The sequence below is a fragment of the Lytechinus variegatus genome, chromosome 18 (genome assembly GCF_018143015.1).
Source record: "Lytechinus variegatus isolate NC3 chromosome 18, Lvar_3.0, whole genome shotgun sequence".
NCBI classification, from domain to species: domain Eukaryota; kingdom Metazoa; phylum Echinodermata; class Echinoidea; order Temnopleuroida; family Toxopneustidae; genus Lytechinus; species Lytechinus variegatus.
In genome coordinates, this window is record NC_054757.1 from 9,477,833 (window position 1) to 9,541,741 (window position 63,909).

Below are 63,909 nucleotides of genomic sequence, written 5' to 3' on the forward strand. Positions count from 1 at the left end.
CATCTTAATAATATGTCTTGTTAAACTCTATCCAGTTTACTGTAGGCCTAAGTGTCATAGAAATATCTTGAAATAATATGAAATGTGGCATTTATTCATCTTATTCATCATTTCCTCTTGTGAAATTCTATTTTCTGGTCTAATCTTTCTAATTACCTCGCCATCTTTCGATTTGGGAGTCAATGGATCTTTATGATCACGTGACTTAGGTCCATCCCCTTCCTTCTTTTCTTCCATGTTCATCCGGTCGTTCCTTTGGACCTTTCCTTCCGGGACAGGTGTCCCTCCCTCCTTCACTTTCTCCCCTGGTTCTTCCGTAATCGTATCTCCATCGTGAACGGTGTCGGTGTCGAGTTCAACGGCGTTGTCGAGCTCGATGTCGTCGTCGGCTGCTTGGGTATGATTCCCTTTCTGGTCTCCGTTTAGGACGCTGCCACTGGCGTCGTTTCGTTTCGCTGGTTCCTTTCCGCGGTGTCCATTCGTGTATACAGGACGCTCGTTGGGCGGTGGTCGAGGTTCGTCGAGGTCGTCCTCCTCCTCGCTGCTGCTGACGTCACTGAAGTTTGGTGGTTTGGCGATGCGAGCAACCGTTTGATTGGAAACGTCACTAGGAGTCAACGAAATCTCATTGCTTGCCATGTTACCTTCGTCTAGGTAAATTCATGCAAAAAAAGATAACGAAGAAAATTACAAATTTGAACGTCTCTTTGAAAAACAAAATAACACACGATACATTAAATAAGACATTCAACTTTCATCTGTAGTAATGGTTATTCTTTGACACCAACATAGCGACAACCACTGTCCTAACATCTATCACACAGACTCCATCTTAAAATTCACCTTACATGTACGTATAGGCCTATGATCAGTGATTATGCTTGAAACATAAATTAATTAGGTTAATTACACTGCATGACTCGAAAATAAATCAATAATGATCAAGCAATCGTTGTTTACTGTCACGCATACACGCTAACTAGCTGAACGATGAAATCAGGAAACTGTTGAAAAAGGGGGTAAATACTATAAAGTCCCTATTAAGGAATGACTTCATTCCATATCCCCAAAAGACTTTGAAAACATTACATTGGCGAAATCTCTAAAAAAAAGGGAACCTTGTGAAAACCAGTGTCCCGGATAACTTAGTCCCGGATACTGATGCCAAAAGGGAAGAAAGCTGATATTTTTATTTCCCTAATAAAAAAATAAAAATGAATGCATTTGACAGTATGATTTCTTAAAAGTTTAAGGGGTTGTAGAAATTTTATAAGTTGGGGTGTTATACAATAAGACAAAGTTATTTTTAAAAATAGTTGCCGGGCATAGTTGCCGCCTCACCTGGAAGTTCATGAATTTAAATGTATATATATGAGCTCTTTTTGTCATGATGAAGAGATTACATATATCAGTTATTTCCAAATTATTTTTTTGCCTTATTTACTTCCATATCAGATTAATCTATCAATTAAATCTTGATCTATTTCATTTAAAGTATATGAAAACATTTCCTAGAGTTGAACTCACATTGATTTATTGTTACCATCGAAATACAAAGTACAAATAAATTTGACGTGAAACTAAAAATTGGTTGCAAATGCCAAGTGCAACAACGTTTCATTTTCGGCATGAAGGGGAATTTTAATTTATTGTTCATCTTTAGATAATGTTCTTTTATTACTATGATACTTGATAAAATCATTCGTAGCACAAGCGGAGAAGATAAAGTATTAATGAAATTGGTCAAGACAGGGCGATATTATTTTGTTTTTTCTTATAAAGTGTACAAACACTTAAGTTATGAAATCTACAATTCTCGTATAATAAATACAGAAAAATGAAATGTGCAAAAAACTGAAAGTGTGCATCTATTTCAAAAAATGGCAGTAAAAATAAATTAAATAAGATAAACTAGATTTGCTTTTATATAACTGTATGAAATTAAAATATTTCATATAATAAGGTATTGGTGATAAGAATTTAAGTTGGATTATGATGATGTTCTCACATTTAATTTTTATGCTCTATGAAATTAAGGATTCAAGATCCTTTCGACCTCATAGGCAATATACAAAAAGGCTAAAAAATATATTTACTTTCCAATAATTTGTTACTATTATCATGATTATGTCTTAATGAAAAACAGACAGAAAATCGGGTTCATTGATCTATATAGTTTCAAAGCATTTCGCTTTGTATATACAGTATGATTAGATCGCCATTCCTATACAATTAAGGAACATATTTCTACTGAGAAAAATCTTGCATTATTTATTTCATCTCTACAGATAAATAAGAAATGGGGATTTCTTAGAATGAACACTATTATAAGGAAAACCCAAAATGTTGGTTTGATATCATTTGTGAAATTTCGATATACATGTGTAGTAGGTATATATATATATATATACCTCTGATTGATACCACACATTGTATATACTCCTGAAGAAGACGGAGGTCCGTCGAAAATTCGAGTAAATAAAAACTATATTGGCATTGAAAGCATTATCATTTATCGTCAGCATATTTTGTTACTATTAGAGAAGCCCATACGTGAAACTTATATATATATATATATATATATATATATATATATAGTGCGACCCAGAAACCGAGATGAAATGATAAGTGATGATTTATCATAACTTAATCACAAATATAATAGACAAGTGACCTACCAATGTAAAGCTTATAGAATCTCCTCTTTTATCTGATATTACTTAGATTATTCACACATGAGTGAGTAAAAACAATTTGAAGAAAGAATACCAAAAACTTATTTGACGCGGGGTATCTGAATTTCAAAAGGAAAATCACATGCCTAAAAAGTTCTATTATCTGCTCTTTTATGTGATACCTTAATCACACAAAAAAATGGAAGAATAAACAAGTAATGTTCCCTCGAAACAATGCTTGTATTTCCATAATTTCATTAAACATGTTAAATAAAGTGTTTTCACCGGTTTCCCGCGGAAGCTATCGCATGGTTAACAAAAGACTTAATGCATGGCTGATCGTCAACAAAACGGAGTGTCGAGTGAGTTTGAACACTAGCCTGTAGAACCTCTTAAAATTTTTATGAAATTATTGAAATTCAAGTCTTATTTCAAATAACCAGAACTTTGTTAATTCTTGACCATTTTCTGTAATCGGGGCATCAATCAAAGAGCAATATTGAATTTTAAAAATATGGTATTCTTTTTGAAACCCAGAAACAGCCCGCCAAATGACTTATGGGTATCCCCTCTTCAAATTGTGTTTGCTCACTCATGTGTGAATGAGAAATATATACACACACTATATACATACATATATATATATATATATATATATATATATATATATATATATATATATATATATATATATATATATATATATATATACACATGATAAAGCATCGATTCCGCAATACGCAATAATGAAAATAATGAAAGACCAACATGAAATACATCAACAAAACTATGTATGCATAATTAAAAAATTTACTTACATTTTCTGCCTTCTAGCAGAAATAATCGCATTTTTAACATTATAACATTATAACGTATAACGTTAGCCATCAAAACAAAACCCAACTGTTTCTTTTTTAACACTTTCCCGACATCGATAATAATAATTAATGAATCGCGCCAATCCGAATTTATGGAAGTAGATCGGTCAATGAAGGTTCGTAAATCATTCTACAAAAATGTTACATAGGCTGGCGTGCATGGCCTTGGTTTGGTATACACTTTAAGAGCACTGCTATGGCACAAACGTGTTACGGGGTAAAAATGAACCACCCCCCCCCCGCCCCCGCTCCCCAGCCAATACCTGTCCAGCTAACCCTCAATCAGCAACACCTAAGCAAAAAAAAAATTAAAGTAATGTACTTGATACGTATCATGCAAAAATATACAGATTCGTTTGAAATAATAGATTGACATACTAAGATGGTATTGTAAAATGTATTTGTTTTCCGGCGTTGCCAAAAGTCAAGCTAAGCTTATAAGTGTCAACCCCTGCAACCTCTTGGTTAATACGACCTTGCTCACATTTTCATCATTGTTAGATATTTTCTTATGCATTTTGTATTTTCTTTGTTACTTTGTATGTTTAGGAAAAAGGTGCAGAAACAATAAATGAAATGAAAAAAAGATATATATATATATATAATATATATATATATATATATATATATATATATATATATATATATATATATATATGTATATGTATATGTATATATATATATATATATATATATATATATATATATATATATATATATATATATATGTATATGTATATGTATATATATATATATATATATATATATATATATATATATATATATATATATATATATGTATATGTATATGTATATATATATATATATATATATATATATATATATATATATATATATATATACATATATATATATATATATATATATGTATATGTATATGTATATATATATATATATATCTATATATATATATATATATATATATATGTATATATATATATATATATATATACAGTACTGCAACTATGTTCAATAATCGTGATAGTGTTGCTATGACTATATTTCACTAACTTAATTCAAGTATGTTTACTCAGTCACTCCCACTCTGACATGCTTAACTGTGACTAAAGACTGAAGTAATTTTGGGTGTGGTTGAATCGATTCTTTATTCTTACTTATATTATCTTATTTCCTAGTTCATTGCTCAACTCCCACATCAAGAGCACATGGGGTCCTTTTATTATCAGTGGGGGCGTGTAATGACATATTATTTGTATCCGAATACACAACGACCTATATTTTTCCATTAGGTCCAAGCTAACCCGTTTGTGTTTTTTATACGAATTTCAATCTGTTCACCCACTTTTTTATGCACCTCTTATGGAGCGAGAAAATATACAGCGTCATTTATTACCATCCCACGCTTAAATTGCATTCTGTAAAACGAGGTATCGTTCTAAAACAGTTTCTTTTAATGAATTAAAAGGCACATCTATCATTTTCTTAGCAGAAATATAAAGTAAACTGTTGTGCGAAGTGGCGATTGTGCAAGTATGAACAAATCTCTTAAATTACAGTTATCAAATCAAACAAACAATGATTTTATTTCCAACACACTGAAAAAGGAGGCATATTCAATATTTGTTATCATAATATTAACATACATCATTATTTTGCCTTCTTTTTCTTTAGAAAATATAAATGTCTGCTTGACGCGATTGTTTTAAAGACAATTATTTTAATTGGAGAAGAAATCGATAAAAATGAGAGGCTTGTAATTTTAGGTAGGCCGGCCAAGCGAATAATAGTTTATACATATTTAAAAACGAATCGCTTTTCTCTTTCAAAAAGGAATTAAAGATGTTAAATTTCCCTGTACAGGTAAAGGCACAGCGAATAATGTGGATTAAAAGACTTTTAAATAAAGATGAAGATATGAAATGGAAACCCTACTTTAATTTTGCACTAAACATTTGGGTGGAGATTTGTTATTTTCATGTGACTATATACCAGGTTTATTGAAAGTAACAGCTTCCAAATTTTACATGGACTTATTAGAAGAGTGGGTAAATATAAAACATATTAGAAGTATACAGAGTTTGGGAAAGTGGTGATTTTAATAATAAGCTTATTCGATATAAAGGGAGTTGTATATTTGATAAGATTCTATACGATAAAGGGGTTTATAGACTGCATCATATTTTGGATAATAACGGTAAACTAAAACGTGATACACATTTTCTTAATTTGAATTTAGATGCAAATGATGTTGAAAAGATTAAGCATATTTATGCCTGTTTACCCGTTAGTTGGAAGAACAATATTGAAATAAATGCAAAGCATAACTCCGGAGTCGATTTCAATTTGGGTAAGAAAAAGACTAATTTAATGTTTTTAAAATGAAAAGAAATATACGAACAGCTGTTGTATAAAAATGAAATTAAACCTTCTATTTTTGACAGAATTAGAACGAATTATGATCTTACCAGTAAGGAAATAGAAAGTATATTTTTAAGACTAAGATATTGCACACTGAATAGTCGATTAAGGGAGTTCCAGTATAAACTCTTGCATAATATTTTATACACTAACCACCACCTTTTCCGTTTTGGTCTTATTTCGACCAATTTATGCTCATTTTGTGAAAAGGAAGAAGAAATGTATGAACATCTATTTTATACTTGTGAATTTTCAAAATCACTTTGGGATCTATGTGCGAGAAGTTTAAATTTTGAAATAAATAAATTTAGTTGGCAGGAAATTCTTTTCGGGAAGCAGGAGAAAAGTAAAGGTAAATATCAATTAATTAATTATGTCTTGACTTTAGTTAAATATCTTATTTACAAAAACCGAGAATTAAAAAACCTCCTTCATTGATTGAAATAAAAAAATAGTATTAGGGGGGGATCAAAGAGAAGAAAAGAAATTAGCAACAAAGAGGGGGACTCTTACAATCCATTTCTCTAAATGGGAAAACTTAAATATCAGACCATGTATTTGAGCCCAGAGCCAGTTCTCCACCGGATAGGGGATGGGGGTGTTTAAGGGAGGGTGGGGGGGGGGGGTAATGACAAGGGCTGAGTTTGTGTTTGAATTTATTTGGGTGAAGAGGCCAAGGTGGTGGGTTAAAAGTATATATGCTGATGGCTTCAATTCGTTTAGGTTTTATTAATGATTTATTTATTTTTGTACTTGGAAAATTCTCTTATGTTTTTTATTTGACACTGGAAAAAAATCAATATGTTGGAAATTTCTGTAGAAGTTTCTTCTTGATGCATATAATTATCATCAATGTTATTTATAATTATGTATTGGAAGATGTCTGACATTGTGTTTTGTTGTAACATTCATTAAAATATTATGTTTCAAAGTTCTATTTGTTATATATATTTTATTTTGTATATGAATTGAAGTTGTCAATAAAAACTACTCAATACTATAAACAAAAATTGAAATTGATAAAGTAAAACCTGAACGGAATCGAAATGTTTTATAAGTTCGTTTTCGATACGTTGCTGCATGTCCTCAATTTTGCAGAAATTCATAAATTCTTTTGCAAATCACAAACGAGTAGATTTTAGTTTCCACATGGTAAATGATATCTAAATGGTTAATTTTCATATTTTTGAACATTTATCCAATGATAGTGTTAATGATTGACATTTGAAAAAGTATATCGGTAAATTGTACAGAGGGGTTAAAAGTTAGTTAACTTTGAAATCAATCATAGATTTGAGTTTTTCTGGAATTTGATACGCAGCTATACTGCTTGTGAAGGGGTCCGACCACTTGACCGAAGGTCCGCGAGGCCGAGGGTCCTTGAGACCGAGGGACCGCGAGACCGAGGGCCCGCGAGACCGAAGGCCCGCGAGACCGACTTTTTTCCCTTCATCGGTTGCCGCGGTCGGGTGGTTTAAGACGCCTCGTTGCAGTGGCGTAACAGGTGCCTGTTAACGGGGGGTGCCAAATAATTCCCGGTAACTAAATAGAATCAGTGGCGTTGCTAGGATTTCATGACTCATGAGCATGATGAGAAAGAGACACATATCTCACCAACAAATATGCGAGCACGCCTAGCGGTGGTGCGAAACACGTACTGCGCGCACGAAACGTCTCTCTAGGGGGTGTGCTGGTGGAGGGAGGGGGTGTTTCTGCTAATTTAATACAGTATAAACTTACGATCAGAGGCGTCGATCCTTGGGGGATAGGGGGGGGCAAACATATCGTTTTACCCCCCCCCCCCCAATAATTCCGGATGTGTAAAAATAAAATAAGATTGTAATGTTAGACAGAAATCGGGAAGCGAAATTGAGATGCACAACTCGTTCTTTATTCAAAATCGTGCTCAAAATGTCCGTTTTACAGAGTGGAATATACAAATTTTCAGCTCGCGTTTCGCGCTCGCATCACTTCTTTAGCAATAAACCCATACTTTTCATGATTAAATAGGTGAATAGAATGTCCCGTTTTCAGGTAAACCTCCAAAACAAAAAAAAAACTCCCGCTTCAGTTCGATTTGCAATAACATTTGGTTGGATATACATCTTGTTCTTTATTAAAAACGTCCATTAAACTGTCAATTTTTTTCAGATTGAAATTTCAAAATTTTCAGCTCGCGCGCTTGCGTCAATTTTTCTTTTAGTTACCCATCTTAATCATTGTTACCAAAATGCTTGGAATATCAAGCTTTCAACCGGCAACGTACCGATGAAGGGAAAAAAAGTCGGTCTCGCGGACCTTCGGCCTCGCGGGCCTTCGGTCTCGCGGACCCTCGGTCTCGCGGACCCTCGGTCTAGCGGGCTGTACGTACGTCACCGCTTGTGAATGTTTGGAAGGATTTTCAAAGACTAGCGAATGCATAAGACTATTTTAGGGGTATCAATCGTTAACTGGAATTTAGTTCATGGGCTGGGAAAAAAATCGGGTTGGTATACAGGTGTGATTTGTTCGAGTTTAATTTAATGTACAATGAAAATACACCTCAATATAATCTAAAAGTTACGGGAAATTGGTGTTAGTTTTTTGCCTACCATCTTTCTCAGAGGAAACAGAAGTTTGCAAATAAATAAATCTGTTGATATTTTTGGTGATATGTTTTTTTTTTTAATCAAGTCCAAAAGTTTCATTTACAAATCCAGCACAAGACTGCCAATCCTTTATGCTGATTGTCAATGAGTCAACATTTGCACGTGACATTTTGAATAATAATGGCACGTGGTTGGGGTATATTGCGCAATTAGATTCGAAACCAATGACTCTCCAAATTGCCCCTATATGAGTACCTGCGTCCAGAAAGAGCGTCGAAAAGAGTCCCGTTTCAGATACCCAGGAGTCATCGACGTCTTTTAAATGGAAGGTGTGGTCGCCTTTTCAGCACCATTTGCCGACAATTGTTACTTATGGTGTAGATTGCACTTAAGGAGTGCAAATTTTAATTTGTCCAAATGACTTTTTATGAATCATCAAAAGTTTAACTGAAACCGCTTTGGGTCATGTAAGTTGAATGAGAAGCTAGGGCTCGTTTTATCAACAAATTATTCGATTCTTAATGTTAATACCAGCAAAATGCTGTCCAGCCGAGTTCCTAAACAGAAACAGAATATAGGGCATCAAATTGGTTCAGGTCGTATTTTTGGGCTATGACATAACCCAAACTTTGCAACCCGAAATGGCGTATACGACACTTAGGCATAGAAGCCAACTATATGGAAGTGATCCCCCCCCCCCCCCCGTGCAACCACACGTGGGTGTATTGGAATGGATGGATATATTAGATCTCCATAGAAAGATTGAAGATGATTCAGCGGAAATTTCCGGATTTCTGAGAAAGTCATCATGAAAGGGGTCGTTGACTCGACACATCCTATGTGACTCACTCACTCCATACCACTCTGTGCTGTCGCCCTGATTGTGGTAGAACAAGACATGCCTATTTTCAAGGATAATTATGTTCGATGTCGGATCAGATCAAAGCAGAATTCGTTCCACATCCTCCCAACACACACACACACATACCGTCAACCCCCCCCCCCCCCCCCAATTTTTTATATTGTTTTTAAGGGGCATTACATGCACGTTCCCGTCGCGTAGGCCTACGTCCCTCCACGGTAAAAGGCAAGAAAAAATCGAAATAATCTGCAATATAACATTATTACATCGGCATATACATGTACATTCATGATCCAAAACCTTTGACATAATTATGCAGACGTAATGCATGGCATGGCTTATAATTTAGAAAGGGAATCTGTTTCCAGACTTGGCATAATGGGTAGGCCTATATCAGTATAGATCGGTAGGCCTAAAGGTTACAACAACAGCAACGATGTTATTGATCATGATTGTACAGGCTTTTGCAGATCGATGAAATTCAATCCGTATGTACATGTGCAAAGTGCATGATTGCAACATGAAGCTATCATAGCTCCATGATTGCAACAGCCGATAACAATCACATTGAGCCCAAACCATGCACAGACAATACCGGCCTGTATGGGGTATGACCCTATAACTCCCTTTCACAATAGGCCTGCGTTTGCCAGTAACGGCACACGTAACAGCACACGTACTGTGCATAATTAATATGGCTGTATGCAATCAGCGTCACTGCTGATAAATGAATTGAACCATCTGAGTATACGTGGTAAGTTACACTACAGTAATACTCATTGACAATTACAGCGCTAACATCAGGTATACATGCGCCTTTGTTGTTATGACGCCCTATTAATGCATGCTCTAAACTCAAAGTATGATTAAAATCTTGGAAATTATGTTAATGATTTTGCCGTTGCCTCCCGCGTTGCCTACATAACGTACCTTGCATTTCTATAGAGAGCTAGGGAAAAGAGGGCATGCATTCTACCTAATTTTCAATTCCTTTTTGTGGAGTTTGTGCATTAGAATTACGATTATTGGTAAAATAATTTGTATAATCAACATGATCAAAGCTAAATAATACATCCAATATTTAATCAATACAAAAAAATCATATAATATAATATAGCCAATAGTGTCAGAATTAAAGTATATAGGCTATTGGCATGCGAGATATGCTGACGTCATAAATATTCTTTACGTCCAATATGATAATATCCTTACCCACATGAATGAAGTCCCGATGATATTCCAATACAGTAACGCCCAAACGCGGTCTTCCTTCTGAAATCACCTTGGTACGGCACGAGGGTTGATGAAAAAATAAACCTTATTCGTTTTTCGGTTATCAAATGTGAGTTCTATACACCATGGAATTCCCCTATTCGTCATGGGGGAATCCCCTGCGCGGACCAACGCGTAGGTTGACACTAGTCTATAGGTACAGACCTTTGACGTTCGCATTATGCATAATAAGCAAGCTCGTGGTTAGCTCATGATCAACTTTTCTCAAATGACCTTTGCGACTTTTAATACAGGATGAGCACTAACATTTTCAAAATATGAAGATTTTGAGGAAGCATTCCCAGCAAAACATTCATATTCTATGCACGAAAGGTGACTAACTGAGTATGATTATCAGGGGTAAAGTTTGGAAATCTGGTTGTTTTATTGTCTGCATTTGGCACATTTTTTACTATTGTTTGGGCTATTGTCAAATACCAGTGACTATGAAGACTTTGTTACTCTTTAGCTTGGATGTGACAAAACGAATACGCTAAAAGGAATACATTTATAATCATCAAACTTGGCGCAATTTCACACTCCCTATACGGTGGCCGTACGTCGAGTCGCAAACATTTTAGTACTTTTTTTTCTAATATATTAAGTATACTTTTCATATTTCACGACATTTATTTATGCTTACCTATAATAATTTGTATTGTATGATATTATTGTTTGTTTTGTATAATATTATTGTTGACACTGTTGAAAGTGTGGTATGCTTGATATGAATAAAAACCTTGAACCTTGAACCTTGAACAGGCCCAGCTACATTTAGGTAGTTACATAATTCGGCAGTTTCCGACTCGCCGCACGGCTGCCGCGCCGTAGGCATGGTAGGGCAAATGTGACTGGGGTAAGCATGATAAGTGCGGACTATACATTCCCTCATATACTGTGGCTGCTTCGAATAAATTTAAAGGTAAAGGCTTTCATTAATTTAATTGAAAGTAAAGAATATTTACGCCTTTTATGATTATCTCTTTGTTCTTCCTATCATGTTTTGGCATAATGGTGTTTTCTTTTGTTTTTTATTGTTATACAATATTTCAATTTTTACGAATTTGACGAACAGGACCTCCTTGCCTGAACCACAAAATGTTAAAATAATGGAATTCCACATGTTCAGGGAGGAATAAAACTTCATTTTACATGACAATGACGAGAAAATAAAAATATTTCATATAATAAAATACAAAAGAAATAGTGAGTGAGTGATGTCATCAGTTCCCTCATTTGCATACCGACCGAGATGTGCATATAATGTTACATATAAGAATAATTGTAGAAGAATTGTGAAAGCAGTTACATTAATCTATTAGTTATTTCCCTTTAAGGATAGCCAAGAATTGTAAAGAACATTCTGGAATGTCTTTTTATTATGCAGGCCTTGCCTATTTAAAAGGCCAAGGAGTTTTATTGTTATTTCTGAATAGAGATTAGGAACAATAGGCTTAGCTATGTTATTGACACTCTTGATTTCAATGAGGTCATTCAAGAGTGTTCTGGATTTTGACTGCTCCTGAAAGGAGAATTTTTTAAAGAAAATGCTAGAACCTTCCTTAATAGTGAATTCTAGAAGAATAGCTGCAAACTATATAAAGCTGGCGGATTCTTCAAGATTAACACACCATCACATCATATGAGAGCAGGAGATCACATCACATCATATGAGATCACTTCACCAGATCAGATCAGAGCAGTTTATGCATCAATGAACTGTTTGCAGTTATTTTGAGAGAGAAATTATCAGTTCTCATAAAGATCATCAACATCATCAACCTGTTCAATGAACACGCTTCAACCCATGGATTGCTGAAATTGACTGTTAATCATCATCAACATCGTCTTCACGGACATTTCAACTCGTTGCAGTGACTCTTATTATTCATCGGACTTCAACATCAGTTTCATCATCGCCATCATTGTGAATTTTCGCCAGTCAACTGGGATTTTATCATTTGGATTATTACTTGGATATAGTATCATCACTTCGGGATTTTACATCGGACACTTCAAGAGATTTATGTAAGATCATTATTTGTTTTATTTATGTATAATTATTTCCTGTAATAAAAAAAAGGAAATTTAAATAAAATTTTCATTGTTATTTGTTGCAGTATCGTAACAAATAATTTTGGGGGCTTGTCCGGGAAACGAAACCAAATTTGTACAAGCCAAGGCAATTGGAAACGAAAGCCAATTTGTACAAGCCAATTTGAAACTAAAAACAGTTTTTCCGGGAAACGAAAACCAAATTTGTATAAGCCAAGGCAATCTGAAACGAAAGCCAATTTGAGACGAAAGTCAATTTGAAACAAAAGCCAATTTGAATTGGAAACATTTTGGAAAGTTCTAGAATATACTGTACTGTGTTATTACTTGCTTGTATTTGTGTATATTCACTATGGCTACATTTGATGTTGAAGAATTTCTTGCAATGACAGAATTGTCATATGATCATTTGAAGTCACTGAAGAAAGATGATTTGATAACAATTTGTGATCATTTGGGTGTATCTCTAGCCCCAGGTTTAAGGAAGGCAGAGATAATTGACTTGTTAGCTAGTCACATGAAGCTTACAGAGGAGTCTGAAATTTCTGTTACTGTTTCAGATGATGCTCAGATTCAACTTGCAAAGTTTGAAATGGAAATGAAAATGAAAGAGAATGTCGAGAAAGAGAAAATCAAAGAACACCTTAAAAAGGAAATAGAAATGGAGAAAATGAGATTGGAGTACCAGTTAAAGTTGAAAGAAATGGAGTTAGCTCATGCAAATACTAATACTAACTCTGTTAAAGATAAATCTCCCCAAGGCTTTGATGTGGCGAAAAATATTCGCCTTGTGCCAAAATTTGATGAAGAGGGAGTTGATACATATTTTGTGTCATTTGAAAAAGTGGCCAAGAGACTGAATTGGCCCGAGGAATACTGGACTCTTCTCCTCCAAAGTGTTTTTGTTGGAAAGGCTGCAAAAGTCTATTCTTCGCTCTCTGAAACGCAATCATGTGACTATGCTACAGTAAAAGAAACAATTCTCAATGCATATGAGTTAGTACCAGAAGCGTACAGACATAAATTTAGGAACATGCAAAGACAATCAGGCCAGACATATGTTGAATTTGCTAGGGAACAAGAAATGATGTTCGATAAGTGGTACAGATCACTGAAAGTTGACAAAGATTTTGTTCACCTTAGGGAAGTTGTCCTCCTAGAAGAATTCAAAAAGAGTCTTCCTTTTGGCATTAAATCTCACTTAGATGACCATAGAGTTACTGAAGTCAGTAAAGCAGCCATAGTAGCTGATGAATTTGAGGTCACACATAAAGGTAGTGGAGATAGGCCTCCTTTCAAAAATTATTGGAAAAAGAAAGGTAAAGGGTCATTTGAATCCCACAATAAACCTAGTGAGGGAAAATATGCAAGCAAGGACAAAGACGCTAACAAGAATCAGGCTAGTGGGGGCACAGAATCAACCAAAAGGTCTGAGAGTCGTAGTTCCAAAATTTGTACTCATTGTCATAAATCGGGACATTTGAAAGAATCATGTTGGAAATTGGTTGGAATGCCAACCAAAGTTAAGAAAGACATGGGTTTTGTCAAGCAAACAAGTGTTCCCTCGATGGAGTTTGTTCCATCAGAGCCCAATCGAGATGTTGAGAGTGTTTCTCTAGTATTTGCTGATAAAGTCAAACAGGTTGATGAAACTTTTAGAAGTTTTTTGCATGATGGTGAAGTATCCCCTTGTTCGACTGGTGCTGCTGGTAGTCCAGTGGTGATCCTTAGGGATACAGGGGCTGCACAGTCCCTGATGGTACCAGGTGATTCGGCTCTTCCTCCGGAGAGTTCAGAGAATGCCAACGTCTTAGTTCAAGGTATTGGCCCAAATTTCATGTCGGTTCCTTTGCATAAGGTCGACTTAAAGTGTGACCTAGTTAGTGGTCCTGTGACTGTTGGTGTCGTTCCAGAATTACCCATGAAAGGTGTTGATTTCTTGTTAGGTAACGACTTGGCTGGAGATAAAGTTGTTGCATCTCCAGTGGTTTCGGAAAAGCCCGTTGAGGTAGCTGAAACTGAATTGTTGCAGGAAGATTTTCCAGGGATTTTCCCGGATTGTGTTGTTACTAGGTCTCAGACTCGTAGAGCTGAAAAGGATGATGCGGAATCTACTGATGTAGAGGAGAGTACTGATGTCTGGTTAGCTGAAACCTTTTTCAAGGATTTGAATGGGGATAGTGTTGAAGGCTCTGTTGCTAAAAATGGTAGTTTGTTTAGTAAATCCTCCCTTGTACAGGCACAACAGGCAGACACAGAATTAAAAAGCTTGTCACAGAAAGCATGTTCTGAGGCTGAGGCTGATAAGGTTCCTGAGTGCTTTTATGTCAAAGATGACATTTTGATGAGGAAATGGAGACCTCCCCGGAGACGCTGATGAAGATTGGTGTATAATTCACCAGGTTGTAGTTCCTCCTTGTTACCGCACAGATATTCTGAAAATGGCTCATGAGTTACCTATGGCAGGTCATGTCGGTATTCGGAAGACAGAAGATAGAATTATGAGGCATTTCTATTGGCCTAAGATGCACAAAGATGTTGTGCATTTCTGTAAGACATGTCACACATGTCAGATTATTGATAAGGCACAGCCTTCTATCAAGCCTGCTCCATTGATACCCATTCCTGCATTTGATGAACCTTTTTCTAGGGTTCTTGTTGATTGTGTCGGACCCTTACCCAGAATGAGGTCGGGTCACAGATTTCTCCTGACGATTATGGACTTGTCTACACGGTTTCCAGAGGCGATACCTTTGAGGAGTATCACTGCAAAGACAGTGGTGCAGGCGTTAGTGCAGTTTTTCACTAGGTACGGTCTGCCGAAGGAAATTCAATCTGATCAAGGGTCAAATTTCATGTCAGGAATATTTCAGCAAGTTATGAAGGAGTTGGGAATAAAGCAGATCAAGTCCTCTGCTTATCACCCACAGTCCCAAGGAGCGTTAGAACGCTATCATCAGACTTTGAAGACCATGATTAGGGCTTATTGTGAAGACTATCCCGATGACTGGGATAAAGGGATCTCATTCCTACTGTTTGCAACTAGGGATTCCCCGAATGAGTCCACAGGTTTCAGTCCATTTGAATTGGTCTATGGTCATGAGGTTAGGGGTCCTCTTAAGCTTATCAAAGAGAGGTTTATGGTTCAGGATGATGATGTAAACCTTCTAGACTATGTGTCAAAGTTTAGAGAAAGGCTCTCAAAAGCTTGTGATGTGGCTAAGGAACACTTGAAAGAGTCGCAGGGAAAAATGAAAGCTCATGCTGATAAAAATGCAAAAGAGCGAAGTTTCAAGCCTGGAGACAAAGTGTTAGTGTTGTTGCCTTTGCAAGGTGAGCCCTTGAAAGCTAGGTTTAGTGGTCCCTACATAGTCAAAAAGAAATTGAATGATGTCAACTATGTGATCAGTACCCCTGATCGAAGAAAGTCTCAAAGAGTTTGTCATGTAAACATGTTAAAAGAATACTTTGAGCGAGAGGCTAGTCAGCCAATAGGTACAACACAGGTCAAAGAAGAAGAAAAACATGTAGATGTACATGAAGAAGAATGTTATGGAAAGACAGATAATGAATTGTCTTATACAGATGTATCTAAGAACGAACCATGTGGTGTAAAGTTGTCTAACTCAGAGATGTTAGGAAACATGGATGAGGCATTAAAACACCTGCCTGAAGATCAAAGAAATGATATATCTGGCCTGTTAAGAGAATATGAGAATGTATGTAAAGACAAACCAGGTCGTACACCTTTAACTGTACATGATGTAGACGTAGGTGATGTAAGACCTATCAAACAGAATCCTTATAGGCTCAATCCAAGCAAGTTGGAAATGGTGAATAAGGAAATACAGTTTATGTTAGATAATGACATAATCGAACCGAGTCAGAGTAGTTGGAGTTCTCCCATTGTAATGGTTCCAAAGCCAGACGGCTCTCAGAGATTTTGCATTGATTACCGAAAGGTAAATGCAGTAACTAAGACTGACTCGTATCCAATTCCTAGGTTAGAAGATTGTATTGATAGGGTTGGAAATTCTGCCTATATCACAAAGATAGACTTGCTTAAAGGATATTGGCAAGTGCCACTGACTGACCGAGCCAAAGAGATATCAGCCTTTGTTACACCTGGAGGCTTGTTTCAATGCAAATTCATGCCTTTTGGAATGAAAAATGCACCAGCAACCTTCCAAAGGTTGACAAATCAAGTGATTGCCGGACTTGACAATTGTGTCGTATACATAGACGACATCCTAGTATACAGTGATACTTGGAATGATCATCTGAATCATTTGCGAGTACTGTTTGACAGGCTGGACAAAGCCAATCTAGTAGTGAATCTGATGAAAAGTGAATTTGCCAAGGCAAAAGTCACATATCTTGGTCATGTGGTTGGTCAAGGGCAAGTGCTACCAAGAGAAGCCAAGATACAAGCTATCTTAGACTTCCCAATTCCCACAACTAAGAAAGAATTGCTCAGATTCTTAGGTATGAGTGGCTTCTACAGGAAATTTGTTCCAAATTACAGTACTGTGGTTAGTCCTCTGACAAACCTGCTGAAGGCAAAAGTGAAGTATGTTTGGTCTGACGAATGTCAAAGATCATTTGAGAAATTAAAGGCCATTTTGGTGAATGAGCCTGTTTTGGCAGCTCCAAACTTCACAAAGCCATTCAAAGTAGCTATTGATGCTTGTGATGTTGGAGTAGGAGCAGTATTGCTCCAAGAAGATGAAGAAGGCATCGAAAAACCAGTGTGCTACTTCTCTAAGAAACTCAATCAATTTCAGAAGAAGTACTCAACTATTGAAAAAGAGGCCCTGAGTCTCGTACTAGCCCTTCAGCAGTTTGAGGTGTATCTAACCAATGGAGAGATTACAGTCTATACAGATCACAATCCTCTTGTGTTTTTGGAGAAATTCAAAACAAAGAATCAAAGACTGTATAGATGGAGCCTAATGGCATAATTTGGCATTTGGCATAATGGTGTTTTCTTTTGTTTTTTATTGTTATACAATATTTCAATTTTTACGAATTTGACGAACAGGACCTCCTTGCCTGAACCACAAAATGTTAAAATAATGGAATTCCACATGTTCAGGGAGGAATAAAACTTCATTTTACATGACAATGACGAGAAAATAAAAATATTTCATATAATAAAATACAAAAGAAATAGTGAGTGAGTGATGTCATCAGTTCCCTCATTTGCATACCGACCGAGATGTGCATATAATGTTACATATAAGAATAATTGTAGAAGAATTGTGAAAGCAGTTACATTAATCTATTAGTTATTTCCCTTTAAGGATAGCCAAGAATTGTAAAGAACATTCTGGAATGTCTTTTTATTATGCAGGCCTTGCCTATTTAAAGGCCAAGGAGTTGTATTGTTATTTCTGAATAGAGATTAGGAACAATAGGCTTAGCTATGTTATTGACACTCTTGATTTCAATGAGGTCATTCAAGAGTGTTCTGGATTTTGACTGCTCCTGAAAGGAGAATTTTTTAAAGAAAATGCTAGAACCTTCCTTAATAGTGAATTCTAGAAGAATAGCTGCAAACTATATAAAGCTGGCGGATTCTTCAAGATTAACACACCATCACATCATATGAGAGCAGGAGATCACATCACATCATATGAGATCACTTCACCAGATCAGATCAGAGCAGTTTATGCATCAATGAACTGTTTGCAGTTATTTTGAGAGAGAAATTATCAGTTCTCATAAAGATCATCAACATCATCAACCTGTTCAATGAACACGCTTCAACCCATGGATTGCTGAAATTGACTGTTAATCATCATCAACATCGTCTTCACGGACATTTCAACTCGTTGCAGTGACTCTTATTATTCATCGGACTTCAACATCAGTTTCATCATCGCCATCATTGTGAATTTTCGCCAGTCAACTGGGATTTTATCATTTGGATTATTACTTGGATATAGTATCATCACTTCGGGATTTTACATCGGACACTTCAAGAGATTTATGTAAGATCATTATTTGTTTTATTTATGTATAATTATTTCCTGTAATAAAAAAAAGGAAATTTAAATAAAATTTTCATTGTTATTTGTTGCAGTATCGTAACAAATAATTTTGGGGGCTTGTCCGGGAAACGAAAACCAAATTTGTACAAGCCAAGGCAATTGGAAACGAAAGCCAATTTGTACAAGCCAATTTGAAACTAAAAACAGTTTTTCCGGGAAACGAAAACCAAATTTGTATAAGCCAAGGCAATCTGAAACGAAAGCCAATTTGAGACGAAAGTCAATTTGAAACAAAAGCCAATTTGAATTGGAAACATTTTGGAAAGTTCTAGAATATACTGTACTGTGTTATTACTTGCTTGTATTTGTGTATATTCACTATGGCTACATTTGATGTTGAAGAATTTCTTGCAATGACAGAATTGTCATATGATCATTTGAAGTCACTGAAGAAAGATGATTTGATAACAATTTGTGATCATTTGGGTGTATCTCTAGCCCCAGGTTTAAGGAAGGCAGAGATAATTGACTTGTTAGCTAGTCACATGAAGCTTACAGAGGAGTCTGAAATTTCTGTTACTGTTTCAGATGATGCTCAGATTCAACTTGCAAAGTTTGAAATGGAAATGAAAATGAAAGAGAATGTCGAGAAAGAGAAAATCAAAGAACACCTTAAAAAGGAAATAGAAATGGAGAAAATGAGATTGGAGTACCAGTTAAAGTTGAAAGAAATGGAGTTAGCTCATGCAAATACTAATACTAACTCTGTTAAAGATAAATCTCCCCAAGGCTTTGATGTGGCGAAAAATATTCGCCTTGTGCCAAAATTTGATGAAGAGGGAGTTGATACATATTTTGTGTCATTTGAAAAAGTGGCCAAGAGACTGAATTGGCCCGAGGAATACTGGACTCTTCTCCTCCAAAGTGTTTTTGTTGGAAAGGCTGCAAAAGTCTATTCTTCGCTCTCTGAAACGCAATCATGTGACTATGCTACAGTAAAAGAAACAATTCTCAATGCATATGAGTTAGTACCAGAAGCGTACAGACATAAATTTAGGAACATGCAAAGACAATCAGGCCAGACATATGTTGAATTTGCTAGGGAACAAGAAATGATGTTCGATAAGTGGTACAGATCACTGAAAGTTGACAAAGATTTTGTTCACCTTAGGGAAGTTGTCCTCCTAGAAGAATTCAAAAAGAGTCTTCCTTTTGGCATTAAATCTCACTTAGATGACCATAGAGTTACTGAAGTCAGTGAAGCAGCCATAGTAGCTGATGAATTTGAGGTCACACATAAAGGTAGTGGAGATAGGCCTCCTTTCAAGAATTATTGGAAAAAGAAAGGTAAAGGGTCATTTGAATCCCACAATAAACCTAGTGAGGGAAAATATGCATGCAAGGACAAAGACGCTAACAAGAATCAGGCTAGTGGGGGCACAGAATCAACCAAAAGGTCTGAGAGTCGTAGTTCCAAAATTTGTACTCATTGTCATAAATCGGGACATTTGAAAGAATCATGTTGGAAATTGGTTGGAATGCCAACCAAAGTTAAGAAAGACATGGGTTTTGTCAAGCAAACAAGTGTTCCCTCGATGGAGTTTGTTCCATCAGAGCCCAATCGAGATGTTGAGAGTGTTTCTCTAGTATTTGCTGATAAAGTCAAACAGGTTGATGAAACTTTTAGAAGTTTTTTGCATGATGGTGAAGTATCCCCTTGTTCGACTGGTGCTGCTGGTAGTCCAGTGGTGATCCTTAGGGATACAGGGGCTGCACAGTCCCTGATGGTACCAGGTGATTCGGCTCTTCCTCCGGAGAGTTCAGAGAATGCCAACGTCTTAGTTCAAGGTATTGGCCCAAATTTCATGTCGGTTCCTTTGCATAAGGTCGACTTAAAGTGTGACCTAGTTAGTGGTCCTGTGACTGTTGGTGTCGTTCCAGAATTACCCATGAAAGGTGTTGATTTCTTGTTAGGTAACGACTTGGCTGGAGATAAAGTTGTTGCATCTCCAGTGGTTTCGGAAAAGCCCGTTGAGGTAGCTGAAACTGAATTGTTGCAGGAAGATTTTCCAGGGATTTTCCCGGATTGTGTTGTTACTAGGTCTCAGACTCGTAGAGCTGAAAAAGATGATGCGGAATCTGCTGATGTAGAGGAGAGTACTGATGTCTGGTTAGCTGAAACCTTTTTCAAGGATTTGAATGGGGATAGTGTTGAAGGCTCTGTTGCTAACAATGGTAGTTTGTTTAGTAAATCCTCCCTTGTACAGGCACAACAGGCAGACCCAGAATTAAAAAGCTTGTCACAGAAAGCATGTTCTGAGGCTGAGGCTGATAAGGTTCCTGAGTGCTTTTATGTCAAAGATGACATTTTGATGAGGAAATGGAGACCTCCCCGAGACGCTGATGAAGATTGGTGTATAATTCACCAGGTTGTAGTTCCTCCTTGTTACCGCACAGATATTCTGAAAATGGCTCATGAGTTACCTATGGCAGGTCATGTCGGTATTCGGAAGACAGAAGATAGAATTATGAGGCATTTCTATTGGCCTAAGATGCACAAAGATGTTGTGCATTTCTGTAAGACATGTCACACATGTCAGATTATTGATAAGGCACAGCCTTCTATCAAGCCTGCTCCATTGATACCCATTCCTGCATTTGATGAACCTTTTTCTAGGGTTCTTGTTGATTGTGTCGGACCCTTACCCAGAATGAGGTCGGGTCACAGATTTCTCCTGACGATTATGGACTTGTCTACACGGTTTCCAGAGGCGATACCTTTGAGGAGTATCACTGCAAAGACAGTGGTGCAGGCGTTAGTGCAGTTTTTCACTAGGTACGGTCTGCCGAAGGAAATTCAATCTGATCAAGGGTCAAATTTCATGTCAGGAATATTTCAGCAAGTTATGAAGGAGTTGGGAATAAAGCAGATCAAGTCCTCTGCTTATCACCCACAGTCCCAAGGAGCGTTAGAACGCTATCATCAGACTTTGAAGACCATGATTAGGGCTTATTGTGAAGACTATCCCGATGACTGGGATAAAGGGATCTCATTCCTACTGTTTGCAACTAGGGATTCCCCGAATGAGTCCACAGGTTTCAGTCCATTTGAATTGGTCTATGGTCATGAGGTTAGGGGTCCTCTTAAGCTTATCAAAGAGAGGTTTATGGTTCAGGATGATGATGTAAACCTTCTAGACTATGTGTCAAAGTTTAGAGAAAGGCTCTCAAAAGCTTGTGATGTGGCTAAGGAACACTTGAAAGAGTCGCAGGGAAAAATGAAAGCTCATGCTGATAAAAATGCAAAAGAGCGAAGTTTCAAGCCTGGAGACAAAGTGTTAGTGTTGTTGCCTTTGCAAGGTGAGCCCTTGAAAGCTAGGTTTAGTGGTCCCTACATAGTCAAAAAGAAATTGAATGATGTCAACTATGTGATCAGTACCCCTGATCGAAGAAAGTCTCAAAGAGTTTGTCATGTAAACATGTTAAAAGAATACTTTGAGCGAGAGGCTAGTCAGCCAATAGGTACAACACAGGTCAAAGAAGAAGAAAAACATGTAGATGTACATGAAGAAGAATGTTATGGAAAGACAGATAATGAATTGTCTTATACAGATGTATCTAAGAACGAACCATGTGGTGTAAAGTTGTCTAACTCAGAGATGTTAGGAAACATGGATGAGGCATTAAAACACCTGCCTGAAGATCAAAGAAATGATATATCTGGCCTGTTAAGAGAATATGAGAATGTATGTAAAGACAAACCAGGTCGTACACCTTTAACTGTACATGATGTAGACGTAGGTGATGTAAGACCTATCAAACAGAATCCTTATAGGCTCAATCCAAGCAAGTTGGAAATGGTGAATAAGGAAATACAGTTTATGTTAGATAATGACATAATCGAACCGAGTCAGAGTAGTTGGAGTTCTCCCATTGTAATGGTTCCAAAGCCAGACGGCTCTCAGAGATTTTGCATTGATTACCGAAAGGTAAATGCAGTAACTAAGACTGACTCGTATCCAATTCCTAGGTTAGAAGATTGTATTGATAGGGTTGGAAATTCTGCCTATATCACAAAGATAGACTTGCTTAAAGGATATTGGCAAGTGCCACTGACTGACCGAGCCAAAGAGATATCAGCCTTTGTTACACCTGGAGGCTTGTTTCAATGCAAAGTCATGCCTTTTGGAATGAAAAATGCACCAGCAACCTTCCAAAGGTTGACAAATCAAGTGATTGCCGGACTTGACAATTGTGTCGTATACATAGACGACATCCTAGTATACAGTGATACTTGGAATGATCATCTGAATCATTTGCGAGTACTGTTTGACAGGCTGGACAAAGCCAATCTAGTAGTGAATCTGATGAAAAGTGAATTTGCCAAGGCAAAAGTCACATATCTTGGTCATGTGGTTGGTCAAGGGCAAGTGCTACCAAGAGAAGCCAAGATACAAGCTATCTTAGACTTCCCAATTCCCACAACTAAGAAAGAATTGCTCAGATTCTTAGGTATGAGTGGCTTCTACAGGAAATTTGTTCCAAATTACAGTACTGTGGTTAGTCCTCTGACAAACCTGCTGAAGGCAAAAGTGAAGTATGTTTGGTCTGACGAATGTCAAAGATCATTTGAGAAATTAAAGGCCATTTTGGTGAATGAGCCTGTTTTGGCAGCTCCAAACTTCACAAAGCCATTCAAAGTAGCTATTGATGCTTGTGATGTTGGAGTAGGAGCAGTATTGCTCCAAGAAGATGAAGAAGGCATCGAAAAACCAGTGTGCTACTTCTCTAAGAAACTCAATCAATTTCAGAAGAAGTACTCAACTATTGAAAAAGAGGCCCTGAGTCTCGTACTAGCCCTTCAGCAGTTTGAGGTGTATCTAACCAATGGAGAGATTACAGTCTATACAGATCACAATCCTCTTGTGTTTTTGGAGAAATTCAAAACAAAGAATCAAAGACTGTATAGATGGAGCCTAATGGCATAATTTGGCATTTGGCATAATGGTGTTTTCTTTTGTTTTTTATTGTTATACAATATTTCAATTTTTACGAATTTGACGAACAGGACCTCCTTGCCTGAACCACAAAATGTTAAAATAATGGAATTCCACATGTTCAGGGAGGAATAAAACTTCATTTTACATGACAATGACGAGAAAATAAAAATATTTCATATAATAAAATACAAAAGAAATAGTGAGTGAGTGATGTCATCAGTTCCCTCATTTGCATACCGACCGAGATGTGCATATAATGTTACATATAAGAATAATTGTAGAAGAATTGTGAAAGCAGTTACATTAATCTATTAGTTATTTCCCTTTAAGGATAGCCAAGAATTGTAAAGAACATTCTGGAATGTCTTTTTATTATGCAGGCCTTGCCTATTTAAAAGGCCAAGGAGTTTTATTGTTATTTCTGAATAGAGATTAGGAACAATAGGCTTAGCTATGTTATTGACACTCTTGATTTCAATGAGGTCATTCAAGAGTGTTCTGGATTTTGACTGCTCCTGAAAGGAGAATTTTTTAAAGAAAATGCTAGAACCTTCCTTAATAGTGAATTCTAGAAGAATAGCTGCAAACTATATAAAGCTGGCGGATTCTTCAAGATTATCACATCAACACACCATCACATCATATGAGAGCAGGAGATCACATCACATCATATGAGATCACTTCACCAGATCAGATCAGAGCAGTTTATGCATCAATGAACTGTTTGCAGTTATTTTGAGAGAGAAATTATCAGTTCTCATAAAGATCATCAACATCATCAACCTGTTCAATGAACACGCTTCAACCCATGGATTGCTGAAATTGACTGTTAATCATCATCAACATCGTCTTCACGGACATTTCAACTCGTTGCAGTGACTCTTATTATTCATCGGACTTCAACATCAGTTTCATCATCGCCATCATTGTGAATTTTCGCCAGTCAACTGGGATTTTATCATTTGGATTATTACTTGGATATAGTATCATCACTTCGGGATTTTACATCGGACACTTCAAGAGATTTATGTAAGATCATTATTTGTTTTATTTATGTATAATTATTTCCTGTAATAAAAAAAAGGAAATTTAAATAAAATTTTCATTGTTATTTGTTGCAGTATCGTAACAATAACTGTTTTGTGAAATGAAGCAAAACTTTGAAATGTCATAACTTTCTTATTTCACATCCGATTTTGATGAAATTTTCAGTGTTATGCTTGTTCAATAATTTTCTCTTTTTATTCAAATCAAGTTTCTGTTGGGGTGGACTTGTCCTTTAAAACAACATCGGTTGATTCCGAACTGGTGTTTCAATACCTCTCCAGTGTTAATTTAACACCAGCCCGGAATCTATTATATATAGATTCCAGGCTGGTGTTCAATCAACACCGGAGTTTTTGCAGTGTGGTTAGGAAATCAGAGATCGTCAAGACTACTAAATTACAGCATTTGCTGGTAGGGCCATGATTACAGCGAGCACCGAGTAGCTTATGTCCAAACAAAGTCTGTATTGGTAGACTAGTGTCCCCAAAAGATGGCGCTATTTTCAATTAAAAACTACACGACGTGGCAATTATCACGAAGGTTCTACTATTAGAAAATAGGACATGCATATAACACAATTCATATGACTCATTGTATTACAAAATTACTTTATTTAAAATGTAATCGTTATAAATTTTCCACACGATTCTCCTACGTGGAAACTTGCATGTTTCTATATCAAAGGAAGGATAATGAGTCATTCTGATCAAGATACTGACGATTTCATAAATTAATTAAATTCTATTCAATCCGCCTTCTATCATTTGATTTGATTTTATTGTTTACTTCTGCAATTACATCATTCGTATATAATACATTTTCCATAACATAACAAACATAGTATATTTGAGAACTTTTTTTGGCATGAATCATAACTAAATGTACTCAAATTATCATTACAAACAAAACTGATCTCATACCAAATTAGTTAACATTTACAATTTGCAGGAGAAGGATTGTCATCATAAGCAGATTGCTTGAAAAAATGACAACCCCAGGTTAGAACTCATTGATTAATGTAATACATTAATACAGCAGAATCGATAAACAGTACATTTCATGAAAAACAGCAGTAATGTAATTTGAGCAATGAAGATGAAGATGATAAGGATGAAGATGATGGTGAAATGGTGAAGATGAAGGCGATGGAGAGGATGATGGTGATGATGCTTTAATGATGACCATCGACACAGAAATTTTACTTCAAATATTCTGATATCAACATAGATTTAACGTTTGCCTTAAATGAGTAAAGAGACGTGGATCTTTTTATAGATTCTGGTAGAGAGTTCCACAAATCAGGACCATGGTGTCTTATGGATCTCTGCGCAATAAGCAATTTGGGGTTGATTAAATGGAAATAAAAAGAGTTCCGCGTAGGGTATGAATGGATAGATGTGTTCATAGTTTAAAAATTGTGAAATGAAGGTGGGAGCATGTTAAATACGTATTTGAACATAAGCAGTAAGCTTTGAAATGAATTTATGTCAAAAATAGTTAGAGTCTTTAGTTTATGGAATAATGGATTTGTGTGTGATAAATATTGCGAATTAGTACAAATTCGAATTGCTTTTTTCTGTAATAAGTATATTGTATTAATTTTAGTTTTTGCACACGTTGCCCAAACTATATTGCAGTACGATATATACGACAATAATGAATTGTATAGTAGAACGAGTGTAGTATGAGGAATTATGTTTTTCATTTTGTAAAGTACACCTACGTTTCTGGAGATGTTAGTAGTTATACAACGTATATGTTCATTCCAATTTAAATGTTCATCTATTGTGACACCTAAAAACTTTGTTTCTTTTTTCCTTTTGAGTGGAATATTATCTATGCTTATGTCGTATGGAAACTCAGTAATATGTGAACTTGTATGCGTAAAATACATAAAGTTTGTTTTGTCTATATTAAGTGAGAGCCTATTACATTTAAACCATAAAGATAGTTTAGGTAATTCACGATTAAATGTATCTACTAAAGTTTCTAAGCTAGTGTTTGAACAAAAAATGTTTGTGTCATCGGCAAATAATACAAATGATAATAAAGGCGTTACAGTAGTCAAATCATTAATATATATAAGGAAAAGTAAGGGGCCAAGGATCGATCCTTGTGGAACTCCGCATTTTATTGACTGAAAGTTAGAAGAAATATTGTTGTGAGTGACATATTGTTTTCTATCAGACAAATAACTCTCAAACCATGATAGTGCGATTCCCCGAATTCCATAATTTTCAAGTTTTTTAAGTAAAATCTGGTGGTCAAGAGTGTCGAATGCTTTGCTTAGGTCCATGAATACTCCTATTATGTGTTCTTTATTTGTCATTGCATTTGTAATTTTATCGTATATTTGTATTAAAGCCTGATCAGTTGAATGCCCTTTCCTGGATCCATATTGGTTTGAATTTAGAAACTGAAAAGTATCTAGGAACTTATAAAGTCTTTTGTAAATAATCTTCTCTAATATTTTGGATATGCTGGGGAGAATAGAAATAGGCCTATAATTTGTTATTTCGTGTGGATTGTCTTTTTTTAAACAGGATTTACCTTTGCAATTTTTAGGGAATCTGGACATTTACCGGTGCTGATCGACAGATTAAAAATATGACACAATGGAGAGCAGTGTTGTAGTCAAGGCTCAAACCTCCAAGGCCAAGGCCATGGCCAAGGCTTTGATACCCAAGGCCAAGGCTTCAATAACCAAGACTGAGGCCAAGGCATGAAAACCCAAGGCCAAGGCCAAGGCCTGAAAACCTCAAGGCCAAGGCATTTCAATTGTACAATATATGGAAAAAAAAATTAGACAACAATGCTTAGGCGGCATACATGACACACAGGACCAAATGTATAAAAGGTGTGAGCGAGCAAAATTTTTGACCCTTGTACATTTAAAACGAAAATAATTTCATGATAGATCATGTAGATTTAGACATAAAAACATTTAATTATTGTTCTAGGCGATTCACATTGCAATAATTATTATTACCAAGGTGATCTGATCCTGGCATGCCCATTCTCAACATATGTCTTTCTCCTCTACCTGGTACAGGGGAGGCAGAATGTATTTTTGGGGGGGGAGGTCAAAGCCAAAAATGCACTTACAATATAAGTCAAAATGAGAATTTTGGTGCAGTTCAGTAAAGCTTTTTTAAGTGATTTCTAATTGATAAGACAGATATTTTGATTTAGCCTTTAATTTCTCGCTATAGAAAGCATAGCGAGCAAGTGGTTTTGAAAAAAAAAATCAATTTTGAAGTTGTAAAACTCGATTTTGGGTCAATTATGGTGCTAATCACTGTTAAAAGGGCATCCTTGCGAGATGTTGTAATAAGATGTAATAAGAAATGAAATTTGAATATTTCGAGCTGTTTTTGTAATCATGAAAAAGGTGTGCATCTTACTAAACAAATTAACGCGAGCACAAAACACAAGCTGAAATTTTTACTGACCAGAAAAGGAAGCTGTTCTGGACTGCATTTAGTGACTCATAAATAGGATACATAACTCACCAATCAAATAATGCGAGCGCAAAGCGCGAGCTCAAAAATTTGTAATATTCCGACCTAAAAACTAGACATTCTAAGCATTTTTTGGGTGTAAATTGAATGCGAACCTTACTTAACAATAATTTATGCAAGCACAATCCAAAATTTGTTGATTTTGAAACCTAAAATTTTGCTCTGTATGCCATGCTTGGCCCCTCAAAATTTTTGGCTCATCATGCCATTGATGCCATAGCCCATTTGGAAATGACGAAATTGAAGTTTGTGTTCAAGTTTACCGAATCTTTTCAGAATATCATTTTTGTTGGTCAAAGAAAATGATACAAGGAAAACCTAGTGGAATAAAAATTAACCTTGTTATATCATTCTTTAGAGTAAGCTATTTTTAAAGTATGAATATTGTTGTCAAATTGCAGTCAGATCTGTCAGAATTATTCCTGTCATGAAATCACTATAATCAGTGGAGTACCGTGGGTCACGGCATTGGGGGGCACCAGCAAAAACTTGGAACTGCCTAGTGAGCTCGCGAAGCGCGCCCAGTTGCCAGGTATACTGACCTAATAGAGATATTTTTATAAGGACAGTGCCAATAAACGGACATGTATCTCACTAGTCAAACATTATGAAAAATACGAGACATTTGGCTTCCTCCTGCTCGTACGCACGGGCGTCCGTCGATATAACACATGATATTTTTATGAAAATATGCACCCTTTTTCTTAAAAGTTGATGGAGAGGGGGAAAAATTAATCGTATCAAGTCGGGGTATTCATTAATGAGTACAGGAGAAAGTATATTTCACTGATTTTTATGATTCATTCCATTTGATTAACTCATCTATTCGTGTTTTGGGGCTAATCTTTCCCTTACGCATTGCTTTTTGGCAGAAGTTCTATGGAAAATGCACCTTTTTTCACACAAACTTTGAGACACTCTGTATTCATTCCCCCATTGCTCGAGAATGAATGGGCAGTTAACGACGGGGTTAAAGATTTATTGAGGAACGGAATGTATATTTCATGAAAATGAAAGCCATTTCCCCATTGGATGTTATCTTCAATACGTGTTTTTTAGATGAAGTTAGTTGTCGAATAGGCTCTCCTGGCATTTGAGGTCTCTATCGGTGACGTCACTCAGGATCGTCATGCCTGAACCATTGGCCGGGCAGGGGTCGCAATGGTAGTATGATTTATGCACAATGCACTCGATATATACAATAATCTTGTCCTCCCGTTCAAATGAATGTGAAACTCATATAATTTTAATCAGAGCATTCAACAGGAGTACTGTAGTACACATTTCTTTGTTATAAGTGAATCAAAGTCCCTCCAGTGAGTTTTATCACCCCTATTGTGAAAATGTATCACCCCTACGTTGTAACACAGTCAGCTGTTTACACTCAGGGTCACTCCGTGACCTGTGTGTGCGTTCAAGAGTTGTATACGATTTTCTGTCTCATTTAGGCAGAAATCTTTCATAATGAATGCGAGCGCGAAGCGCGAGCTTAAAATTTTTGATATTCAAACCTAAAAAGGGACATTACAATCAATCTTTTGTAATCATGATACGTACCTGTCTCGCTAAATAATGCGAGCGCGAAGCGCGAACTGAAATTTTTGTAAATATTGACCCCAAACAGGAAGATTTTAAGGACTATATTTTAGGAATATTTTATCTATTAAGATTATACACATCTCACCATAGTCATTTAATGGGAGTGCCAATAAGCGCTTGCTGATTTTGTTAGAATTACATCTAAACATGCACATAAAGCACTTGTAATCATGATTAACATACCCATCTCACTAATCAAATCTTGCGAGCGCAAAGCGCGAGCTGAAAATTTAGACCTGAAGAGGGGCATTTTAAGGCTTGTTTGTAGGAATTCAAGAAGACCTTACGTAGTTCACTAACCAAATGATGCGAGCGCGAAGCGCGAGCTGAAAATTTTTGATATTCAGATCAGAAAACAGAAAAAGGGACATTTTAAGGACTCATTCTAGGAATTGATGGAGAGCAGACATCTTTCACCAATCCACTACTGCGAACGTAAGCACGGACAGGAAATGTTTTATATTAAGACCTTAAAATGGGACAATCACTTAAAGTATTCATGAAAAAGAAGCATACTATTGTACATGTAAAAGAATAACTCGAAGTGCGAGGAAATATATTTGGTAGTTTGGTGTATATTGACTTGAAAACGGGAGGTTTTAGTATAACAGGATTATATATCTCGGTAAACAGACAATGGGAGCACCAGGAACAATGAAGACATATATGCCCTGAGCCAATTATGTTTCATTTATATGAAAAAAAATGTTTCTTATGTAATGTAACATAACATAATTATAACATTATAATGAACATTAATGTCTTCTTTCCCACTACGTTTCTCTTCCTTTCTCCCTGTTTTCCTCCTTTTTTTAGTCAGCCGATTGGGGGGGGGGGCACGTGCCCCCATGCCCCCCCCCCTGTAGTTCCGCCACTAATCATAATTATCATCATTACTATTGATATTGTCATTATCCTTATTAGTCATGATTACATCATATTACCAATAAATAATATTAATTTTCATCACTTCTCTTTGTTACATACATGTAATTATGTGATGATAATTGCAATTGATGGCACTGCTAAGTACACTTACTGCTTCTGCTGCTGCTGACTGGTAGTATTTAGTGTCATTAGATGTACAGAACAATTGAAACATTTATAATTACTTTTATAAAACAAATGAAAGTACAAAATACAAAATGCCTTGAAAATGCCTTGAAATTTCAAGGCTCAAAATAGGCCAAGGCCCTCTCAAGGCCAAGGCTTGAATGTTCAAGGCCAAGGCTTTGAAAAAATAGGCCTTAAGGCGCCTTAAGGCCAAGGCCGAGCATCAAGGCACTACAACACTGATGGAGAGACAATATAATGTATGATCTGCTTAAGAAGGAAAGTACTAATTCGATCATATCCCTATGATTTGCTGGATTTGAGATTTTTTGTTATTTCAATTATTTCCTGAACATTTGTAGGGTTAAAGAATAGGGAAGAATTGATGGGTGTGGGAAGAAATTTTGCAAAACTTTGGTTTGGTCTGGCAAGGTTGTGTTAGCCAAAGAGGGTCCTATGTTAACGAAAAAGGAATTAAAGGTATCAGCTACATCATCTGAATTTATTACAGCAGCATGAACTGTGAAATTGTCTTTAGGTAATACTTTGGGTTTCTTGCCAGTCAAATCATTGATTATCTCCCATGTGGCTTTCATGTTTGATTTAACTTTGTTAAGTTTCTGGGAATAAAACAATTTGCGAGAAGCCCGAATTATATTGGTTAGTCTATTTCTATAAGTTTTATATTTATTTTTGTTTTGAATAGAAGGGTTCTTTAAAAATGTCTTGTATATTTTATTTCGGGTGTGTATGGATCGTAGAATAGCTTTAGTGATCCATGGCATTTTTGCTTTTCTTTTTTTGATAGGTGATAGAGGAAAATTTTTATCGTAATATTTCTGCAATTTTTGGTTAAAATTTGTGTAAGCAATATCTGAATTTGACTCATTAAATACATCTAACCATTCCTCAATCGCAAGATCACTTTTAAACGATTCAATATTGATTGGTGTTTCTTTACTATACATTGTAGATTTAGGTGAATTTTCTTTTGAAATATCATTATCACATAATAAAAAAACCGGTAAATGATCAGCTATATCAGATATTATTAATCCGCTGGAAGTATCTCTGTTTAGTATGTTTGAAAATATGTTGTCGATAAGTGTTGATGAATGGCTATCAATTCTGGTCGGTTGATCTATGTGGGGATAATAACCAAATGAATGCATAGTGTGTAGGAATAAATCGTTTTCATTATTTTGGGATAACAGGTCAATGTTAAAATCACCCATTAAATATATTTGTTTATCGTCTTTTGTTATGGTATGAAGGCATGTTTCAAGCTCTTCGCAAAATAAATTTGCATTGCCATGAGGGGGTCTGTAAACTAACCCAATAATTATATTTTTGCCTTTCGGCTTCATGATTTCTAAGAATAAAGTTTCACTTTGTTTTAATGATATTTCTTTTCTTATTTTAAACTGCAAATGTTCATTGATGTAAAATGCTACACCAGCATTTAACACCAGCCCGGAATCTATTATATATAGATTCCAGGCTGGTGTTCAATCAACACCGGAGTTTTTGCAGTGTGGTTAGGAAGATCGTCAAGACTACTAAATTACAGCATTTGCTGGTAGGGTCATGATTACAGCGAGCACCGAGTAGCTTATGTCCACACAAAGTCTGTATTGGTAGACTAGTGTCCCCAAAAGATGGCGCTATTTTCAATCAAAAACTACACGACGTGGCAATTATCACGAAGGTTCTATTATATACATGTATATAGAAAAATAGGACATGCATATAACACAATTCATATGACTCATTGTATTACAAAATTACTTTATTTAAAATGTAATCGTTATAAATTTTCCACACGATTCTCCTACGTGGAAACTTGCATGTTTCTATATCAAAGGAAGGATAATGAGTCATTCTGATCAAGATACTGACGATTTCATAAATTAATTAAATTCTATTCGATCCGCCTTCTATCATGATTCATGTCTAAATGATAGAGTGATTCTTTTATATGAAAGATTAATCAAGCATAAGCAACTGATTTACATTTCACCTTCTATTTCTATTTTCTAATAAATATTAATACTTCGCCATCAAACAACAAGGGGGGCCGGACGCCGGAGTCAAAGGGTGAAATGAATGGCGGAACTCCGGCATTTTGAGACCCCCCCCCCCCCCGGGTTCTCCTCGTACACAGACCCGCCAATAACGATCGTAATGCTATAAAAAAAAATATTAAAAAAAAACGATAATAAAATTTATGGATAAATAATACACCTCTCGCAAGCACCTTATTCCATAGAGAAGCCTACTACTATAATAATAATTATTATGATAACAATAATAATGATAGTAATAGTAATAGTAATAATTCAATTCAATTCAATTTTTTTATTTCATTTCCATTCAAAACATAAAATACAAAGTAATATAAAGCAATACAAATAAAGTACAATTTTATAGGGCATTTGTACTTCGTAAAACAGAAAAGCAGTATGATATAGAGCATAAATGGAAATGAGGGTGATCCACTAAAAAGCAAAGCTTGTAAAGTGTGGATCCACTGGCGGCGGAAGCCAATAAATTTAGGGGGTGTCCACCTGAAATTTTGGGATGGACACATGTAAAAAATAGGGGGGGACAACACACGTTTCAGGTGGGGCCACGTGAATATAGGGGGGACGCAGGAAAAAAAATTGACAACCAAAAAAAAAAAAAAAAAAAAAAAAAAAAGTTATCCAAACAAAAATTTAGGGGGGGGGCTCGTCCCCCCCGCTTCCACCGCCTATGTGTGGATCCCCTTGGAAATGGAGAAATTATAGTTGATTTATTCTTATATGCGTACATGCATGTATTACAGGAAAGAAAAAGAGAACAAAAGAAATCATATTGATGCAAACATAACGATAATGATGATAAATAATAATGAGCCGGAGTCAAATTTTACGATACACGCTGTGAAATGAAGAAATGTAATAATACTAGGATTTGAAGATGAGGAATGGGAGAGAATAAAGTGCAAAATGAAGAAGAATGAAAGACTGTGAAAGGAGGATAAGAAAAATAACGATCAAGCCGGTTCAATCATATTATATCATCAATAAAAATAATATACACGGAGGAACAAAAGAATATGGTCTAATTTTAATACTATTTAAGTCACATTTATTTGCTTCTTCCCAGGTGAAAGATTTCAATACCTTGAAATACATTTAAGCTTTCTCTTTCCTTCGTGCGATAAGAAAAAAGTCCAATGTTTACTCTCACTGTAATATAGAGCATTATTGGTTGAAGTATTTATGTTACACAATAAGTTTTCTGCAATATTTAATGGAAATGGAAAATTGGAAATCATAAAAATTCCTAGCATGGCATAATTTCATATCAGTATGGGAATATCCCGGGGAATATTATTGTTTGTGTCTTGTGCAAATGCGACGTGTAATCTACATTTACATTTTTTGAATTTGATATTCACGTGATTTTTATGATAATCCTACGAGCAATGTCATTATCATTTATCCTCCCACGTGGCCCAGTCCTTAGCTCGGTTGACAAATCAACCCCTGGCCCCGGTGTGGATTACCAAATCCATCTTCATGATGATCAATCCCCACTACAATTTTATTTGCTTTTGCGCCACTTACGCTGAATAAGAGACAGTTGATTGGATTAGCCAAATTTCAGCTCACTTGGCTCCTGCTACCGGACCGGCAACGCTTATCCGCAGGCCGCGCCGGGCCCGGCGACAGCTCCGGCCCGCGATCGACAGATCTTTTTACAGTAAAGCTACATGTAGCTGTAGCCAAGCAGAGTGCCGCACCCATCAAATGTGTGATGTCTGGAGCTGGAAATTCCGTTTTATCATAGACTAGTTGATGACTCTATTTCAAAATCATGGGTAAAGGTTGCTGTGAAGATGGTTGCTGCAATTGTATTTGGAGATATTACTCACCTTTTGTCCGGACGTGTGGAGTTTTAGTCGGAGGAGGTGATAATTTTTTTCTGATTTCCTATCCTAGTATTCCTAGGCCTAGGCATGCTAGGCGGTGTTTATATATTAACTGCACTCTTCACTCCTCAGCTGAGGCTCATGCGGACAATTATTGAAATTAATAAGTTTTGATCTTGAAATATTCCCAACACTTTAACATGACTAACTTTAATGTGACAGATTTTTACTTCCAGGGTTAGCAGTTCTACTGGAAGAACATGACGTTGAAGATGAGGAAAACAAGTCGAACATAATCATAATGTTCGTCTTGTTTTCCAAATCTTCAACTGCGGCCAAATGTATTCATGTTTTTGTAGGCCAAGATCTAGACCCAAACTAAAAGCTTTAGTCTCTGTATTTTTGGTTGTTCCGCTGAACTGCATTGGCTCTACTCACTAAAATGTCAGAAATTGTAAATAAATGACGATTATTCCTGTCTAGCAAAGATCAAACCCATTCAGTGGCATTGCCATTGGGTTTGGAGACTGATCGATGATCCTGCAAATAGCAGAGATGCCAAGTTCAAAGACCAGCTATGCGTGAGATTTTCTGTGAATCTGAGTGAGATCACAGACATTATATGGGGATAGGCTGTGATAGTTGCGTGAGACAGAGATTTGAGGGGATGAACAAGAGTCCAAAATGCTTGAGTCTCACGCATAATGCGTGAGACTTGGTAGCTCTGAAATAGGCCGATGTAGCCTGCACTCAGACTAGGAACATGCGAGGTTAGTAATACTAACCTCGCACAACGCATGTGGTTTCATAGTGGACTTTGACGTTTTCATTCATCACACGAATGTGAGGGAATTAGAAACGCCAAACGTTTCAGTATTTCTCCACTAATGATTTCTTTTTAATAACTTTAGTTTAAAAAAACAAAATGAAGTGGAAATTATTTATAAAACTGTTTTTATCGCTTACCTCCAAGTCTCAACCAGGATACTCCGTTCGATCCGTCCTTAATACTGCGGTGGAAAGTACGCAAACAACAATCGAAAAGCAATTTTTCGTATCGAACATTCTCAATTCAAGTCGTCAGCGCGTAATAGGAAATTGTACCAAAAATCAACAGGTTGCATCTCATGTATATACTTATTGGTAAAGTACGCCATCTTTTGACAAGATGATGATGAAAGTGGATTGAACGAGCAAGAAAATAATGCTGATCGCCTAGAATGCAGCTAGCTTGCAACACCGTAAACAAAGGTACGGTAGGCACTTAAGAACCAAGTTTGAAAGGGTACTCGTAAAATTATGTCACTCTCGCGATGAATATTCATTAGATCCGGTTGTGCGTGTTCAATACAAACTCTCTGCATGCATGCACTCGGTGTGTATTGAACACGCACGACCACGATCTAATGAATATTCATCAGCCAGAGTGACATAATTTTACGAGTATCCTTTCAAACTTGGTTCTTAAGTGCCTACCGGCTTGGTGAATAATATCGCGCGCCCTCTTTAGGCAAAAGTTGATATCAACGCTGACCAGGAGGCATCTACGTGAAGATCACGAAAAATGCTCTTATTTTATTAAAACAAACAACAAAAGAATTCAACAAACGGTCCATATGGTTCGGTAAGTATTATAGAAAAATCATATTTCATAGCTATGATGTAAAGTCATAGTTATTTTAGTAAAGATGGTGTGAAAGATTCGCGTGCACCAGGTGCATATGAATCCTTCACACACGAGACGATTTGAAACCATGAGTGGATGTAGCCTAGACTCAGACTAGGAAAATAACTCGTAATATATCAAAGTTTTTATTCAGTTTCCAACTGATTAAATCTAGAGCTTGCATAGTTCTAGATCTAATTTTTAGCTTGAATCATATTTACCATCGAGACTATCAACTAATTTTTTCTTTAATAATGGTTAGACTTAGCCTTGAGAACACTGTGATGATATTTTTAGATATTTTTACATATACTTTTACATCCCAGATGTAATAGAAAAATATGAAAATATTATAATATTATACTATCAAAATATTGAAATATAAAAATATTAACATATCATCACAGAGTCCCGGGGGGGGGGGCACTTACATTGACGAGTAGATACTATGCGCGACCAAAAGAACACGTAAAGAGTATGTCTTTTTCAAGATAGGGCATGTTACACATAACGTAATAAGGGTGTCAAAAACACAAAAATAATGAAAAAAGGGAATCTATTTCGCTAGGAAAGTTATGAGTGTAGGGTCAATTATGCGGGGATGATAAGACAAGATTCAAATGTTTTATAAAGGATGTCCTTTTTGCCCCAACACTACGTGTTTAGAGTCCAATTTGCACGAGGTGTTGAAGGTGGGGCCGTACTTATTAAACCAAATGATGTGTAAAGGTAAAACCGACGACCGACAGACCCATGACATAACAATAAAATATCGCTGTACTTGTTTAGGGGTTCATTTCAGGGAATACTTGCCAAGAGTATCGTTTTGTTTCCAATACTTGTAAAGAGTAGGGTTTCTGACGCCAATACTTGTTAAGGGGTGCATTTTCAGAATATGGAAAATACGTGTTTAGGTGCTTTTCGAGACCCCATGGTCATGCATGGTGTCAATGGAAGTCCCCCGGGCACAGAGTCCTCAAGGCTAGGTTGGAACATTGCAAATTGCTCATTATTGAGCTGAAGTTGATGTTTGTTTAGGTGTAACAAATCTAGAAGTTTGCCAAGTAAAATAATTTTTTTTTGTTCTTTAAAATTATTGCCAGGGTTGGATTCAATTAATATTTTCAATTACATGTACAATTACAATAATTAAAGAAATGTTCAATAAATTACTTTTCAATTACAATAAGTACATATTTTTAAATCATAATTACCTATTTTGTCAATTACATTTTCAATTTCTACAAAAATCATATCTGTGCATAATACCACCTATTCATTTTCAACATAATAAAGTTACAGGGAATCTGACGAGATGAAGGTTTAGGTAATAAAGAGCACTGATTTTACCTGTTACTCGCAGTGACGCTGAAGCAGTTAACATGAAAAAGGTCATGATATTAAATTGTAAATTAAGTACCGGTATGTTTATTGTAAAGTAATTGAATGTAATTTAAAGTAATTGACAGTAATTGAAATTTGAAGGCAATGACATATTTTTTCAATTACATGTACGATTACAATTACTCTCCCATTTAAAACTTCAATTATAATCACTTGAATAAATGTAATTAATTACACACATGTATATAATTGATCTGAGCCCAACCCTGATTGTTGCTAAGTCCACAATGTGCCTTACCTCCTCTATTGTAAAAGAGGTTTGTGATTGCGAGACAACAGATTATGTGAGCAATAATCACGCAAAGTTAAAAGCCAAAGAAATGAAATAGGTGGCTAGACCACAGCCAGGGGTAATGAATTTTTGGATGATATCCATCCCTTGGTGACTACTATGATCATGATCTAACCCTTTAATAGTCTATCACGATCCCCTTTCACGTCCTCTCCATCCATTCCCTACTCGATCCTTGATTTTATCTTCCTAATCTTCAGTCTTTTTGTTCTGTATTTTTTCCCCTTTAGTTATGAGAAGGGGAGGGAGATGATGTCTGGGTGTTATTTTTTTAAAATAAAGATATTTTATTTCATACATTCTTTGCAGTTTGCACAGAGTGGATTGTACTTTATCAGAGAAGAGTATTTTGAAATCAAGCTTTGCTGCCAATTAGTATTTCATTTTTATTCTTTTACCAGTAATTGTAAATTTAAAGGGGAAGTTCACCCTGACAAAAAGATAATTGTAAAAATAGCAGAAAAAATAATAAAAATATTGCCGAAGGTTTGAGAAAAATTCATCAAATAATTAAAAAGTTATTAGAAATTCAATTACCGGGTATTTGATTTGTGACGTCATATGCGAGCAGCATTCCTACATGTACATAGCGAATGGTAAAACATCAATGAAATGTCATTTTCTCAGAAAATTGAAAATGGTTTCTCTGTACCTTTTGTATATCAATAGACAAATCATTTCACACCTGATCATGAATAGAAAACAAAATTAAGTCATCAGGAACTATACAAAGTTTCAAATTCATGCATTTTATATTACATGGGGCAGCTGCTCGTTTATGACGTCACAAATCTAAAACTTTGAACTCTAATAACTTTCTTACTCTTTAACGGATTTTCCTCAAACCTTCACCAATATTTTTCTGCTATTTTTACAACAAAAATTTCTTCAGGGTGAACTTCCCCTTTAAACCCATTTCACTAGCATTGCTGATCTGAGCCTGGTCTGCATCTTACCTGGGCTATTTTTTTTCCTTGCACCTGCATCCCAGAGTCTTCTGTCTTTTATTTGTCTTTCTTTGATAGGGTGGACTTCCTCTTCCAATCAAGATAAAAATGAATATATCTTGTATTTTATTCTCCTGTATATATAGGACTTTTAGATTTAAAATGATTAATTTAAAGAGCTACTAATAACCGTGAAAAGAATTATCATCTTTTTCATCATCTATGATATATTTTTTTGAAAAGAGAAAAAACAAAACACTTTATTTTAGATACACATATGTGTTTGATCGCCATGATTGAACATTTTGACTGGCTAAAACGATCATCCAGCCCTTGTCTAGGCTAGCACTTGTCATGTTGAAAATTATTAAGTATGGATAGAAAAAAATCACCTGAATATTGTATAAGTGGAATCTCTAAGTATCAGGCATATGTACTTTATATACACCAGCATATTTTCAGTAAGCTTGATTTCCTACATGTAAGATACTGTACTTTAATGAAAGACTTGCGTGTGTGCAGGATGTTTGATGCCATACATGGAGTTTTAGTGGATCATGTTTCAGGGTTTAGCTTCTTGGCTTTTAGTCTGGTGTAGGCCTAAAGTACAGTACTTAGCCAATGGGTAGTTTCTTCCCCATTTCACTTTGAGACCCTGTGTATACTTCTGGTTGTAAAATGAAGAATTGCAGTTTATGTAAATTAGTTTAAATTAGTTGTTTTTTCCTTTCAAGATGAATTTTTGGGATATTCATTTTAATCCATAATTTCTTCATCATGGTCTTTGTTTTGCAACTACTTCTAGATAGTGACCAGTCGCGATGCATGAATGATTATGAATAGTTATATGCAACAATGCATATTTTCAGACCTTGCTGTGATTATTGAAGTCTAGCGCGTAACGCTTCATTGATCATGACTTTACCCCCGAGAGATGAGATAATATGCTTTTATTTGATATACAGTTCTTAATATTTCAGTTTGTATTACAGATATCATAAAAGATTTTAAACGAATTGATGCTCGACTGCTGTTGCCCCATTGACTATTGTACAGGGGTGTAATTAGATTTCATTTCCTGTCAATATGGATAAAACAGCTGAAAAGGATCTGAATTTTATATGAAATAAAACCATATCTCATCTCTCAGAAAAAAATAAGAAATAAGTCATGATCATTGAAGCCTTGCCAGATATGCTTCAATGGTCACAAAAATATGCATGATCAAACTTAATCAATTAAAATCATTCATGCGTGACTGATAACAATTTGCAACAAGATGGAAAACAAAGACTATATTTTTCTCTTTCATATGATATATTATTTATTAGGGTATATACTACAGGTTACAATTTTTTAAATTTTATCATAGTCCAATGGTCCATCCACTTATTTTGCAGTGGTTTTAATGTACAGTCGAAAAGGATTCTTGTAGACGCTTTACATAGACCTAAATGATTTACTCTGGAGCTGCATTAACATCATGTGGAAAAACACATGTGTATCAGAGTGTTTTATGTACCCCCCGGAGGGGCCACTTCCATTGACGAGTGGATACCATGCTTGTGGGAAAAGCACCCTAAACACGTATTTTCCATATTCTGAAAATGCACCCCTTAACGAGTATTGGCGTGTGAAACCCTACCCTTAACAAATATTGGAAACAAATACTATTGGCAAGTATTCCCTGAAATGAACCCCTAAACAAGTACACCGATATTTTATTGTTATGTCACGGGTCCGTCGGTCGTCAGTTTTACCTTTACACACCATTATTTTGATTTAGTACGGCCCCACCTTCCACACCTCGTGCAAATTAGACACTAAACACATAGTGTTGGACCAAAAAAGGACATCCTTTATAAAAACATTTTGATTTAGTTTAATCATCCCTGCATATGTGGCCCTAAATACGTATATTTTTCCGAGCGAAATAGATCCCTTTTTTTCATTATTTTTGTGTTTTTGACACCCTTTAATATCACGTTACGTACATGTACGTAACGTGCCCTATCTTGAAAAAGACATCCTTTTTACATGTTTTTTGATCGCGCATGGTATCCACTCGTCAATGTAAGTGCCCCCCCCCCCATGTACCCATGCCTCCATGGTTTTGTGAGATTATGGAATTCGCATTGCTCTTTTTAAAGGCCTGCATAGTAGATCTTTGAAACAATAAGTGGTTTCAAACTGCCTCGATTACAGGAATCCCTGTAAAATAAGAAATTATCAAGGCTAAAAAATACCTGTTAATTATTTTTGCATCCACACTGCCCCGCAACATACATGTACCCTTCAGGATGAGTTCCTGAAGTTACATGTACAAGCATGCGCAGTATGGTCTGATAGAAAGCAAGCAAGGCGCAAGATTCAAAATTGCTAGAAATTCATATGATTTGCTTTCACACTGCTGAAATTCCTGTGACCTTGGAAATATCCCCTTGAAAGTTCTTGTAGTTTTGACAAGTTCCTACTATTTAAAGGGGAAGTTAACCCTGAAGAAAAGTTTATTGTAAAAATAGCAGAAAAATAATAAAAAATATTGGTGAAGGTTAAGGAAAATCCGTCAAAGATTAAGAAAGTTATTAGAATTCAAAGTTTTGGATTTGTGACGTCCTATGCGAGCAGCATTCCTACGTAGCGAATGGTAAAAAATCAATGAAATGTCATTTTCTCAGAAAATTTAAAATGGTTTTTACTGTGCCTTTTTTATATCAATAGACAAATCATTTCACACCCGATCTTAAATAGAAAACAAAATAAAGTCATCAGGAACCATACAAAATTTGAAATTCATTGATTTTTTACCATTCGCTATGTACATGTAGGAATGCTGCTTGCATATGACGTCAAAAATCCAAAACTTTGAATTCTGATAACTTTCTTAATCTTTAACGGATTTTCCTCAAACCTTCACCAATATTTTTTATTATTTTTTCTGCTAATTTTACAACAAACTTTTCTTCAGGGTTAACTTCCCCTTAATAACAGGTATTTCTTTCAGGGATATTACATGTAATTTGCTTTCACGCTGCCAAAATTAACTGGTATTTCTGATCAGGACAAACTTTCCACTCAGAATGGAATTGACGAGCTTCGAGGCGGTCTAAAACCATCAGAGCCGATCTTCGAAACTAATCTGATGGTTCTGACCATATGTCCATGGATACTACACAGTAGGATACCACTCCAGATGGTCAAACAGTTTGACTTGTAATTATCCCATTCTTGGTTGCATTTTTAGAGGAAGCCAGTCATGACTATTAGCATGATCATATTTCAGTTACTGTTTTGAGACATAAATGTAGTGTGCTTGAAATCTGTGACTAATGTATGCTTCCTCTGTGAAGTGCTTGTTGTAAGCGATTCTAGTAAAATGCATTTCCACAAAGTCCTCTTCAAATGATTCTTTTTTCTGATATGAAAATTGTTGGGGTAGGAAACCAGATCAAGTTTAGGGCGCACGCTTCAAAAAAAATGTTAAAGGGGAATCCAGCCTTGGCCATAAAATGTTGTATTTGGAAGGAGAAAAATAAATTAAACAGAATAGTGAAAGTTTGAAAGAAATTGGACAAGCGATAAGAAAGTTATATCTTCTTTAAAACTGAGATCACTAATACTATGTAGATTTCAAATTGGCAACTGGGTAAGTAAATTATGACAAGGGGCAAGGACAACTTTCCCATAGGCCATGTACTTTATAATCAGGGATTTGTGGTTTTCTCCTAAGTACTCATTTCCCTGGGGCAGTAATCTAAATATAACCCAGGTAGTATATTGTTTTTGGTCCTCGTGAAAGAAAAATATAATTTGAAATAAAACTTTTGGGAAAATGACATTTTAGCCATAATATGTATTGGAGTACATGGAAGAGTAGTCCTTGCCTTACATCACTATGACATCCCATATGCGGCCAATTTGAAGTCTCCATGGGTATAGTGATTACTAATATTTACAACTTTTAAAAATTCATAACTTTCTTGTTGTTTGTCCAATATTGTTCAAACTTTCACCTATCAACTTGTCTGATTTTTCCTTCCTTATAAAAGCAAGTTTTTATTTGGGTTGGATTCCCCTTTAACAAGGTGTTTTCATGTTGTGAAGTGTGTGTACACATATGGCATTTCTGGTCTGCAATTGAAATGAGACAAAAAATGCATACTCAATATTGTGCATAGTTTGTGTTTGTACATGTACATGTATATGAGTATACACATAATACATTTGGTACTTGGTAGTACAAAAAATAATGTATAGATCTTGGTGATACAAAACTGTAAAATTAATTTTGTTTATTTTTCCATTCTTATCTGTAGCACTATGGGCAATAGGCATCACACAGATATATGATGCTTCGACAGGGGAAACAGATTTATTCTTCATTTACATATTGTAAGTACATTTTAATTTAATCTCAATCTTAATCTATTTCATACATGTAGCTAGCTCTTTCTGTTTTAATGTAGGTTTCCACAAAAGAAGAGAAGAGAATCACCTTTTTATTTCTTTTACACTTATCAAGTATAAATCAACTTCATTGTTATTTTATAGTTTCAGGAAAGTAACCATCGAAAATGAACATATTTGAGGGAATATTGACTACGCATGGCTCTGCTCCCTGAAGGGGAAATAGTGGCAGAAGTGGTTGTCATAGCAACAATTTTTGAAAATCTTTACCAGTGCAAATAGCACATGTATGGAGCTTACATTGTAACTCTAAAATCTCTGAGGAGCCCTTGAATATTTGGAGCTCATTCCTTTCTAAAGTCTATTACTGAAAAAAGCGTAACGATCTTGAGACAGAATTTTAGAAGATTAGGACATTTTAGGTGGTTTCAAACTGCCTCAATCACAAGAAACCCTGTTAATTACAAGAACTTTTTCAGGCTAGAAATACCTGATAATTATTATTGCATTCACACCGCCCCGAAACATGTCCTTCAGGAATGTTCTCAAAGTTATGAGCATGCGCAGTTTAGGCCTATGGTCTAATAAGCAAGCAAGGCGAGAGATTCAAAGTTGCTAGCTCAGCAGCCACCCACGTCCAACTACACACTGGGCTTCCCATAATTTCAACTTTCAAGCTGCAACCTTGGAAAAATCCCTGCGAAAGTTCTTGTAATTTTGACAAGTACCTACTATTTTCATTTGGGGATATTACGTGTAATTTGCTTTATACACACTGCCAAATTTACCATGTTTTTTCTGATCGGGGTATATAGATCAGAGCAAATTCCTGATCAGAAAATGTCTAGAACTGATGAACTTTGAGAGAGTCTGACACCACCTTTTGATACCATGTTTTCTTCCCTTTCTCAGGGTGCTACATAACTTTTTAGAAGCACTTGTACGGTCGGGCAAGTAAATTTTTAAATAGTTGGAATATACTTGCCCGAAAAAATCCTTGAAAAAAAAGTTTACTTCTTCAAAAGAAGGTTTTGCAGTTTCATAAACCATTGACCTTTTTCTCTTTTCTGACATGAACTGATCTACCTTTATTGTTGTGCATTTCTTTTTCCAAAGTGATTTTATCTAGCCTTCCATGACCAATATTAGGGTCAATATCATATCAACAACCCTAATTTTGGTCATTCTACTGTGAGAATTCTGCTTGCCCAATTGGGCAAGAAGTTTTGGTCCTTACTTTAAAACACTTGCCTGACTCTAACTTTTACTTGCCCCGGGCAATCGGGCAAGTGCTTGTACTTTCTCTAAATTATCTCTTCTTTCTCTGTCACACACACATTCAGATTTGCTGCATTGGTTGTATCTCTCCTGGAGCTTATGATATTTATTGCTCCATGTTGTGACAACTGCTGTAGTAGGTACGTACAAATTGTTCTGTATTTATTTTATTTTATTGATTTATTTTATTTAATAGTTCATTGGAATGTTTTATTCATTAGGCTGGATTTAAGCCCCCTCCAGCCAAAGTGGATGATCTGAGCTGTCCAGAGCTGATGTTGCCATGACAATTTATTAAATTATCAAATATTTCATTCAAATATCCAAACTAACCAATGAAAATGTGTCAGTATATTGATAAGAATTTTTTCTCATGTTTTTTTTATATAATCTATGTAATAAAGGGTACCTTACCATTAGTCCATACCATTTTATCTCCGGGATCTTTATGCCAAAATGTAACTAGAAAAATATCAGCATTATGAACATTTTCAAATAGATACTATAACAAAACTGAAATAACAATGGAGTTAAAATTTTAAAATTTCTGGTAAGCATGATATGTAATCTTCATTCATAACATTCCTTTCTGATACCTCCGTACATGTATCAGGAGTCAAGTGCCCAAGTTTCTAAAGATAATTAGATTTTCATCAAACATTGATACATCTTAATTGTCATCTCTTATGAGAGCAGATGGCTTTACCTTGGAGGAGGGAAAGGGGTGGGGATGGAGCTACATGTAAGGCTTTCTAAAGCTTTAATGCTTCCAATTTATAGTCTTCCAACATCCATGATCGTCTATGTACATATTTTCTCTTCTGCAGAGATGGAAGGTGTTATGTATACTGGGAGTATATGAACTGGCTAGACAACTGGAAGAGGGCCATACTATATCTTCTCTTGTCCGTCTTCTGTTATATCAGGCACTCTAACGCATTAGCAATATTAGCAGGTAAATATGTTGCTTCAGTATGTTTCCCGTAATATGCCATCCATATTGGGGTAGGGGTGCGTAGGGCTGAGGGCAATTTCACCCCCAAATAATCCAAAAGCCCTTGCATCATTTGCTTTTATTTGGAAAGCAATATGGAAATGGAATTGTCAGGAGTAGGAAAATGGCCCTTGTGCAGAATACATGTAGGGGAAGGCGGGGTAAGTTGTGACAGTTTTTGCTTTTTGCATGTTAGAATTCATATGATTAATAATCTTGTCGAAATAAGTACCTTGCCTTGAAATTTAATTCTTCTGAAATATTTTCCACCTATATATAACTTTCTATCCCCACACTGGAAGTCATCGTGACCTTGGAAAAAAACGATGTCAAATGGCTCAACTTGCCCCATATATGGGGTAAGTTTGAGCCACCTTCTGGGGTAAGTTGTGCCACAAAAACGATGTACAAAATGTATGAGGGGAGAACCAGCATGTCATTTTTTGTTTAAAGTCTTTTCACTTGCTAATTCTATATAAATACTAACATCCTTTGAAAGGAAAAGAGCAGTCATGTAAATTTGCTCCTTTCAGCCAGCATTTCAATCGATTTTTATGGTTTGTTTGTTTTATAAGATACATTACCATAGGAATTACCATGGCTCAACTTGCCCCATGCTGTTTGGCCCAACTTACCCCAGTCCGAACTTAGTGCGATAATTTTGGATCCACACATTTATTATGCATCCATCATATAAAAGACTATGACAATAATGAAGATCCATACCTGGACTAATAATGTTGTTATCACGTCTTTATTATATTTAAAGACATATGTGTTTATAAACCACTAATCTATTTCACACTCTTTTTTACTTTTTTGGCTGAAATCCATATTTTCCCCTCTAAAAAACTACTTTTTGTTTCAAAGTTGAAAACAATGTGGTGGGGTTAGGGGTTATGCTATGGGTCATCAATACATGACACCACCACGATGTCTGACTCATTCATTATTGGCCTGGGGCTGGTGGCTCAACTTGCCCCTATGCTCAACTTACCCCGCCTTCCCCTATCCACTTTTTTTGTAGGGAGGGGGGGGGGGCTCGGCCTGATAAATGAAGAATTTCATTGGTTCTTTTGTACATTTCATGGAAGGATTTGTTGGTTGTTTAATTTGAAAGTTACCATTGTAACAGTCAGTAATATTCTCAGCCAATCAAAGCCAAGGAAAGTTGTCAGGATGACAAATGAAGCACTCACCAGACCCTGTCGATTTTCCCCTAGATCTATTCCTTGTTGGGGGTGGGGATTGGAGGGGGGGTCTATGCAAATTGGCTTGGATTAACATTATTGTGAGTGTGCCTGAACAGTACTGGTAGTTTATTAGAGTTAGAATATCATAAAGACGATGGTTACAAGTTTTCATTCAAGAGTAGACCAAGCGTTACACAATGTGGCCATTGTGAATTTTCAGGACGGTTATGAATTTTCATACACAGGCCTATCATTTGATCCACTTTTCTCGATCATATTGTATATGATTCATTACCTGTAAACAGACTTCACAATTAGTTTTGATGCATGAATCATTTATCTTGTCATCTGTTCTCTGTAGTGTAGAGTGAACTGAATTTGATGCATGCATCTATTTTCATTGTCCATAAAACAGGTGCTCTCATTATTACAGCTCGGGCCATACTGCAGGCCAATTAATTGCCTCAGTCATGATGATGTGTAGAGCTAGTGATAGAAGTATGAATGAATGGGCATACTTGCTATCAAAGCCTATTTACATGTACATACATATTGCATTTTCTGTAGTGTGTAGACACAAACCTGTGTTAAACATTCCAAACCTGTGTTTATCAAAACAAATAGTCTTAGAGGCAGATCTTGAATTCCAGGATTCAAAGTAAATTTCACCTTTTCAGCTAGTTTTGTAAGTATCACAAACCTTTCGATCAGACAGGACTTACTGATGAGCTTCAAAGACTATTGACATTTAGTATAAAGAATTCATGTCTCAAACCATTAAGAAAATATATGACGTCAAAATCTTATAGCGCCCTCCCTCAGAGGATATAGGAATATGCGTAAACAGAGTTGTCAGAGATGCGCCAGCTGAAGATCACCAACTTTAGCATGAAAGGCAAATGCCTTCAGCCTCTAATATGGGGGCACAATGATGTCAATGCTTGTATGTGACATCTATTCTTCTGAAGTTCTGATAGGCATTGGTCTCTGTTTGTTGCAGGCTTCTGCTGCTCCAACCCTCACATGTCGTGGTATACGGCAAGCCTGGATTATTTTTTTTTTAATAAATATACATATGCACATGTATAGACTTGATACAGTGCATGCACCTCTCATTACACAAGAAGCAAGTGCTTGCTCGTCATGTAAAAACGGGCAGATGAGCTTTACATGTACATGTAACAGAAAAAAATTACATGGGGGATCGGCATTGCTCACGAGAGCCCTGGGAAATTCGAAAGGGACCCTGAAAGTCCTATTAAACCTCCAGCTTATCGAAAGTTACAGCTTTAGGCAGTGGGTTGTGAAATATAGCCCCTAGAAAGTAAATTTTTTTTTTGGGGGGGCCTGATGTGTAAATGCCATAGCGTGGTATTTGTCATTTATTGTCTGGTACATATGTATCTGTAGTTTGTATGGAATCTAGATAAAAAATGGAGAGGGGGACATCCCCTGTTTTTCTCAAATAAAGATTAATACTAGCATGAATCATTAGGGTAAATAAAAGACCTTTTGCCACTTTTAATATGATATTTTACATTATGTTCACTGGCAACACAATATGCAGGCATACATTACAGAAATCACAATTAGGCCTAGTGTCTACTGAACACTTCTGTGAATGAATTACTGTAATTATGTACATGAAATAGCATACAACATATGTATGATACAATGCAGATATATGTATTATGCATATGTACCGGTATATCTCATAATGATTGTAGATCTTGTGTTGGGTTGTAATATGATTAATGTATTTACTTATCAAACAGGAATATTTGCACGAGGCAAATAGTTGGTGTGTCTGGAAAAAATTGCTGATATTAGTGGTGATAAGATTTTACAGTATGTTGTTCTACTAAACCTGATATAAAACACTTGGATTGAAAATTTAAAAATGAGTGTGAGAATGTAACTGGTACAAAGTAATCAATGATTTGCAAATTATCTGAAAGAATTAAATCTCTAGCAAATGATGCTGTTTGCTTCGCATACATTCGTAATTCCGAAGGTTTGTCATTTCGAAGGTTCGTATTTCTGAAGGTTCGTAATTCCGAAGGTTCGTTAGTCCAAAAACGAAATGAGGTTCGTAATTCCAAAGGTTCGTTAGTCCGAAAACGAAGTGAGGTTCGTAATTCCGAAGATTCGTCAATCCGAAAATGAAATGAGGTTCGTAATTCCAAAGGTTCGTTAATCCGAAAACGAAATGAGGTTCGTAATTCCAAAGGTTTGTTAGTCTGAAAACGAAGTGAGGTTCGTAGTTCCGAAGGTTCGTTAGTCCGAAAACTAAATGATTAACGAACCTAATTTCATCTTCGGACTAATGAACCTTTGGAACAACGAACTTTATTTCATTTTCGGATTAACAAACCTTTGGAACATCGAACCTTATTTCGTTCTCAGATTATCGAACCTTCAGAATATCGCCACAAATGTTCGGATTAACCAAGGAGTTACCAGTGCTGGTAACTCCTTGGATTAACGAAGACTTTTACGTTTTCGGATTAACGAACATCGAGGTATAGGCAATTTACGTGTTTCGGAATTACGAAGTGTAACCGTATGCTTTACTACTGCCCTCTCAAAGCAACGTCAGGGCATTTTCTATACAGTAGTTTGGGCATTGAATTTGTATTGGTAAATGATAAATGTCAAAACTGTATAATCATAACAGCATTGGAAAGTTTTGGGAGCAGATGGGGGTACAGTCTGACCTCTCTTTTCCGGCCTCCCCTTTTCCGGATCTCTCTATTATCCGGACGCACACTTGCCGAGATTTTTTTTTTTTATTTGAATTCAATCTGGTACATGAGAAAATGAGACTTCAATTTCAAGTTGCCCATTGAAATCCATTGAAATGCTTAATAGTACACAGTTGGCAATATTGTATTGCCCAAGCAATACTGATTATTGTATTCATGTGCAAGAATGCCAATTTTAGTTTAGAACTGTTCATCATTCGCCTGCTGGTTAAAATTCCGGATGGAAACAATTATGTACATACTACCCTGGGGGCCACTTCCATTGACGAGTGGATACCAAATGCGTGCATGACCAAAAAAATACTTAGGAAGGATCTCTTTTTCAAGATAATAAGGGTGTCAAAAACACTAAAATAATGAAAAAAGGGTATATATTTCGCTAGGAAAACTATGTGTTTACGGTCCAATTGGCGAGGGTATAAAAAAGACTAAAACATCTTTTTCCATTTTCCCCCAACCCTACGTGTTTAGGGTCCGATTTGAGCGAGGTGTATGGGGTAGTACTAAATCCAATAAAAGTAAAGGCTAAGCCGACGTCCGTGATATAACAATTGAGATATCGTTGTACTTGTTTAAGGGGTCAATTCAGGGACTAGTTGTCAAGGGTTTGTTTCCAATACTTGTTACGGTAGAGTTTCACACCCCATGGTCACGCATGGTATCCACTCGTCAATAGAAGTGCCCCCCCCCCATCTTGCTACTACAATGTAAATCTTTTTGCAGTATTGCGATCTTCTTTTTCCATTCCTGATTTGCTTGCTTAATCCTGAGCAGTTTGAAAGGCACGCAGTTCAAATCATTAGGTGGTTTCAAACCGCCTCGATCACAAGAATCCCCGTTAAATTACTGGAACTGTTTTCAGCTAAAAAATACCCATTAATTATTCCTGCATTCACACCGCCTGGAAACATACCCTTCGGGATAATTTCCTGATCATAAGGTGGTTTCAAACCGCCTCGATCACAAGAATCCCCGTTAAATTACTGGAACTGTTTTCGGCTAAAAAATACCCATTAATTATTCCTGCATTCACACCGCCCGGAAACATACCCTTCGGGATAAGTTCCTGAAGTAACGAGCATGCGCATAGTATGGTCTGATAAGCAGGCAAGCCGCGATATTCGAAATCACTAGCCCAGCAGCCACCCACGGCGCCGGGCCCAACGACACGCTGGGCCAAAAGTTCCTGTAATTTGCTTTCACATCACCAAAATACCTGCGACCTTGGAAAAGTCACGAAAGTTCTCGTAATTTCGGCAAGTACCTACTATTTAGCGGGTATTTTCTTTTGGGGAAATTACGCGTAGTTTGCTTTCACATTACCAAAATACCTGGTATTTTCTGATCGGGGTAAATTTCCTGATCAGAGAATACCTGGAGCTGACGAACTTCGAGGCGGTCTGAAACCACCTATTGTAGTCATGTACATACTGTACACCCCCCATAAAGCTAAGTGATGTGCCGATCAGTGATAAGGCTGGACGAATATATTATCATTAATTTTTGTATTGAAAATCAATCGAAACGGGAATATTTCCATGTAATAATTGAGTGGAAAATTGTGAATAAAAAATCCCAACTTTATACAAATACATGTACATCCCAATGATATGAGTTTGTATTCTGGATAACTTTCCATCTAGATCTGTTAAGCTCATACTGATTGAATGATCTTCATCTTTTACCTCTCCCTATTGCATCACCCACTCCTTTGCATCACCCCTTTCTTCATTTGAAATAGAAAAAATCAAAATATCTTCTTTTGAGCCAACCTTCCTTGAAAATGATACATCCATCTTCCTCTCGCACCATTCCATCAACCAATCAAAATCATCTCACCCATCAAAACCATTGTGACATCATTACCATATGATTTGGAGTACAGTGGAATGATTTTTAAAACACCCCCCTTGTTTGTTTTCTCTCTCTTTCCCCCTCCACCCCACCCCCTCACACCTTACCCTCCCTACCCCTCCCAGGAGCTATAATAGCATGCCTGGGCGTATTGTACATCTTCCTTTTTTACTACGACGGCTACACTGAAGAACAGCGTGCCGCTCATCGAGCTAATTATAGACACCTTAACATCTAATGCACTACTAACAACATGGACTCCATCTAGGCCAGTACTAACATTTTTATTTGGATCAATTCATACTTTCAAGCTTTAGACCATGTTACACCAAAATAATAAACACGGTGCAAAATCAAGTCACCAATCCAAGAACGTTGACGGTTGACCTGAAAAGCCAGCCTTCTGTTACTTTACCAGGTCAAGTGGTTTTTATTTTTTACAAAATTTGGCCCCAAATTGAATGGGTCTTTGGTGCCTCCTTTGGATTTCCAGCACTGAAAACTTGCTGGGGTACAGGGGGGTGGGCTGGATCTCATTGATGACTGTATATCATTTGAAATCGGTAAATGATGTGAGATTAATTCTTGTCTTCCGGAAAATGAGAGGTCCAGTGCTCATTTAACACCCCAGCCTGCTACATGGTCCTCATTAAAAATCCACATGACATAAAAAGGTCAGGACATCCTGGCATATATTTTGGTGTAACATGAGTCTTTTTTGCACTAAATTTCTAATTCACTTGTTGAATTAATATGATTTCTTGTACATGTAGTTGTGGTGGGTTGTAATTGGTATTTGGTTTGGTGGTGGGTTACGTTATGATTTGCCATACTTAAAAACTGTTGTTTTCAAAATCATAGTCAGGGCTCCACACTAACTTTTTTTCTTGGTGGCCCAAACAATCTACCAAAATCATCAATTTCATATTTTTGGTGGCCCTAAAACAATAGAATACATTACAATTTATCAAAACTTTGGTAGCCCAACCAGGCCACCAAGTGTAGGCTTTTACAAAATTTTGGTGGCCCGACTCTCATTTTTGGTTGCCTGGTCACCGGGCCACTGCTAATGTCGAGCCCTGTCATAGTGCTGCAATCAATAAGCAATTTGTATTTGGTTTCTCATGTACATTGTAGGTGAAAATCAATAAAAATATTGCATGTTATATGTTCATTGCCAAGAGGAGATAAATTTGATTAGAAGGGTAATATCCCAGCAATGAATGTAGATTAAAATGGTGAGTGTCATATTCCACATTATGTGAACTCGTTGCTTGTACTGACAGTAAGTAGCGCTACATCATAATATTTCATAAATTATTTGCCAAACATTGTTAAAGTCTTGATGTTTAATTATGAAGTACTTGGATTCAATTTGTGCAATTTGTATTTGAACTAAAAATGGGATTTATCAATGCATACATTGTAACAGAATTTTCAAATCAAATATAGTTGTTCCTGCCAAGTTTGATAGAAAATGTATTACAATGTATGTCTTGATAATTCATTTTCATACTCCATGCACTGGGGGGGGGGGGGGATAGCAAGTTTTGAACAGGGTGTACAGTGATTTCAAAATAATAAATAAGAACTATTAAGAATGAGCATGTATTATCATATCCTACTCATTATCCTTCCAAAATGCAATTAACAGGGTAGAAAATAAGCCAGGGTGCGCTGACAGGTGATTTTGCCCCGATTATAGTTTGAGTCGTTCCTAAATATCCTCAAAACCAATACCGTTTGGGGCAACCATTTTCTTCAAAATTGCCCCAAAATCTGCCACAAGTATTTTAAGGATTTTTGTTTGACTTCATCAAATTCTGGAACATGTTCCTGGGTGCAAAATGAGCTCTGCAATCATTTTGTATTTATTCCCATAGATTTGATTTAATTTGATTTTGGTACTCAACACCATAAAAATCATTCTTAATAATATTAAGCATTTGAATGCAAAGTTTATTTGATACATTTGGGAAATTCAGCTCAACTTGATGAAACACACTGGTCATTACTCGGGAGAGATTATAGGGTGGGATGTCTTATTTTTAGTAGAAGATTTATTCATGCTTACACTCGTGTGTAACATACTACTTTATGGTACATCACAGAGTTATTTTGAAAATCAAATGCTTAATAATTACCTTAGGTTTGAAAATTGTATGTAAATCAATCCTTTCGAGGCATGTTGTATATTTAACATGCAATATTCAAATGCATGTAACAATATTGTAGTGCAATATATTAATATGGATATTTATTTTACCTACTTGCTAGAATTTGTCTTACTTGTGTACTCAAGTGTAAACCGAGGAGAGATGATAGTGAAAAAAAACCTGTTGCATTGAGGGGATTATTGTAACAATCATCTTTTAATTTTAAACTTCCTCCACCCATTCCATTATTCATATCTTCATTTTCACATTTTTCATTTTTGGACAGGTGGACTGGAGGATATAGATAATACATTACAATTTCGCAGTTAAAGCTAAATGAAAGTAAAACACTGATTTCGTGAGAAAGTCTGTGAAACCAAGTTTAAATATTACTATATCATTGTGGATCTACATGTAGATCTGGTACAGTTACATAAACTGAACTTTGTGAAATCATAAAATCTAAGCTGAAAAACAATCACACTTACATGTAAGATCGCCAACACTGATATGCACATGTATTATTATTGCTGAAATAAAGACCTGACGGAAGTGCGTGATTCTGCGCTTATTATTTCTCAGCAATTACACAATTTCTTCCAGAATCCTTTGGTACATATTTTTATTCATACAAACAGACACTTTGGTGGTCATTATATTAGATTCTGTAAAAAGTCATTTTGAGATCGTTACCACAACGCATTTATCTTTAATTGTAAGGGCACTCCATGCAAATTTGAAAACTCAATTCATAACAGGCAAAGCTTTAAGTGATTCCAAACATAAAAATATGACATTACCCCCCCCCCCCCCCGCCCTTACTGAAGACTACCTGTAGTATATTAAAAGAGAAGTCAAAATTAGAACTGAACCCATTTCATAACTAAGACTTGTTATAATGCACAATTGTTATAACAAGTTTACCATCAGCCAATCAAATCAAAAGATTTCAGTAGCTTTTCACTGTAATTGCAAATTTATTTTAAAGACTTCGGAACAAGCTCCAGAATAGTGAATGCATATTTAAAGAATACATCATTTATGATTAATAACTACCGGTAGTTCATGAATGAAGTATATATATATATATGTGTGTGTGTGTGCTCCCAGGTACTGTACATGTATAATATTACCATCCCTGTATTCATATTCCAAGTTTAATTTGGCCAGACAGCTCTTTAGAATAAAGTGCCTGCCAAAGTATTATATCTATTCGTTTATTTCCATCGTGATAACATGAAATGATATTGTCAGGGTTACTTTTGCTGGTAGTGTATTTTGATAAAATTAGGCCTCCTGGGATAAGCTTTCCATATGGAAATATTTTTGAAGCAGTAGTTTGTTTCAATCCGCCCCGATCATAAGAACCACTGTTTAATAAATTATGAGTACTTTTTTAGGCTAAAAAGTACCCATTGATTATTCCCATATTCGCGCCGCCCCGAAGCATAAACTGAACTGGGTTTTAAAGTTCTTGAAGTTATGAACATGAGCAGTATGGTCTGATTATATTAACAAGCTGGGCGCTTTTGGGTCATTCCATGCCAATTCACCCAATGAATGTGCAATTTTGCACCCCGACCGAATTCGTTGTAATTTGGTATACATAAAATTCACCATGGCCCAAGCACAAAACAAAAAAATTAGTCCAATCGGTCCGTCGGTTCTCGCGCTACGGCCCGCCCTTTTCTCCTTGTTTTGACAAAAATGGGCGTGACCTTCAACTTTCAATGGCCACTGCATTGTTACGTGTTGACCAATTTTCATGAAACTGGTACCATTTGATAGGAAATTCAGAGAGGAATCCCAAACATGCATTGAATAATGTATTGGAGCAATTTACAAGGTCACGACCTTTGACCTTAACTTTGACCTTGAGTTTGACCCCCGGACAAATAATTTTTTAACTTGATTTTCGTGTATATTAATTATTGGTATGATATTGCCAAAATATGTGAAAATCAATGATGATATTTTATTTCTTCACCTTTAAAAACTCTTCCAAAGATACCATGAAATTTCACTCTAGTCCCACACACTGATATTCATGTTACTAAAGTGTTTACCAGTTACATGATTTCTTCCAATCTTAAGTTACAACATGCAAACACATGAAGGAAATTAAGCTTAATCAGTTTACAAATAAAAGATTAAATCTTTATGCTCATGAATAGGTATCTGTTTAGGCATTTATGATTCAGCAATATATATCATATACATATACAGTGTATATACATGTATATATTTTGATGATAAAAGTGAAGACTTTACTACCATGAATATATATGATATATTGCCGAACATCAAAATGAATATATATTGATGAACATCAAAATGCCTAAACAGATACCTATTCATGAGCATAAAGATTTAATCTTTCATTTGTGAACTGATTAAGCTTAATTTCTTTTCATGTGCTTGCATACTGTAACTTAAGATTGGAAGAAATCATGCAACTGGTTAACACTTTACTAACATGAATATCAATGTGTGGGACTAGAGTGAAATTTCATGGCATCTTTGGAAGAGTTTTTAAAGGTGAAGAAATAAAATATCATCATTGATTTTAACATATTTTGTCAATATCATACCAATAATTAACATACACAAAAATCAAGTTAAAAAATTATTTGTCCGGGGGTCAAACTCAAGGTCAAAGTTAAGGTCAAAGGTCATGACCTTATAAATTGCTCCAATACATTATTCGATGCATGTTTTGGATTCCTCTCTGAATTTCCTATCAAATGGTACCAGTTTCATGAAAATTGGTCAACACGTAACAACGCAGTGGCCATTGAAAGTTGAAGGTCACGCCCATTTTTGTCAAAACAAGGAGAAAAGGGCGGGCCGTAGCGCGAGAACCGACGGACCGATTGGACTAATTTATTTTGTTTTGTGCTTGGGCCATGGTGAATTTTATGTATACCAAATTACAACGAATTCTGAGACGGTCGGGTGCAACCACTGGGTGAATCCAGATGGAATGACCCTTTTCGAGACCCCATGGTCGAGCATGGTATCCACTCGTGAATGGAAGTGCCCCCCCCGGATAGGACAGTGACGTTCAGTGAATGGTTGGTGTGGTCAAGACGGTTTTATTATCTATTTTGTATATTTTTTGTTTGTTTACCTTACCAATTAAATTAATAGCATTTGTGAAAGCATGATTGATTGTGATTTGCCTGTTTTTTGTGAAGTTGTATCTTTCTTTTGTTTGATGGCCCTGCATAAGAATATTGTCAATGTTGCAGTGTTTTAGTAGATCCTTAGTCGTAAGCACATGCATCACAAACTGATTTGAAAGATTGAATTTGTAACTAAAATTTATTCAAGATATTTTCTTGCAACATCCCCTACATGTATAGTCTGTGATGGTGACAAATGCAAATAGCAGCATGCATGAAAGTAACACACTAGGTGGTTTCAAACCGCCTCGATCACAAGAATCCCCGTTAAATTACGAGAACTTTTTAAGGCTAGAAAATACCCGTTAATTATTCCTGCATTCACACCGCCCCGAAACACATCCTTCGGGATAAGTTCCCGAAGTTACGAGCATGCGCAGTATGGTCTGATAAGCAGGCAAGGCGCGAGATTCAAAATCACTAGCCCAGCAGTCACCCACGCCGCCGCGCCCAACGACACGCTGGGCTAAAAGTTCCCGTAATTTGCTTTCACATTGCCAAAATACCTGCGACCTTGGAAAAATCCCCACGAAAGTTCTCGTAATTTCGCCAAGTACCTACTATTTAGCGGGTATTTTCTTTCGGGGAAATTACGCGTAGTTTGCTTTCACATTACCAAAATACCTGGTATTTTCTGATCGGGGTAAATTTCCCGATCAGAGAATACCTGGAACTGGCGAACTTCGAGGCGGTCTGAAACCACCTACTCAGACTTTATCACCACTTTGTAACACTAAACATGGTCTCGAGTAGAGTTCAATCATCACTTTACGGTAAAGGGGCATTTGGAAGTGCAATCTATCACCATTGGTGATTGATGGCCCATTGCAGTGGCAATTGCATCTGAAAGGGGGTTATTACATGTTTAGGGGATATCCCAGTTCACGAAGATGACCTCAAGATCATCTCTTTCATTTGAAAATAGTCTTATGGGGCATTATTGTGAAAAGAAGTATTTTAAAAAGCAACCTTTTTATTTCAAGTTGCATATGAAATGGAAAGGGGGTGAGAATGACCAGTTACGGGTATATGTGTTGACTTGTGTGTACATGTTTGTGTGGGTTTGTTTGGAATTGCTTAAATCCATTTAAAGTAAATGTGTCATTCAACTTGATGTTTAATGATATTTTGGGGGGCAAAAGTTTCAAGAAACATGTCCATGTACATGTATGTACAATAGGTTGTACTGAACCAATATTGTTTGGTAATAATAATAATAATAGGCATTTATATAGCGCCATCTATCTAGAAATATTCTATTCCGAGGCTCGTTGTTATTATTATTACCCCGGCTTTAGCTCGAGCTGCCTCTCAGCGCTCATGCATTCAAGGAATTAATCCTGCCGGGTACCCATTCACCACACCTGGGTCGAGTGCAGCACAATGTGGATAAATTTCTTGCTGAAGGAAATTACGCCATGGCTGGGATTCGAACCCACGACCCTCTGTTTCAAAGTCAGAAGACTTATCCACTGGGCCACAACGCTCCACTGGTACAGGGGCAGATCCAGGATTTTCCAAAGGGGGGGGGCACATTTTTCCGGGGATATATTTGACAAGCAAAAAAAAAAAAGGCCTTCACTTTCAAAAGGGGGGGGCACACTTCTGTTTTAATGCCATTACAATTTCAATTTTGCTTCAAAAAAGGGGGCACGGGCTGGCTGTGCCCCCCCCCCCATGGATCCGCCAGTGATTTGGTATTAAGTATCAAGTATTTGGCAATGGTTGGATGGGATGCACCTACCATAAGTCTGTCACTAAAAAGAGTCCACGCCAAAGTTTGGAGACATCAGTGAGGCGAGTAGCTGTAAAATTTTAAAGGCACTATTTTCGGCACATGCAGGCCCATTCTTTGACCCGCCAATGATGAGTGCATCCTGTAATTCCTATGATGGCTGGATAAACAAGAGCAGGGTTCCGTAACACAAAACTTAGCAATGATCGTAGAACATTTTTCTATGATTGATTCCATAGACTACAATGTACAATCAATCGTGAAGATCAAGCGTACGATCAATCGCTAACCTTTGTGTTAATGGGAACTAGACCGGATACCTCCTTTGTCAGATGGTAAACGATAAAGTAGAGATTCAAACCCCAAATTGTCAGAATGCTCTTGAAGTAACATAAGAGCCTCTAAACATAGCATGTATTTTTTATATCCGGGTAATATTTCCAATACAGAGTTGGACCCTGACAATTCTATCTTGTGTCTCAAATTTTCGAAATAATCTGAGCTTTCATTCTATTTAAAGATGACATCTCATATCTGGACACAAAATGTTTCTTTCCTTAAATTGATAGTGCATTCTTGGTCAGCTTGCATCATGTAGATATTTATCTTGCTTATTGAAAATTGAAAATAAACAGCTAAAGCTAACGTTTCAAATTGCATTGCTTAAATGCTGGATGAATTCTAATACCATAACTGTTTGATGGAGCATACAGGGGATTTTACAATGTAATTTTCACAATCAATTTTTCATTCTATTTCTGCTATATCAGGAGCCATACTGGATATTCTTGCAATCATCTACATCATCCGCACCTACCGCATCAGCCCTGAGGACCACGACCCTGAAGCAGATTCCGGATCGACCCGCATGGGGAGCCGCACCTACGGCAGATTCCACAATGAGGACGCTCAACGGGGGATGAGTTCCCCCAGCGTTGCGGGATCGGAGGAGTCGGGCCCACCCCGCACCCTCGACGGACCAAAGTACGAAGCAGAGGCACGGTATCCCGGTGGCAATGTGCCCAACCCTTTTGAGGAAGAGCCCAAAGATGAAGACGTAGCTCCGGAAGGTGATGCAGGGTTGTCAAGATACCCTCCTTAGTACTTAAAGAATATTAGACACCTTTTATAGATTAATACTGTTTGTATCTTGTTTTTTGTTTTATGACATGTCAAAGGTTTCACACAGCCATTTTTGTCAGTGATACCGAGTGAGACCTCTATTTTCTAACATGGCAATACCTGTACAGTGATAAATGGTGAAGTTTCAAAGAGCCTCTAGAGGGAAATGGCTTTATAGAGAAGGTGCAGTCCTGAGCATTTGATTTGGACACCTTCTATAAAATTTGGCCCACAGTTACGTTGGTGCAACCCCCTCCCCCCAAAAAAAAAATAATAATAAATAAATAAAATGGGCTTCCCAAACTGCCATGTCAATCAACGTCCAGGAATTCAATGCAAGTTCAATTCACAATACTAGGGATATATTTTATAATCCTTTTGAAAAGTCCTTAATTGAATTTTTTTACCCTATTTTCATAGAAAATCATAACAAAACTAACTGAATAATGGAGTAGGTTATGAACTGAATGTAGTATTATTGACTGTAAAAAAAATTACAGTCGATTTTGACAGCAAATGTGCCAAACTGCGGAGGAAGTCATCCTTTATCAGATAAGGTGATTCCCTACAGAATTGAACTTTTTGTGATCCCTGTATAACCTGTTTGGCTTGTCTGGTAAAAAAAAATTTCAATTGAGATGGTGTGGTATGTCTTTCTTCATGTGTATTGACCTTGATTCACACAAAAAAAGTGAGGTAACTAGATATATGATTTTTTTAATAGCAAGCACTAGTTTGCATCAACCAGCAGTTTGAATTATTATTTAATTTTTTACTTTTGTCCCTATATAGATGCTTTTAATGACTCGTACATTAGAAGAAAGTAATAAGATTATTTCTTGTTACTAAATAGATTAATTCCTATGCAACTTACGTGCATCTGTCATTGATACCATTACTCTCTAAACTCAATAGAATTCCTAGTCATTCTAATAGATTGTGGTCAGGAATTAATCCAAAGTTGAAATTGGAATTCAATTGAATAAGATTGAATTCTAAAACTATAAGATTGAAAACTTCAGTCTAACTTTTGATTGGTCCGTGATTGCAGTCTGTTTCAATCTAAGGAATTTAGAGAGTACATTGATAAGACAGGCCCTTTTATAGACAAATTATGGCAGGTTGTGACTTTCACAATCCGCGCCATACATTGTACATGTATGTCACTATCTTCATCCTGTTTGTACAAAATTGGTATTGGTGATAATAGGACTTGATTCAATGATAGAATTAATGTACATGTAGGCAATAAAGATTTCAAGCCCTGCCAAAAACCAAAGTCTTGTAAATGTTGTAATAGGCAGGAGGATATCAAAACATTGGACAGATTTGGGGCAATTCCTGTTCCAAAATGAACCTCTATGATGGAGTTCTTGTGACATGTATGAAATCAACAGTTTACCGGTTGGCTTTTTCAGGTTTGTGTGTCCTCCTCTACTCTGTAAAAGCTATTTACAAAGGTAGCTATTTCATTTATTGTATCTTGGTTTCTATTCTTTTCTGCATACACATTTAAACCGATGAAGCCTGAAGCCACCATGCATTTAATACATCTTTGGTATCATGACCAGGTGGATGTTTCATAAAGCTGTTCGTATTAAGTTAAGAGCGACTTTAAGAACGACTGGTGATCCTTTTTCACGCGCTAAACCTTCACCAATGAATGTACCCTTTTATACCACAAGAAAGGATCACCAGTCGTTCTTAAAGTTGCTCTTAACTTAACAAACAGCTTTATGAAACACCCACCAGTTTCAGTTGCAGCTAATGATGACATTGTTATGATTGATTAGGATTTGAATTTGATTTTATTCCTTCTGGGAGACTCAAAACAGACTAGAAATTTTCTTGAGCAATCATACCACTATTCAGAACTTTGGTCTTTATGAGTTTACAGGCTAGAATGTCCACATCACTGCAATTTCTTTGAAAATTTGATTGCTGGTAGAAAGAAAATGACAAAATAACATTTTGCCTCTGACAAAGATTCTGCCAGGATCGAAAGCTTAGGCCCTTTTGACTCTCAAAATTAGATTGCAGCGGTCATGTAGAATATTTTTTATGTAGTTCACCTTGGATTTTTCATATTCAGAGATTGAAGTGAAGTTGTGTTTTTTTGTATTATAGTTTGTGCAATGGTAACGGTCTTTCCTATCTTTGTGCTCTTCCAGATATTAAAGAGGAAAAGTATGTATTCAATATTTCTTGTATTATTTAAATTTCACACCTGATAGTTCATGTTTTATATGTGCTACGATACGATTGGTTTGGTACCAAACACGCTTCCACTGAAAAGCTGTGGCTGAATTGTTAGAAAAAGTTGATGAAGATGTACATGTATGTGTAGCAAGTTGCTGGCATTTATGTATACAGTTCAATAAATACTACCAAAGAGTGTCACATGCTAGTATGTTAGAATTGAAGAAAATTATCAAATTTTCAAATCTCTTCATCTTTCTCACCAACCGAATCGGTGTGAAATTGAATCAAATGATCAAGACTAGTATGTTTTTAGAATAGATGGAATTTATCAAATTTTCAAATCTTCTACTTCCCCACCAAATCTGTCTCTCAGGAAACTCTTGCATTGATTCTGCCTCTTACTCATCACACAACGTAAACTAAACACAGGTGTCACAAGATGGCGCTGTTTAAGTTTAGTCAATCATACTAGTATACATGTACACCCTAAACAGGGTTATTTTCCCAAACAGTTTGTAGCTTCTCCCATCTGTTCTGTGCTCAAATTCTTGGTAAGAAGGGGATTGGTTTAATTTATCAGGGAATAGAAATATAGTAGTAGCTTCTTTTTTCTAATTCCAAACAGCCATCTTGTTCTTGAAGTAAGTAGACCATTAGAATGTATCTGTTAGTAGCTCCATGATGTATTGGTAGAGAGAAATCTTATGTAAATCACCTGTATTTGAAGTCTTTCTGTCACCTTCGTCGATATGTGGTATACGGTATATTACGATTCTTAGGGGGAGCCATTAATACGTTGTATGTATACGAACTATGTCTCTACATGAATCTATATTTTATATATGATTGAAAAAATGAATTTGTTTCATGAATTCTGACACAAATATGTTAAAAAGAAAGTGAGGTATACAAAATTTATGCTACTGATCATGTATTAAATAAATTTACATGTACAATAGTTTGAGTGAAAGAGGTTGATATTTTGGCACATTAAGTATATGTGTATACTAAATATTGGAATATATGAGTGATTTTGTCACTGCATAGAAAGTGGGGAGGTTAACTTCATTCATTTGTTTATTTAGAAACGTTTTATTAACTTAATAGAATTCATTTGAATGTAAGACATTCTCGCCATAATCGGGTAAAATTAAGTGGATTGTAATGCCATCCACTCTAAAAGATATCAAGAAAGAGAAAAGAAACATTTATTGCAGCACACGAATATAGTGCGGTCTTCAGCTTTTAAACATTGAAATCTTAATAACTATGTCATGTCATGTTGCTGAATGGTTTTCTTGTAACACTCACCCCCCCCCCCCAAAAAAAGAGTTATTTTCTAAAGTTTGTTCTTGTCTGATACAATACTCTGAAATAGCCCCCTCCTCCCCTTTCTATATGATAAAATGGGAAGAAAAGTAAAGGAAATAATTAAATCAGTGGAGTTGCAATCGATTGCAATTTTTGTAGCTGATTGATTGATTGATTGCAATTAGCAATCAACATTTTTATGTTGCAAGAAAACAACTTCTTCTGTAAAACTGAAATTAGTTGCAATACTTATAATTGATTTGGTGTCTTTTCCTTGATTAACAATTGATAGTAAGTTTGCTGTAACATCCCCTACAATGTGTGTATTATTTCTAGCATTTTATTTTAGTATTTTTTTGTTTTTGTTTGTTTTTCTACAGCTGGTTAGAAACTTGCAATGCATTCCAATCCATTTCTCAAATATTTGCTACTTTTCTTGATCTGCAGATTTTTATTACTGTAGCAACAGATTTATTTGTGAATATATTAGTATGAAGCTTGTAAAATTTGATTGGAACATTGTGCCGTATGAATAT

At 36.1% G+C, this 63,909-nt stretch overlaps 2 protein-coding genes across 3 annotated transcripts in view; one reads left to right on the forward strand and one right to left on the reverse strand.

The window, feature by feature from the left end:
* The window catches only part of LOC121431818, a 25,128-nt gene extending 14,375 nt beyond the window's left edge, over nucleotides 1-10,753 (reverse strand). Inside the window, exons 1-2 of one of the 2 annotated variants that reach the window (XM_041629565.1) lie at nucleotides 10,620-10,753; nucleotides 157-650 (exon numbers count right to left, since the gene is read on the reverse strand). In XM_041629565.1, the coding sequence (XP_041485499.1) occupies nucleotides 157-639 (483 nt within the window). In that variant the 5' untranslated portion in view covers nucleotides 640-650; nucleotides 10,620-10,753. Of the gene's footprint in view, nucleotides 1-156; nucleotides 651-10,615 lie in introns of both variants that reach the window. The other variant, XM_041629564.1, reaches the window with a different exon arrangement.
* Nucleotides 10,754-34,573: 23,820 nt separating this feature from the next.
* LOC121431696 lies at nucleotides 34,574-60,117 on the forward strand. Its single transcript, XM_041629349.1, has 5 exons — nucleotides 34,574-34,901; nucleotides 43,488-43,563; nucleotides 44,922-44,996; nucleotides 45,684-45,811; nucleotides 59,509-60,117. The coding sequence occupies exons 1-5, from the start codon at nucleotides 34,808-34,810 to the stop codon at nucleotides 59,838-59,840; spliced, it is 705 nt and encodes a 234-aa protein (XP_041485283.1). The 5' UTR covers nucleotides 34,574-34,807; the 3' UTR covers nucleotides 59,841-60,117.
* The last annotated feature ends 3,792 nt before the right edge of the window (nucleotides 60,118-63,909 follow it).

Bases quoted from the DNA above. Each gene is read 5' to 3' on its own strand.
- LOC121431696 (XM_041629349.1), top strand. From the start codon at position 34,808: ATGGGTAAAGGTTGCTGTGAAGATGGTTGCTGCAATTGTATTTGGAGA. The intron at 34,902-43,487 runs GTGATAATTTTT...TCTTATCTGTAG, and splicing joins TGGAGTTTTAGTCGGAGGAG to CACTATGGGCAATAGGCATC. The intron at 44,997-45,683 runs GTACGTACAAAT...TCTCTTCTGCAG, and splicing joins TGTGACAACTGCTGTAGTAG to AGATGGAAGGTGTTATGTAT.